The 72,089-nt window shown below is 40.0% G+C and overlaps 1 long non-coding RNA gene across 2 annotated transcripts; it reads left to right on the top strand.

Annotated features, from left to right (window-relative positions):
- The first annotated feature begins 44,650 nt into the window (after positions 1–44,650).
- Positions 44,651–70,188, top strand: LOC102017922. 2 transcript variants are annotated; one of them, XR_001232319.1, is made up of 9 exons: positions 44,651–44,749; positions 46,791–46,912; positions 48,370–48,449; positions 48,568–48,655; positions 66,943–67,036; positions 67,860–67,919; positions 68,497–68,559; positions 68,898–68,956; positions 69,815–70,188. It is a non-coding gene; the product is annotated as an uncharacterized LOC102017922 (long non-coding RNA). The 2 variants fall into 2 exon arrangements; XR_264980.2 differs by having other exon boundaries at positions 68,898–70,188.
- The last annotated feature ends 1,901 nt before the right edge of the window (positions 70,189–72,089 follow it).

Below are 72,089 nucleotides of genomic sequence, written 5' to 3'. Positions count from 1 at the left end.
ACTGGATTTTGTCAAAGGCATTTTCTGCATCTATTGAAATGACTTGTGATTTTTGTCTTTGCTCTGCTTATGTGATGCATTACATTTATTGATTTGAATATGTTGAACTATCCTTGCATGCATGGCACAAGGCCTACTTGGTCATTGTGTATAATTTTTTTTATGATTTGTTTGCTTTCTGTTTGCCAGTATATTTTTGAGGATATTTGCATCCATGTTCATTAGAGATTGGCCTGTTGTTGCCTTTTTAAAAAAATTATTTTAAAAATAAAAGAAGGAAAACATATTAACAAACAGACATCCATTTACAAAATAACATAAGAACAGTACAAACACTACAGAGTTACAGACAAAGTGGTAGGAAATTAACAATGGTTGTTATAATACATATTGATATCTTCAAAGTGGTTTCTCAGGAAAACAATTAGAGACATACAATATTGATCAAACAAGTAATCATTAACTGTTTCTTTCAGTAAAGCAATAGAAGACAGTGGTACAACTATGTTAGCTATTCTGTATAGCATACTTACATAATTCCCTTTCTTTCCCTTCTCTTTTCCCACACCCCACTTGCCCTTTACTTTTGAGCATTTTCCTTTCATTTCACAATGTCTATCATACCTCCTAGTTTTTATTCACTCTTTCAGGTTCTTACACTAGTGAGATATACGTCGCTTACACATACAGGTCTGATTTATTTCACTTATGAGTATGGTCTCTAGTTGTGACCATTTACCTATAAAAGCTTCGAGTTTATCTTTGTTTATAGCTGAGTAATATTCCATTATATAAAAGTACCACAATTTTCTTATCCAATCCTCCGTAGATGGACATTTGGGTTGCTTCCACAATTTTGCAATTACAAATTGAGCAGCTATGAACATAAGTGCACATATATCGCTGTGATATGATGTTCTCAGATCTTCTGGGAAGATACCCAGAAGGGGAATAGCTGGGTTGAATGGGACCTCTAGACCTAGTTTGCTGAGGAGTCTCCAAACTGATTTCCATGGTGGTTTCACCAGTGTGCTTTCCCACCAGCAGTGGAGAAGAGTTCCTATTTCTCCACAGCCTTGCCAGCATTTGTTATTGGCTGATTTCTTAATGCTAGCCATTCTTACTGGGGTAAGATGGAATCTCAGGGTTGTTTTAATTTGCATTTCTCGAATGACTAATGATTTTGAATATTTTCTCATGTATTTATTTGCCATTTGTATTTCTTTATGTAGTTTCTTTTTTGGTTGAATTCTTATCTCATTTTAGAATCAGTGTGACAATAGCTTTCAGGAATGACTTGTAAGTGTACTCCTCTTTTTATTTTTTTTATTTTTATTTTTATTTTTTTTTGGTTTTTCTCCGGTACCGGGAACCGAACTCACGACCTTGCGCTTGCCAGGCAGGCGCTTTTGCCGCTGAGCTAAATCCCCAGCCCCTGTACTCCTCTTTTTATTTCATTAAAGAATTTGAAAAGTATTGGCATTAGATCTTCACTGCAGTTTTTCTGGAATTTATCAGTGAATCCATCAGGTCATCGGCATTTTTTAGCTGAATTTTTAATTACTGCTTCAACTTCATTGAATGCTATTGAATTATTCTGAATTTTTAAGTCTTCATTTAGCTTTGGTAATTTGCATATATCTACATAATTGTCCATTTCTTCTTAATGCTCCAGTTTATTGGTATACAGGTTTACCCAGTTGTTGCTAATAGTTTTCTGGACTTAGCAGTTTCTGTTGTGATTTCACCTTTTTTATTTCTGATTGCATTCATTTATGCCTTTTCTTTTCTTTTCTGTTCTTTATTTCTTCATGAGATTGGCTAAGCATTTGTTATTTTGTTTATTCTTTAAAAGAAACACTCTTCAATTCATTGATTCTTCATATTTTTTTAGTTTCCATTTCATTGATTTCTGCTCTGGTTTTTATAATTTTCTTCCTAGTACTAACTCTGGATTTGGATTGTTCTTGTTTTTCTATAATCTTGCCGTGCATCATTAGTTTATTTATTTGGGCTTGGTCTCTTTTTCTGATGTGTGTATTAAAAGCTATAAACTTCCCCTTAGGATTGCTTTCATTGTATTCCATATATTCTACCATATATTTTATTGGTATTATCATTTAATTCTAGGAACAGTCTTATTTCTTCCTTAATTTCTTCTGTGACACACTGATTATTCAAGAGTGTGCTTTCTAATTTCCATGCATTATCAAACTTTCTGTGGTATCTTTTGCCATTGATTTCTAGATTCATTGCACTATGATCTGATAAAATTTTAATTTTTTCACATTTACTTAAGCATGTTTTATTGGCTTGGGGAATAGTTTGAAAAGTTTTGGAGATGTCAGCTGAAGAAGCATCCTTGGAATACTGTAAATCAAACTTGATGCTAATTCTGGTCAGACTCAGAAGAACAAAATGCTGATAAAAATGCACCCAGTAAAGACCAGGCTCAGGAGGTTTCAGTTAGGGACAAGGTACACTGGCTGTTGGACACCAAAACATGTGTGTTATGCTTTGGCAAAAATTTGTCCACATTTTGTTCCTGTCCAGATACTTTGCAAGAGACTGAGATTAAGTGCATCAGACTAATCTGGCAGAAGAAATTTCAAGGCAGTCTAAGTTGTAGAGTGCAAAGATGAAACAGAGGAGAACTTGTTTGCTGAAGAGGAGCAAGACAATAGAAAAGGTGACATGAGGACATCACAAAAATCATTAGGACTTCACTCTTTGCAGCCTCAAAAGAGCAAAAGTGAAAGACTGCTTTCAGAAGAAAGCCCCAGGATGTCATGTTCCAGAATAGTGGTGGCCTAGGGAATTTATCCCTTGGAATTGGATTCATAGTTTTCAGCATCAAATAACTCAACCCCTACAGCCAAGTGACAAAGAAACCTGGCTCTTGCTCCAGCTGGTGGCAGACCTTGGCATCATACATGAAGTTCTGGTGTTGGTTGCATGCAGAATTCCAGATTTGTAGGGTCAGGAAGACTTCCACCCAGGTTTCAGAAGAAGGTGTGGGAGGTCAGGCAGTGTTCTCCTGAGAAGGCAGTGTGTGAAGCTGTAAGTATGATGCTGAAGGCACGGTGGAGACCCCAGAATGTTGGAGAAGCTAGAAATGTGGATCATCTGAGGAAAGCTGCAGCAAATGAGCAAAGCCAGCCCAAGAGAGACGCTATGAGACCTACAACCACCGGAAGTGCTATAGAGTAGGAGCCACCCCAAACCCTTTGTAGTTCACAATCTGCCACAGGCTACTGGGGATGCTGGACATAAAACTGTGGGATTTAATGTTTGCCCTGCTGGATTTTGGACTTGCTTTGTTCTCCTTCCTTTCTACCTCCCTATTTATACCTTTTATAATGGGAATGTTTACCTTGTGCCATCGTATGTTGGAACTCTTTCACTTTCTTTTCATTTGTGCAGGGGCTTGCAGCTAACAGTTTGCCTTAAATCTCAGAGGAGACTTTGGACTTGGCCCTTTCAGCCAAGCTGAAACTCTTAGGAATTTAGTAACTCTTACAGGTGTACTAAATGCCTTTTGCATAAAGGGATTTGCATGAGTCATTTGGGGACCTGAGGCAGAATGTTATGGCTTGTATCTAGATGTCACCCTAAAGCTTCATGTGTTCATAGGTGGGGATTTTCAGAGCTGATTGGAATTAGGGTGAATGATACTAGAATTAAAGGTGTGTGGTCTTGGATTAGTGTACTAATTGGTTTATCATAGTTCTGGATGTGAGTAACGGGAAGTGTCACTCTGGATGTGGGTGGCACCACTTGTAGTTTGAATAGAACAAACAGGATAGTGAAGTTTGCTGTTGCTCTTTTCTACTTGTTGCCTTCTGCCTGCCATGCCATGAATGGTTTCTCTCCTATGGTGTCTCTCTGCCATGCCACCTGGCCTTGGGGCTGGCTGTTTATGGACTGAAACCTCTACAAACTGTGAGCTGAAATAAACCTTTCCTCCTTTAATTTGTGTGTGTTGGGTACTTTTCCCCAGCAATGAGAAGTTAACTAAGACAGCACACTTGATAATCAGATTTCTATCATGGAAGTAGGCAGATACCACACTCTATGTCTCACAATGATACTTTCTCACTTTAGAGTTATATTCACGTGGTTCTCTGCTCAAAAGTTCCAGTAATTTCCCAAAGTACAAAGCTGTACATCCTACATAATTTGGTTCCCAATCATTCTGAAGCTGGAGCAGTTCCTACTATTCTAATTTATTTTTGATAGTACCATGGTATTTTTAAAAAATCACTGTAGCTTTGTAATATAATTTCAAATCCAGAATTGTAATGTCTCCTGCTTTGCCTTTGTTGCCCAGGATTGCTTTTCCTATTCTGGGTCTGATCTGGTCCATGTGAACCTTAGAATTGATTATTCTAGCTCTGTGTGGAATGCTGTTGATATTTTGATTGAAAATATGTTAAATCTATATAACATTTTGAAAGTATAGTCCAGTGGTGGTGAACCTATGGTACACATGCTGTTTGTATCATTGAAATCTCTAGAAGGTTTACTATCACTGGTATAGCCATTTTTTCTTATATTGGTTCTGCCAATCCAGGAGCATGGATATCATCCCATTTTCTGATGTCCTCTTGAATCTCATTTTCTAGAGTGGATATAATTCTCACTCTAGAGGCCTTTTACTTACTTTGTTAGGTTAATTCCTAAGTATTTGATTTTTCTTGAGCCATTGGGAATGGTATCATTTTCTTATTTTCTTTCTGACTGAGTTTATTATTAGTGTATAGGAATGCTATTCATTTTTTCTGTGTTGATTTTTGTATCCTGCTACATTGCTGAAGTTTGTTATTAACTCTAGGATTTTTTGTTGGAATTTTTTTGTCTTCTATATAAAGAATGATGTAATCTTTACAGAATGATAACTTATATATATATATTTTATATATATATAAACTTTTTTCTCCTGCATGAATGCTTTGCTAATATTTTAAGGACTGTGTTGAAGAGGAGTGGTTATAGTGTGTGCATCCTTGTCTTGTTCCTGGTTTCAGAGGGAAAGCTTTCAGCTTTTTCCTATTTAGTATGATGCTGGCTGTGGGTTTGTCATAAATGTCATTTATCAAATTGAGAAAGATTCTTCTACATTTATTTACTTCAGGTTTTTTAAAATTGGAAGTAGATGTTGTCCCAAGACTTTTACGTATCTATTGCAATCTATTATCTGATATACTGTTACATCTTAATTCTTTTTTCCCATTCCTCTCCCTTCCCTTCAGTCCTTCTTCCCCTCTCCATTTATAAAACTTTGTTTCTGTTGTTTTCCTTTCATTCTTTTTTATGTTTTTTTAATCTTTATTCCCTTCCTTCCCTCTCCCCCTACTTGTTTCCCTCCACATTTGAACATTTTCTCTCTACTTCCCAGTATTTATCCTCCATCTCTGCCCTTATTTACCCTTTTGGTTTCTCACACAAGAGAAACAATTTGATATTTAAACATTTGTGTCCTATTTATTTCACTTAAAATTATGTTCTTAGGGTGCATCCATTTACTTAAAATGTGTCAAGTTTATCTTTATGAGAGAATAGTGCTCCATTGTTTATAAAAAGCATATTTTCTTTATCTGTTCATCCACTAATGGGCATGTTGGCTGTTTGAAGATTTAACTATTATAAATTGTCCTACTATAAACATGGTGTACATATATCACTATGGTATAATGCTTTTAACATTTTCAGGAAGATACTTACAAGGGAAATAATTCGGTCAAAAGGAACCTCTAGTTTCAGTTTTTTGAGGGACCTCCATACTGATTTCTATAGAGGTTATACCAATTTATATTTTCCACCAACAATGCAGGATTCGTTTTTTCCTCATAGCCTCACCAGCATTTACTTTTGGTTGATTTCTTGATGATAGCTATTGTTTCTGGAGAGAGATGGAATCTGAGCACTGTTTTAATTTGCATCTCTGGAATGACCAGCAATGTTGAACATTTTTCCATATATTTATTTGCTGTTGGTATTTCTTCATCTGATAAGTGTCGATTCATTTCAGTTGCCCAATTTTGGATTGGGTCTTTAAATTTGGGGTGTCTGATTTTTTGAGTTCTTTGTATATTCTAGATATTCGTACTTTATCTGAGGATTAACTGGTAAAATGTTTTTCCCATTTGGAGGGTTGCCCCTTCACTCTGTTGGTGATTTCGTACTTGCCCATTTTTTTGATTGGCTTTTTTTATTTTGGGGGATCTAATTTTGTTGAGCTATTATGTATCTTATGTATTAGTTCTTTGGGGAATAGCTGGTAAATTTTTCCCATTCTGTAGGTTGTCTTTTCATTCTCTTGATTGTTCTTTTGATGTGCAGAGCCTTTTAATTTTATATGATCCCATTTTTTTATTCATAGTGCTATTTCTTGTACAACCAATATCTTGTCTGTGCCTGTGACTAAGAGTTTTTCCTATTTTTATTCCATCAGAAAAGTTATTTTTATTTAGACTTCTGATCCTATTTGCTTTTAGTTTAACGTATGGTAGGAGATGGGTCTAGGTACAGTCTTCTGCATGTGCATAGCCAATTTTTCCACCATCATTTATTAAGGCGGCTATCTTTCCTCCAATGTAGATTTTTGTCTCCTTTGTCAAAGTTAAAGTGGTTCAGTGCACTTGAGGTTGTTTCTTTGTCCTTTATTCTGTTTCACTGATCCTCTTGTCTGTTTCTGTGCCCATATCATGGGGATTTTATCAGTATAGCTTTCTAATATATCCTCAAGTCTAAGATTGTGCTGCCTCCTGCTTTTCTCTTGTTACCCAGAATTTCTTTTACTATTCTGGTCTCTTCTTGTCCTATATAATTTTAGGATTGTTTTTCTCCACTTCTTTGAAGAATGTTGTCTATATTTTCATTGAGAGTGCATTAAATCTGTATATTAATTTTAGAAGTATAGCCACTTTGATTATATTGGTTCTGCTTATCAAGGAACAGGGGAAATCTTTCCATTTTGTAATGTTTTCTTCAGTTCTCTTCAGAGTACTGTGGATTTTGTTGTAAAGCTCTTTCATCTGTTTAGCTCATTCCTAAGTATTCAATTTTTCTTGGTGCTATCATGGGTTGTATTTTTTTTCTAATTTCTTTCTCAATTGATTCAATATTGTTGTATAGGAACACTGTTTTTGTGCTAATTTTTATCCTGCTACATTGCTAAATCTGGTTTTTAATTCTAGAAATCTTTTGGTGCAGTTTTTTGGGTCTTCCTTGTAGGAGATCATAGCATCTGCAGATAATGATAATAAGAATTTTTTCTTTTTTATAAATATCCCTTTTATGTCTTTTTCTTTCCTAATTGCTCCTGGTAATATTTGAAGTGCTATGTTAAACAGGATGTGACAGTAGACATCCTTGTTTTATTCCTGATATTAGAGTGAAAGTTTTCAGATTTTCCTCATTTATTATAATGTTGTTAGTAGTTTTGTCAGAAATGGTTTTCATCAGGTTAACATAAGGTTCTTCTATACTTATTTTCCTCAGTAGTGTTTCTTTTCCTTAATATGAATGAATGTTGAATTTTATCAAAGGCTTTTTTTTCTGTGTTCATTTAGATGACCATGTGTTTTTGGCTTATGTTTATGTGATATAATACGTTTTTCATTGTATATATTGGACCAGCTGTGCATCTCTCTGTTGAAACCTATTTCCTTATAATATATGATGTTTTTTATGACTTGCTGCATTTTGTCTGGCAGTATCTTGTTGCAGATTTTTGCATCTATAGTCATTAAAGAGATTGTTCTGTGCCTCTTGTTTTTAGGTTGAATTATGTTTTCTTTTGGTATCAGTGTAATTCTAGCTTACAAAAAAAGACTTTAGGAATACTCTTTCCATTTCAATTTTATTAAAGAAATTAAGGCATATTGATGTTAGATCTTCCCTGAAGTTTCTTAGAATGTATCTGTGAATCCATCTAGACCAGAAGTTTTTTTATTTTAAAGAGAGAAAAAAACAATAAAAATGATACAGAATTTCAAAACATAGACGGGAGTTTTTGTTTAGTTGGTAATTCTTTTTTAGTGCTTCAGTTTCATTGACTTTAATTGGATTATTCAGTTTTTATATCTTTCCAGTTAAGTGTTGCTAGTTCATAATTGTCTAAGGATGTACCCATTTCTTCTGAATTCGCCAATTTATTGGCATACAAGTTTATGTAGCTGTTAATTTTCTTGAGTTTGGTAGTGTCTATTGTGGTTTCAACTTTTTCATTTCTTATTACCTTGATTTGGATATTGTTTGTCATTTTTTTACTTGACTGGCTAATGATTTGTGTAGTTTACTGCTTCAAAGAAACAACTCTTTTATTCATTGATTCTTCATATTTCTTTATTTTCAATTTTTATTGATTTCTGGCCTATATTTATAATTTTCTTCCTCGTGCTCGGTTTGCATTTGAATTTTTCTTGTTTTTCTAAGACCTTGAAGTGCATCATTAGGTTATTTATTTGGGTCTGTTGCTTTTGTGATGTGAGTATTCACAACTATAAACTTTCCTCTTAAGATTGCTTTCATTTTGTCCCATACATACCTCTCCAATTATTAATGTTGGGGCTGATCTCTGATGACTCATGTCATACAAAGAAATAAGACTTGTGATACAAGGAGAGGGCTGATGACCACTCTGTTTATTAAAGGGATACTGTGTCTTAAGTATATGACGAGAACAAAGGCATTTTAGAGAAATCCAAAAGATAGTTTCAGAAAAGTACATATTACCTTAAAGCCAGCAGCATTGGGAACTGGGCTGATAGGCTAGAGTACATAGGCTTGGGAATGCTTGGAAACAGCACAGGAAATGTGCTTACATCTCGGGCTACAAGGCTACAGCCTCCCTTCCAGTCATGCCATACTCTGCCGAATCTTTAGCTGACCTGTCAGGATGGCCACATCTACAGCCTAGATGCAAAGTGCTTCATATATACATTTTCAGGGCTGACTCCCACATGTCCCCCTTTTTATTATTATTAGCAAGAGTGGCTAGGAAAACATTGAGCTGAGCTTCAACCGTAAGTCCTATCATAATTAAGGTTTGTTTTTGAGATTGTATTCTATAGAACATACAGGATAGAGCAGTCACAACAGTTAAGCAATTATATAACAATAATCCTTCAATAATAAACATCACCAGTATGTAAATATTTAGTCCTGAAAACCACTGTGAAGGGTTCAGCCTATGCAACCCCTCCTCTAGCTGTTCAAATGTGCCTTGAGTGAATTGTTGCTACATGGTATTTATTGGATGTGCTAGCTGATTATGTAGGGAATGAATGTGTTGCTTTAATGAGATGTTAAAAATACCCTGTAGGTGAGATTTTACTCCCTCCTAAGTTCTGTTGGTATAGTTAAATGGAAAGGCTGTCACACAGTGTTTAACATACTGCCAATCACATTTTAACTGTAAATGGGTAGGCAAAGCAGCCTGCTGTTCTCTTAACCATTTTACTGCAGCCTCGAGAGCCTGCAATCTAACCATAATACCTCTGTCAATATCTACTGCTTGTAATTTAGCAGTTACATTGGTGAGCATGGACTCCACTGTTGTAGCAGTGTTGATGCTGTCAACAAGGGAAATGCTAGCCATGATAATGGATGTAAGTACAACTACAGCTGATATTATGAAGGCTATTACAGTGGGTGATAAAACGTTTTTGTTTAACCTTTTGTACAGCCTTAAGTAGTATTTGGACACTGTGTTCCTCTGACCAAGTTCTTTTCAGATCTACTGGCAACCACACTGCTGCCTTACGTTTTAGAACCATAATAAAAGTAACATTATGCTGAGATAAATTATTATAAGAAATACAGTCAGTATACCAGTAAGGAATACTGATAGTAATATTATACCAGGAGGACATAGTTACAGATGGAAGAACATTGCCCCATAGAAAAACATAAGGATGAGCTATACAGACAGTTACAAAGTCAGTTATGTTTTGATTAAGATGAAGGGAATAGTTGCCAGTAATTTTTGAATATTTCTGTGTGATAGAAGGTGAGTGTTATGGTTGATACATTGTGCCAACTTGGGGAGTCTAGAGGTTTGGCTAAGTGACTCAGCAGTTCTGCCTCTTGGAGTGAAAAGGACACGCCCTTACCCTTCTGGGATGTTGTTTATTGTGTTAATTTGAGAAGTTTAGAAGGTTAACTGTGCAACTCAGAAGGGGTCCAGGGTGCTTACTTTGTATTCATCCTGAGCCTGTGCAAGAGGCAGGCATGCAGAGGGTGTGGGTGTGGAGGACCACCCCCACCTCCCCAGAGCAGGTAGACTGCATAATAAAAGGAATTGAGGCAAGACTGGCTGGGGTTTCTTCAGAGGAGCTCCGGTTTTTGCCTTCAGCTTGCTCGTCTCCTGGCTCCTGCTGCAGACTGTTGGCATTCCGTCGCAGACTCTTCAGCCTTCTGGTGTTGGCTCTCCGGCCTTCATCGTAGATTCTTCAGCATTCCGTCGCAGACCCATCAGCCTTTTGATACGGACTTGCACGGACACTGCAGTGAGCTCCAGGCCCGGGGCTGGGCTCTTCAATCTCCAGCGTGCAGACACCCTCTGCACGCTTCCTCCTCCAACTCTGTAGCTGACCATTGTAAGCCAAACTTGTAATTCCTTGTACATTTGTTTATCTTGTATTATATCTGTTCCTCTAGTAAACCCCGACTGATACAGTGGAAAGAAAGGCAGTCTAGCCCTCCACCATTGTGCATGTAGAGGGCTTGTATGGCCATGATTTTCTATTAGCTGTAAAATTGGCCTAGTGTACAGTTTCATTGGAGGAACTCCAAAGGCAAGTATCTTCTTCCTGCTACGGAGTGATCCATGTGGCCCCCCAAACCAGCACAGTGATGCATGGTTGTTCCATATGGCATGGAGACCTTTGTACTAAATAGTGTTTGTACCTCCAATCCATTTTGGTTGGCAGATTGTGAAGGGGGGAAGAAATATAGTTGAATTGTCCTCCTGCTCTTGTGTGACATCTGTAGTGACTGCCATTATAATGGTTAGATTGGCTGGTTGTGAATCTGTCTTAGGTTGATAATACAAATATGGCTGTGACTTGACTGTGGCACAGGATGTGTGATTATGATGCACAGTAAGGCAGAATGGAGGGCTTTCAGTCAGTAGGGTGAGTGTTTCATTTCTGGACAAGTGATGGTGCTCTGGGGTCCCATGTCAGTGGGAACCATACTCCTCTTGTCCAAGCCAAATCATTAGAAGTGAGGGGGAGGTCCACATGCCACGAGGTTAAAGCCATGAAAAGAGGAAGGTTAAGCACATGAACTCAGTAGATTATGTTAGCAGATGGGCTAGGTGCCTTCAAAAGCAACAAGCATATCCCTAAGAGAACACTTTCCTCTGAACCTGGCATGATACCACACTCAGATATGGACGGGTCATCAGACATTTCATTGGGCCACCAGGTGTTTTGCATCCTTCAGGAATCCACGGATGCAACCATCTGGTTGGAACCCATTTGTTTCCATTATCTCTAAGCACACAAGCAGATCCCTACCTCCTGGGTACAGGCCTTCCCACTGATCAGACATACTCTGTTTAATAAGTACCATGCACTGTGACAAAAAGGTGAAAGGGAGAACATGGCATTAATAAACTGAAACATCTTAAGAGGGAAGATTTTAAAAGTTCAGAGTGAACAGAGCATGATAAAGAATGTTATGTGGTGATTCACATAGGGGGCGTTCCCCTCTTTTTAAATTCATTTAAGATTTTAATGTCCAATGTTGACACTCTATGACGGCTTGACATGTGCTGTTATGGGGAATGCCAGTAACATGGATAATGTTTCAATGTTGAAGGAAATTTTTAAAAACAGTGCTTTAAAATTTTGGACCATTGTCACTTTTTAGACAGTGAGGGGCTCCCATCACAGCAAAGCATGTCAATAGATGTTAAATAGAATTTTTGTCATTGTTTTTGGTTCGTTGTGGCATAGAGGAAACCTGAATAGGTGACCATGGATACATATAAATGCTTGAGAGGCCCAAAAGGCATGCATTGGGTGATATCAATCTGCTAGGTATGATTGACCTGACCACCACAAGTATTGAAAAAATGGGCCACCATAGAAGGACAAGCAAGGGAAAATAAATGGCAAATGGTGCATCCCTTGATGATAGAGGAAGCCTGAGCTTTGGTGAGTTGGAAACAATGGCATAAAACCAAACTAGTGGTGCAAGTCACGGAATATTTGTGTATGATAAAAGGCATTAGCCACAAAGGAAGATTTCAGTAGAGCTACAGTGGCATCAGTTGCTTTATCGCCTTTGGAAAGAAAACCTGGGAGGCCAGTATGTAACTGTAGATGTATAATAAGAAAAGGAGGCGAACACTGCCAAATGGCTGTCTGGTTGGCAAGGAACTGTTGCACATGAATTTTATCAGGGGCATCTTGTAGAAAGGAGTCCGCTAGGGTGGGCACTGCAAAAGCTGCATAACTAAAATTAGAGACAATAGTGAGTGGTGTGTCAGGTCACAAGAATAAAGCTAGGTGGACCGTGGCAAGCTCTGCATGTTGTGTAGTTTTATGTGGGGAAGTATGACATGAATGTCACATTCCATTAGCAAACGAGGCCGCTACTGCTTTACCTGTTTTACCGGATCGATCTGTAAAGAAGGTGAGTGTGGCTTCGATGGGTATAAAACCTGGAAGGTGGGAGATGGTAAAAGCATATGAGAAGAGAGAAACTTCAGTAAAGGGCCTGCTGGCATATGACTGTGGATATGGCTGTAGAAATCAGTGAGAGCTGCTTGACATTTTATGCTCCTCATTAATAGCTGAAAAAGAGTATCCTGTGGAAAAAGGATGATAATTTCATAGGGCTATACTCCAGTGAGTCCCACACAACGTTGTCGTCCTTTGGATACTAATTGTGCTATAAGGGATAAGATAGGGTTAATTACCTTAGGGTAAGTATTGCATAGGAAAAGCCATTCCACACAGTGGAACTGAGTATCATATTGAGCTAGTATGCAACTAGTAGGGCTGTGATGTGTGAAAAAGCATTAAAAGTATAGGAAGAGAGGGTAAAATGCACTGTCTGAAGTATGAGGAGATAGCTGTCTCTACTGAATGTAACACCTGCTGTGCATCAGGTGTTAAAAAATGGGAAGATAAAGGATCTGTGGGTCCCCACAGAGTAGCAAATAGATTGGATAAGTGTGCTATGGGTATGCTCAAGTATGGCTGTAGCCAATTAATAGCCTCAAGAAGCTGTTGCGCTGAGGAGAGTATCCATACATGTGGGAACTTAAGGAGAATGTTTTGGGTTGAATTTATCTTTTATTAATAGTTAATTCCAAATATTTCTAAGGTGGCATATGCTGAATTTTCTCAGGGGCAGTGCATGGGCTCTATCTGGATGTTTGCGTCATTAGCACAGTAAAGATACTATTCAACATGTTTGTAGGAGTAGCAAATAAGATAGCATTTATATAATGATAGATTAAAATGTGAGGAAATTGTTCACGAATTGGAGATTCTTGTACCATATGGTGGCACATAGTTGGGATGTTTTTCATATCTTGGGGGAGATATCATATGACTCACTGCTTTCTATGGCCATATCCACAGTCATGTGCCAGCAGGCCCTTTACTAAAGCTTCTCTCTTCTCATATGTTTTTACCATCTCCCACCTTCTGGGTTTCATATATTTCCACTGATATCTAGGTAAAGGTTGTTGATTATTATATACAGGGACTGAAAAAGCAAAATTTTCCCTATCTTGAGGGTGTAAAGAAATGGTGAAAAAACAGTCCTTGTAGTGGATTGACGACTGGTGGTCAACTTATAACCCCCAGCTGAACTGAGTAAGCGTGGTGCTGGGTGTGGGAGGCCCACCTGAGGATTGTTGCTGGAAGCATAAGAGGCAGAATGGGAGAAGAACAAGTGAGGCTGTTGGGAGCTGAGAAAAGACTGTTGGGAGCTGGTAGAAGCTGTAAGGAGCTGTTGGTTCTTTGGAAGGAGCTTGTCATGCTGACTTTTCTGATGAACTCGGCTCTTTTCATCTTCCAAGGAGCTTGGGGCCTCGTTGGTACTGAGAATAGCTTGGTTCACTTTAGGGGAGCTCTGGTCCTCACTCTGAGCATCGCTTCCTGGGTCCAGAGGGGAAGAAGGTGCACCGCTCAGTCTCCTGAAGAAGCTTGCTGCATTGACTTCCCTGATGGGAACTCAGCTTTCCTGATTGTCGGAGGAGCTCGGGACCTCACTGTTGCTGAGGATGGCTGTGGTACTTTTTAGGGGTGCTCTGGTCGCTGCTTTGCACATCACTTCCTGGGCCCAGTGCAAATTCTTCATCCTGCTGGCCTAGACTTTCTATCTTCCACCACTGAACTTTGGGCCTTTCCCGTGCAGGTCCGTGAAACAGGCCTGCATGAGAGGTTGTTATGGGCTCTGGGCCTCCAGTTGGACTTGTGGGAGGCACTGTTACGAGCTCTAGGTCTTCAGCTGGACTCATGCAGGACATTTCCATGGGATCTAGGCCCTTGGTTAGTTTCCTTGGTGTTAGTGTGCAGACAGATTTCCTGCACTCTTTTTTTTATGATTCTTTGGGTGACTATTACAAATAATCTTATAAAATATGTGCCCTGTATTCTGTTGTTCTCTTTGCAAAACATCCCCCAAACCATACAGTCTTCAAGATCAATGATGATTAAGGGCCATCCTTCTGGGATTATGACCGGATTTTGGAGACCTGTTTGTAATGGTCCTACAGACTATAAGACTGTGTTAACAGCCCAGAGATCCTGAAGTAACCACCATTTTTCAGGTTTTTTTCTGAATGGTAAAGATAGGGGTGTTCCAGGAGCTAGTGGAGGGCTGAATTGCCTAGCTTCTAATTATTCTTAAACCAAATTTTGAAAGTGTTTTAGTTTCTCTCAAGATATGGGCCACTTCTCCACCCACACTGGATTGTTTGTAAACACAACTTTTAAATAAAGGTCTATGTATGATTTTTAGAAGATGTTGATTAGTATATCTTTGTTAAAATTTACTTATATTTATGCTTTTGTTTGCTAGATCCTTGTTATCATTGCTGTGTTCATTATTATAACATGTTTAAGAGTGCTATTACTTTCTTGGTTGTGGAGGAAAAAAATTTGCCTATGGTTATCTACATAAGTAAAATATTTCTATGACATTTTTTCTCCCATTAAGTTTCCTTACATATTAGGTATACATACTTTTATATAAAAATAACTTACCTAGCATTTGTGATAATCATAATGTAAGTCACATATTAAAGAGATAGTTCAGTACATGTTTTTATCTATAAGGTATAATTACCTGTGTTAAGATTACAACAGTGAAAAACAAAGCAAATGCTTAAAATTTGTAGAAAGTAAAATATTATAAAACAACCTGTATCACAACTAGAAATTGCTAAGATGCTCTTTCATTGCTTTCAAACAGTTGTTTCCTAAACAATATTTGGGTTCAGGCACCATTTAAATGCCAAATATGCCAGAGACATAGTTTGTACTATCAGAAATAACATTTAGCTCCTCACAAAATAAATGTTTTTTTAAAGAAATGATTGCAATTATCAAAAACTTCAGTTTTAAAAAGCTTTAAAATATAGTTTTCTATATAAAACCAACAAAACTAACAACAAAGTGATATTTTCTTAGACACATAGTCCAAAAGGCTAATATAATAGAATATATAACCCCAGTTTATCTAATATTTCTATATTCATACAGAACGGTTAATTTACAAAGAATATAAGATTATTGAGCTCATGATTTTGGAAGCAGGGAGATAAGAGTTTGAGGCACACATCTGGTATAAGCCTTCGTGGAGGAGGGAGGCTCAGTAGAGTCCTAACACAGCACAAAGCATCTTATGCTGAAAGTGGCACATCCAACAGACAGAGCTAAACTATTTTGTATAATGGAACCACTCTGCATATAGCCCATTAATAGATTAGTTTATTTGTAACCAAATCCCTGTCTGATATTAACAAAGGATCCTTATGGAGGATTATTGCCAGTCAAGGGGGTGGCCTTCCAAGCCTTCAAGGTTAACTGTGAACATTGCTGGGATAATTGGGCTGCTGCCTATGTATATTAATTAGGGGTGGTATAAACCCTTACTCTTTCTAACATGGCTGCACTCACTGGAATATTTTCATCCAAATTAGACATAGCCAAATGTACAGCTCCATCATTATAGTCCATATTCCATACCACATATTCAGCAGGTGACAACTACATTTTACAAATCACTTTCCAATGCTAAGGAAACATGTTATACCCAGCACCAACTGCTTTGACTGTCCCTACCATTCCTTAAAAACAATGAAAGGAAGGGATACATGGGTACGTCGGTTGGTATGAACAACAACTGAATACCCACAGTGCACTGCATCAGGGTCTCCTTTTGGTAGCCCCACTCTTGGACACTGATCTATCATTCCTCCTCTGGGAGCTTCTCTCTGAACTTCCAATACCAAAGGAGAAACATGGCCTGAGCAGTAAGGCTGGGTGGATGCCAAGGATAGAATAGGGGGGTAAAATGATTTTGTCTTCCCCACGGCCACTTGGGAAGAGGTGAGGGGAGGTGGAAAAGGTTCAATATCTCCCTCATCACCATCCAAAGATGTCGCAGATTATGCTGACAGGACATGTGTGGGGGCAGTAGCCAGAGATGGCTCACAACAATTTAGTTTCAGTTTCATTTTGGTGCCACAGGAGCAGTTGCAGCAGGGCAAGATGAAAAAGCAGGCTTTGGAGTGGGATGATGAGCTTGTTGGGGATTTCCTCTGTCTGCCTAACATAAAGGAAACAGGGCGGTTCTCACAGTGGCCCAGGTGGTACATACATGAGGTCCTTAAACTCACCTTGTGAAAATTTATGTCTTAAAGTCTGTCCAGCTTGTTACCATAATTCAATATCTAATGTGCCCGTCTCCGGAAACTAAAAGTAGAAATTTGAAATAGTTACTTTGATGGAGTTATGGTTACCTGGGTAGCTCGGAGCAATTGCTGTAATGTTTTAAAATAAAGTTTTTGCTTCCGGGTCAAATTTTGTCCTGTCCTTACAAACATGGATACACTGCCCAGCAGGGTATTTACAAATACATGGAATTCCCCAAATTTAGTCACCTTTGTGTTCGAGTTGAAGATCATATCGGGGTCACCAAATGTAGTTCTCAATTACTAATACTGGGGCTGATTTCTAATGACCCATGTCATAGGATGAAAGAAGACTTGTAACTCAAGGAGAGGGCTGATGACCACTCTGTTTATTAAAGGGATGCTATGTCTTAAGTACATGAAGAGAACAAAGGCATTTTTAGCGAAATCCAAAAGATAGTTTGAGAAAAGAGTACATGTTATGCTTGAGCTGACAGCATCGGGAAGTGGGCTGAGAGGCTAGAACAGATAGGCTTGGGAATGCTTGTAACAGCACAGAAAATGTGCTTACATTCCGGGCTGCAAGGCCATGGCCTCCCTCCGAGTCATACTATACTCTGTCTGCAGAGTCCTTAGCTCACCTGTCAGGATGGCCACATCTACAGCTTAGATGCAAAGTGCTTTGTGTATATATTTTCATTGTTGACTCCCACACCCATATATCCTGGTATATTATTGCACTGACATTATCATTTTATTCTAGGATCTGTCTAACTTGTTCTTTGATTTTTTTTACTAAGCAGTTGATTATTCATGAGTGTATTAATTCCATACATTTCATAATTTCTCTCATTGCTGAGACAAAATACCCAACACCCAAGGTTAAAGGGGGAAAATTTATTTAGTTCACAGTTTGTAGAGGTTTTAGTCCGTAACTGGCTGGCTCCAAGGTAGGGTGGCTTGAGAGACGGGTATTGCAGAGGAGAAACAGTTCATGGGGGGCAGAAGGCACCAACCTACAAGTGACAATAGCAGCTTCTTTCTGACCCCTTTATATTCTATCTAGGCTACCTGGCTTATAGGGTGGGTGCCAAACCAATCAGTGTACAAATTTAGTAATCACACTCTTTATCCCAGAATCACTCATTCTAGATCCAGTCACCCCTGAAAAAGCCCCACCTATGACTGCATGAGGCTTTGGGGGGACACGAACACACAAACCCTAATAGGGTGGCTTATTTTATTTCTGTTATGTAAGCTTTCTCTCTCCCCACAGTCCTGCCATTCCCCAACACTTTCTCGCTGTTGATTTCAGGATGCAAGTGATGGGCATTTTGTCCTGCCCTGTTCTCCTGCGTTTGGCTTCTCTGAATCCCTAGCTTTCATATATCTTACTCACTATGTCTGGTAGGGAGTTAGAGGGATTGTGAGTCTGTTCCATCAGCCAGATTGTCACTGAAGGGCCAGCTTACTCCTTCACTCCAATTCTCTCCCAAGATGATGTATATGTCTGTCCTGGGATGGGAGATGGGGTGTCACGATCCAGGAGTGGTCTAGTTTTCCCACATACAGTCTAGAGACTGGATTTTGGTCCAGCTAGAGTCTCTTTTCATTTATCCTCCCACGTGAGACTTTATCTCTTGCTTCTACCTCAGGGTACCTACCTACTATTTTTCAGTGCCGATTTGGAAACATTCACCTTTGCTGTCACCCCATAAGCAGCCATTCTCTCTAAGACAGTCATTCATAATGTTTTTTGATAGAAAGATTTAATCCATATAAATTTGATGTAATTACTGGTAAATAAGGATGTGGTATTGTCATTTTATTGCTTATTGACTGCTTTATAGGTTTTTCTTGTCCTTTTTTCTTTCTGTCTTTTTTCTTTGTGATTTGGTAGCTTTTTGTACAAGTACTTTTAGTTTTTACTCTAGTTTTTTGTGTGTTTGTTACCATGAAGCTTATATAAAACATTTTATAATGGTCTATTTTAATGTTATAATTTATATTTAATTGCACAGAATCTACATTTTGCTTGCATTTTTCCTAAAATGTATGTAACTGATGTTGCAGTTTACATCTGATTATATATGTCTATTAAGAACTTACTATAGATGGTTAATTTTAATACTTTTGACTTTTAATCTTTACACAACATTAGCAATTTGACTGAAGAGGATTTGGGGTTGTATATACTACCTGAAAACCAAACATAGCAATGTGTAGTTAGATGAAAATTTAGTATCTACAGAAAATATACATATATCATCTTTTCCCACTTTATCTTATTCCAACGCTGCTCTTATATTCTGAACTGTAGTCATGTTGAAGTGCTTATGACTTTCTTAATGTACCCAAATGCTAAAATCCTTTACAACTTTATTCCTGGGTTTGTATCTCTAAACTGCTCTCCCATTTTTTATTCTTTCTGGAAAACATTTATACATATTTTAAGACTTTAAGCATTGTTCATTCTTGACTTCTCCCTCTCCTCTAGATAGAGCTAACTGTTCCCTCATGAGTCCTCAGTGCATTAAGCATATCTAAATTTCTATCATTTGTCGTCCTTGCAGGATACAGATGTCACACTGATACTGGATATATAAAAAGTTTTTGAGCAGCTCTAGGTACAAACATCTGGGCAGTGAGTAGAAAATCCACAAAAGATTGATAGTGCAATACCAAGAATGTGTTGCCATCTTTGTTCCTTATTTTTTTTTCTTTTTTGGTCTTTTTGAGACAGAGTCTTGCTGTGCAGGTCAGGTTGGCCTTGAGCTCACTTTGTAGCCCAAGCTGGTCTTGAACTCACAATGATCCTTCTGCCTTAGCCTCCCCGAGTGCTGGTATTGCAGCTGTGTGCCGCCACACTCAGCACCATCTCTATTCTTGACTGAGAGACAGAGGATACACAGAGGGAGCTTTTAGATAGGAGCTGAGACTTTTGGTTGAGAGACTCCCTTATTCTTGGTCTGTGGTAAGGCAAAACACCATAGCAGAGAGCACATGATGATGCAAAACTGCTCACCTAATGGCAGTCAGGAAGCTGGGAGGTGGCAAGGACAAGATATAGCCTTCATGAGTACATCCCCAAGGACCTAATTCCTTCAACTAGACCCTATCTCCTATTTTTATTATATCCCAATAGCCCATTAGATCATGAATCCATCAGTGGCTTAGCCCATTGATGGGATCACAGATCTCAGAATCTAGTCACCTCCCAACGGTCCCATCTCTGAACACTGCTGCATTAGGGACCAGTATTTCAGCACACAAGCCTTTGGGCAAACATTTCATATGCAAGCCATAATAGTTCTTAAATTTGAACTAGATTAATGTGTCTTGAGAAGCCTGTTGTGGTGTATGTTATAGTTATCTGGATCTTGTCATGTAGGTCAGGGATTAGTGCAATGGGATAAACTTTGCAGTCTCATAGATGTACTAGATCCCTATTTGTAATAGGGATCTTGAGGCCTGGCAGGGGATGCAGATTGAATAAATTGCCATTTTACCACTGAATTCTTTAGTGACTTTGATATTAGGCACCTTTAGAGAATCTCAGCCACAGAGGCCATAACCATATTTAAATTTAAGTTTTCTTTTCATCAACATTATATATGCTTAAATAAAACTTGTTCCTGGATAGGCAGAACCAATATAGTCAAAATGGCCATACTTCCAAAACTGTTACACAGATTCAATGTAATCACATTCAAAATGACAGTAGCATTTCTTACAGAACTAGGGAAAGCAGTCTTAAAATTCATATGAAACCAAAATAGACCTAGAATAGAAAAAGCAATTCTGGGCAACAAGTGTAAGGCAGGGGACATTACAATCCCAAACTTCAAGTTATACTATAAAGCTACAATGATAAAAACAGCATGGTATTGGAAAAGAAAACAGACTTGTGGAACAATGGGACAAAAGAGAAGATAGAGAAACAACTCCAGGCACACTTAGCTACAGTATCTTTGACAAAGAGGCTAAATCCCTTTTTTGGAGGAAGGATAGCCTCTTTAACCAGTGGTGCTGGGAAAATTGGCTATCCATGTATCAAAGGTTGAACCCAGACCCATATCTCTCACCATGCACTAAACTAAAGCCAGAATGGATCAAAGGTCTAAACATTAGAGCAGAAACACTTAGTCTGGTGGAAAGCAAAGCAGGTAAAACTCTGTAAGACACAGGTGTAAGCAAAGACTTTCTGAACAAAATCCCAGTTGCTCAACAAATAATAATAAGAATCAACAAATGGGATCACATCAAATTCAAAAGCTTCTGCACAGGAAAGGAAACCATCAACAAAATGAAGAGACAACTTACAGAATGGGAAAGATTTTTTGCCATTTTCTGAGCTACTGCTCAGGCCAAGGACTAAGATCTAGTATATATGAAGAACTCGAAAAATTAGGCCCCCAAATTAAAAAAAAAAAACAGTTAAAAATGAGCACCCAAAATGAATAGGCACTTCTTATATGAAGAAATACAATTGGCCAGTAAATACATGAAAGCATATTCAACACCACTGGCCATTTGAGGAATGCAGATTAAAACACTGAGGATCCATCTCACTCCAGAAGGAAAGATCAACCAATAACATGCGCTGGTGAGGAAAAAACGAACCCCTCTTTACTTTTGGTAGCACTGTAAACTGATGCTACCACTATGGAAAGCAGTGTGGAGATTCCTCAAAAAACTAAAAATAGAAATTCCATTTGGTCCAGCTATTCCCCTTCTAGGTATCTTCCCAAAAGGGTTAATGATATCATACCACAGTGACGTATGCATACCCATGTTTATAGCAGCACAATTCATAATAGCTAAATGTTAGAAACAGCCTGTATGCTTACCAACAGATGAGTGGACAAAGAAAATGTGGTATTTGAACGCAATGTAGTACTACTCTGCATAAAGAAGTGTAAACTTGAGTCATTTGTAGGAAAATGGAGGCACTTTGAGATCATGATATTACGTGAAGTCACTCAGATACACAAGTTTAAATATCATGTGGTTTCTCTTATATACAAAAATTAATACATATATATGAAATAAAGGGCAGATAATACAAAAAGAGAGGGAGGAAAAAATATACTGTAGTCCATTGCAGACAATGTGTCTAAAAGTGTACTTTGACTTAGTGCAATTATCTTACATGTTTTGTATGTTCTTTAGCCTATTAGTCTGGTTTTTCATCTGTATACATGATAATTAACTTCATAAGGTCTTATAAATAAAATGAATGTGATTTATTCATTTATAGAAATTCCATTTGATCCAGCTATTCCCCTTCTGGGTATCTTTCCAAAAAAGTTAATGACGTCATACAACAGAGAAGGGGAAAAAAAGTATTGAAATGTGTTATGTACATGTACCATTTCCTTACATTGAATGTAATCATTTTGTACTGCAAACATGTACTAATAAAAATAAAAAAGAGTGCTTGAGATTTTAAATAACAATCTTGCAAATAATCAGTTCCTTATTCTCCATCCATTTCATACAAGTTTTGAAATTTATCTCAGGATTCTTAAACAATATTTTTATGTTGCTACTCATAGACTTTTTGAATTTTAGGCACATTTTGATTTCTTACTATGGAAATTGAGACTTTCATTTTCCTTAAATACACTTACATCATTTATGTACATTTTCAGTTCTTCATTCTACTGATATTCAGTGAGTATGTGATTATAACCAAATAAGCTTATTCATGTGAATCATGTTTATACTATGAATGAATATTTTTCTGTCTGTATGCAACTTTTTTCATGAAGGTTATTTTCTGTTTTCTTATTTTTTTGGAGGTTTCTAGTACATAAATATATAATATAAATTTATACAACTCCCCATAAGTTGCATAAATTTTCTTTAAATATGTTCAGTGACGTTGTAGTAGTTTCACCTTCCTGATCAAGTCTCCTTAAGAGTTCTATCCTGCCTCAGTATGGAGTAGTTCTTTCCTGTGTATGATTTTAGGATAAATCCTCTTAATTTTCTTATTGTCTGTCTTACTTTCAATTTTTTTTTGCTTCAGTCACTGGGTGAATTTCTCAACTTTATTGTCCAATTGTTCAGTTGAGCTTTTAGTTCTTGTTGTCTTAGCTTTAATTTCTAAGAGCTCTTTAAATTTTCTTAATTTCCTATTTGTAATGGTTGGCTATTGTTTGCTGGATTTAAAAATATTCTCATTTATTTATGAATATGTACTGAAGTTTTTTAAAATTAGTGTTTCCTTTTCCTTCTATTTTCTGTGTTTCCTAAATCAACAACATGATGTTGATTTTTCATGCTTGTCTTCTTCTTTGCATATTTATTACATACTTCTCTTGGATATACGGTATTCTCTGAGTTCTCTGCATACTTAGGCATCATAAAATGTTTTGGAATCTTTGTGCAGGTGCTCAGGGTTTGAAATCTATGAGCCTCACCATAGAATAATCTTGCTTAAACCCTTCAGTTGAGAAATTCCCAGTGTAAATATATGAAGTCTACCTTTATAAACAAGTCAAATTCATCACATAAACTCCTTGTTTTCTCGTTCTGAGGAATGACTCCAGGGCTGTCACACTGAGCTACATTAGGAGCCCTTTCATCTTTCTTTAAATTTTAAGACAAGGATTCACTAATTTACCCAGGCTGGGTTCAAACTTGCAGAACTAGAGTGCTGGGAGCCAACATGCTCAGTTCACATAAAGTTCTTAAAATTCCTGCTTCACGAAAAAAATCCTGTACCATTATTCAAGTAGATGTTTGGAAGAAGATGTAGGTAAAATGTATGTGTTGAATTCTCCATCTGTACACAAAAGTGGAAGGAGAGGTCATATTATTGGCAAATACATTAAGGGACTGTTATGTTAATATAGGCAAAAGAAATTACTGGAATGAAGTGTTATCTGTGGATGTGGAGGGAAATGGATGGATTTGGGATATGTTCTCAAGAAATTGATAGGACGTTATGATGGATTGGACACAGGGTTATAGGAAAAGATAATAGAAAATTTGAATCATGTATTCAATGTAGTTGTATGAATAAATATATAGAGAGCTTTATGCCTACATAATTTTTAACCCCTAGAGTTGTATACTAGTTATGATTGAAATATAAGGTGAATGCTTAAGTTAAAAAATTGTATTATAGTAAAAGACACATTGATAAATTTGAATCATTTGTAGGAAAGATGGTTGCAACTGATACCATAATGTTAAGTTAAGTAATTCAGATACACAAGCTTAAAAGTTGTATGTTGTCTCTTACATGAGAAATCCAAAGCAGAAGTAATTAAAGAATAAAATAAAAGATAATAGGAAACAGGGAGATAGATCTTTTGCAAATGGAAGGGGGATCAAGAGATAGAGGGAGGTGGGAGAGAGGGAAGGAGGGAAAGAGAACATAAACAGAATTAAGATGTGGTACGTGCATATAACAAGTCGCCACAATGAATATAACCATTATATACTGCAAACATGTACAGATAAAAATTAAAATTTGAAAAAAGACACATTTTGTCATTAATCCCCTTCAAAATATGCCCCCAACATACTCATCCCGCCATTCTTGCTACTTCGTGAAGTGCTGGCAGTCCTGTTTTATGTATCTTTACAAAGTCTGATAGAAATTTATAATGGCGTGAATATAGAACAAGGTGTTTAAAGAAGGGAAGAAGTGACAGATTAATCAAGTCGAATGCTGCCCAGGACACAGAGGTTTCTACCCATTGGTGATATGGATGTCATTAATGACCTTGGCAGAGTAGTTCTTGTGAAATTTCAGGAATAGAATAATCCCAGTTGGAGTGAGTTGACTTTGTAAAGAGGAAGGTAAGTAGAGACAGTGACTCTACTTTGAGGAATTTTTTCTGTGATAAAGAGCAGAGAATTTGGTCATCAACAGGAAGGGAGATACATCATGAAAACACCTTTTTTGTTTAAATACTGGAAAGAAATAGACGCTAAAACAGGATAAGTCAGTGATGCTGGAGAAAGATGCTAGGTTCCAGAAGAAGCCTCCGAACTAAGAAACACGTTGAGTACTTAAGATAGAGCATAGCCAAGTGCTGTAGTGCTTCCTTAAATTTGGCCGATGGTATGATTCTTTTATTATTTTACTTCTCTTAGGCATATATAAGTTTCAACAAAAATGGGAAGTTGTACATTTTAAGGATTACTAGGCCTGTAGGATACTTTCTGTCTTTGAATTGCTTCAACAACTTTTTTGTGTTCGTGGGGATTGAAATCATGACCTCTGTATTGAGCTACATCTGAAAATCCTTTCTAAATTTTTAAAATTCTGAGACAGAGTCTCACTAAGCACTCAGTTGCCCAGACTGGGCTGAAACTTGCAGTTGTCCTTGCTCTTCTTTCCAGAGTGCTAGGAATAAAAGCACATACCACGACTATGCCTGGTTCACTAACTTTATACCACTAAATTTTAAAAGGTGTCCTTGGGGGATAACAGTGTTATTTATAGTCTTGCAGGATGGCATCCTAAATCAGATACAAGCACTGTGGGTATAGATTCATGACACCTTGTCTCTGTAATGTTTACATATATAAATATTAGTTAAGCTTTATATATTTTGTGATCAAATAAAGATATTTAGAAGATAATAGTCATCATTGATTGGATGCTTATCATATGCAACTCACTGCAGTAAGTGATTCATATATAGTATAATCTTTTAAATTCCTATAACAAATTTATTAGGTTGGTATTATAATTCCTCTCATTTTACAAATTAGGAGACTCGGATATTTAGGAAGCTGGTACATATATCAAGAAAACTTATTCCCAGGTCTGTTTGACCAAAATCCATGAACTAAATCATTGAAATACATTATTTGATTTATTTTAAAAGATTGCATTAGTCCAATTTGTGTTGCTATAACAAAATATCTGAGGCTAGATACTTTATAAAGGAAATGGGTTTATGTAGTTTGTCAGTTTGGTGGGTGAAAACCCAAGTTTGGGTGGCCCCATTTACTCAGCTTCTGGTGACAGCCCCAATGGTTAAGTAACAAATGGCTGAGAATGAAATGGCAACTGGTTGCATGCAGAAGGGGCCAAGTGCATGGGTGGTTTTACTTTGTAATTAACCAGTCTCACAAAAACTAATTGACTGAGTGAGACAGGCATTAATCTCCTTTGCAGGTTATGACCCCATAATCTAATTTCACTGTACTAGGCTCTACTTCTTAAAAGTTGCATAGCCTCAACACTGCCAAACTGGGACCAGGCTTCCACCATATGAACATTTGGGGGGACATACAAAATCATACCCAAGCTATATCAAGGACTGACTGAGCCCAGCATGCTCATGCGAATTCTAACCCTTAGTTAAATTTATAAAATGCATATCTGATTGGGTCATGTTTAAAGTTTTGATTCACACTATCTCCTCAGGTGTTATTTTGATAGGGTCCCAACAAAGTCAGTACATATTAGAGCTGGTATGCTAGAAAGCTCCAAGAACTTCTAATGTTGCTTTGGATTTTTATATACCTTTGGGAAGATCACCTTATATGTCTTTGGCATAACTACTATCTTCATCAAAGTGCTATAGAAAACTGATTTCTTAAACTCTCTCCTATATTCCAGGTAACTGGAGCACTGTTACCAGCTTAATTTGACCTCTTTTTACTTAGTATCAATCCCTGATGCAAACCCTTACCTGGCATTTCTTGACTGTTCAGTGCTGACTCCAGACCTACCTGTTCCTAAGTAAACTGTTCGTCTATCCAGTCTTATATCACAGATACTTCTACTTCAGAATCTTTACTGCCATTTTCTGGAATGGGACAGCTCTTCCTTAGCTAGATATCTAGATCAGCAGCTGCAGGGAAATTCCTTGACTAACACATCAGGCAATTTATATGACAATTAGAGAAGTAAGTAGTCCTTTCAGTTATCTATTAATCTGGATCCCCATACATACTTGAGCAGAAGGAATCATTTCTGGGCCTTAGCTTCCTTTAAAACCCTAGGTATAACTTATGCCAAAGGGCTATTATCTAGAGTGAGATTATATCTGAGCTTTTATAGCTAGACAGTCTGTAAATTGGACAGGCTGATGAGGCAAACGGTTCATACAGAGAAAGGAAAGAGGAGTCCAGGTAGTTAAGGAATAAGGCATATCACTTTCAGAGTTTAGAGGAATGATATGGCTCAGAAAGAAATCCTACTTAAGCAAGGGTGTAAGGAAGAGGGGATAGAAATTGAGCGCTAAACAATGGACTTGCTTTTTCTTTATTAGGTTTTAGAGTGAGCTTTGGATAAGTTTGAACACAAGTGGGCTATTTACACATCTGGGGTTCCCTGGTATTTCCATTGTCCTTTTGCCTTGGTGGATTCTACCCTCAGCTTAAGAGTGTTTGGGAAGACCAAATGGAACATTCATGTGCAAGGTTGGTGATATAAATCAAGTGGGGAAAAATCCATTTTGGTGTGGTCATTATGTCAACTCTCATTATTTCAGTGCAGCACGGCTGAATATATAAATCTCCTTTTAAGGAACTAGAAACGGAATATGGGAAATAACATTTCTAAGAGGCATGGTCACTTTCTTCTACTAATAATTACTACTTGCAAAGCCTGGAAGTGCTTAAGATGTTCATATGTTTTGAACGATTGACTGGCTCCTTTATTTATACATATAGGAGAAAAAGCCAAGAGGGGGAGAGGAAATCGTCTGTTGCTGCAAAAATGTGAAAGTCACATTTTTGGCACTGTTCCCTGGTTGATGTCATTCTGGGAAATGTGCTAAAGGGCATGATTTTCAATAGGGAACAGATTTTTTTTTCATAGCTGGCTGTTCTGGGCACTTATTGTCCCCTCTGAAGCCAGGCCAAAACCAAGCTCAGTCTTTTTCTGCCTGACTTGGCAGTACCAGCCGAAGTCCACTGTGAAGCAGGGTTTTACACTTTTCACTGGTCACTGTGCCTGGCACACCTTGAACCCTCTTCTACCTTCTAAATTGTCTCTTCAAGAGCTTCTCAGCCTCTTAACCTTTGAATAATTTGCTGGGAAGGTTGGTTTTTCCCTGCTGTGTGGAGAGGCTCTAAGTGCTGCCAGGAGTGTATGTATAGGGGCTGGCCCTGAGGTGACTCCTGAGGTAGACCACAGTACAGTGTGGGCTGGAGCTTGGACTCAGCTGTTTTCATTCCTTCTTACTTCCTAAATGGTTCAAGAGCTAAATGGGCTACAGATACCATTATTATTTGGACATAGTTCCTACGACTATTCCTTTCCCTCTTACCCAACCTGGTCTTTCTGTTCCTGTATGAAGCTGACCTGAGAACCTTTATGAGCCACTTGCCATGGTCCTCAGGACTTTCCTGGGGCCTATCTGCTGTAAAAGGAACAGGTCTTTGCACCATGAAATTATCTAAAAAGTTCAGTCTGGGTCACACTTAGGCTCTCACTAGTTCTCCTACCTGCTCAATACATACATAGGTGAAATTCAAGATCATTCCCACCTCTGTGCCTGTATTCCTCCTATAATGAACACTTGTGTTATGCTTTAGGTCGAATGTCCACCAAAAGTCTCATATTTAGAGGTGGGGCCTGGTTGGAAGGGGCAGGGCACTGGGGGCATGACTTGGAAATTCTGTGCTGGAGCCAGTGGACCATGGGCTGAACTCACTGAAACTGTGAGCCAATATCAATCTCTCCTATAAGTTGCAAGTGTTGGCTGTTTTGTCCCAGTGACAGCAAAGCTAACTAACACAACCTGTTTTGTCATGTGCCTTGCATAAAAGTCATCACTGGCTCCATATTGTACCCTCACTTGGTTCAGGCCTTTGTGTTTAGCTTTTAAGGTGCTCCAAGATTTGACTCCAACTTTTATCTCCTACCGTTCTCCCAAGTGCATTCTTGATCACATTTATAATCTTTTATTTATTTTATAATGAAACTCTAATTTAGAGTTAGAAGTAATATAGGCATTTATACCAAACATAGACATTCTATTACGCATTTTTTCTTTTTTGGTACCTGGGATCAAACTCAGAACTTTGCATTTGCCAGGCAGGTTCTTATGCTGCTGAACTATATCCCCAGCCCAAGCATAGACCTTCTAAAAGAAGATTTGATCAGTTTTGCTCTAGAGTGTTACAAAAGCACTGTGTCTCTCAAATGAGGTGATGCTTAACACTGAGTATCAAAGGTTCAGAAGGAGACCCCCCCACCACCCCTATCTCAGAAAAACATGATTCAGTCAAGAGGAGAAAAATAGTTTTCTTGATGTCTTCAGGATCCTGATCATTTTTGTGGAGAGGTAACTAGAGCTTTTATGACAGTCTTGTACTCTTTGCATCCTACAATAAGGTTTCCTGGGACAAACCACATCAGGAACTCAAACTTGAAGGAACTAAGTTCAGAATTGCTTCTGCTAGGGCATCACAAGTAGTGGACAGGCCCTTAGGGTATGTATGGATATGATAAATGGTGTGTGAGAGACCACTGAACAGGTTTTTGTGTAAAATAAGGAAGCTAACTTTGTTTCATCTCTGTGGGGAAGGGCTGAGATCATGGAAGATGTCAACCCCTGACCAGAGAGAGGCCGACTTTAATAGGGCTTAGGGAGGGAGGTGTTCTATGAAGGAATTTGGAGGATTGGATTGCCAGTGGTCAAGGTTCACAGAATGGTCAGAACGGTTGGGCAGGTGTGTAGATAACATCAGACTACTCAGCACTGGGGAGATTGCTCATCTTGACCTGGTGTCATCCTTATGGCCTTCTCTGTGTAGTGAGGATGGCATGGCCCATGGATTTCTGCTATTTGCTGACAACAGCATGTTTGCTGACAGGTTCTCATGTAGGCCAAGCATGACATTCCCCTCTTTTTGTTATTATAAACAGAGCTAGAAAATGGGCAACATTGCTTGTGGCTACTTCATGCATGACAAATGGGACAGTGTGGGTAACGTAATTGGAAGAAAAACTGGAGGAAACAGGACTATATGGAGGAATTGTTAGGGACAGCATCTGTCTGTTGGTTATTGCCTGGAGACTGTCCTGTAAGAACTGTGAGCAAAGTCTGAGGAGGCATGGTCCTAAGAGAAGGAGGGGTCTAATACAGATAATACATCCAGCTAGTGAGAGGAGGCATGAGGTCCAGCCCCAAATATTAGTCCAAGAGTTGGACAGGCACTGTCTAATTTCTGAACTTTTTCTGTCAGTCTTTTGGCTGTGTCTCACACTGTGTCTGACTGGTTGGTGTAAAAGCAACATTCTTCTCCTAAGAAGGTGCATAAGCCACCTCTTTTGGCTGTGAGATCTAAACTTCTATGATTTTGGAGAGCACCTGCTACCAGGGAGTCTATTCGTGTCTGTAGGGGAACAATGGATTTAACTATTTCTTTGAGATTCTGAGAGAGGTCTCAGGATAGAGACTGATAGTATGATAGGGGAATTGTTAAATCTGTTCTCCCTGTTCCTATGGAAGCGGTGATGAGCAGACCAACAAGCAGGGGGATTAGTTGTATATATCTGTGTTGTTGGACTTAGGTTGTAATGGCAACAGGAAGACTGGTTTCCTGGAGCAATGTCTATCTTGGGGGTGACATATATCAGTGTGCAGGTACCAGTGCAGTTGATGGGAAGGCATAGGCAGGTGGAGGTACCACGGAGGGAGGAAACACCTTGGCTGGGTAAACAAAATTGGTTGTGAATATTAAAAAGGTGTTTAAGTCTTTTATATTCATTATCTCAGAGCCCTAGAGTACCCAACAGGGAAAAACCTGTTAGAGGTTGGAAAGGCTCCCTGGCAACAGAGATCTGGCAAGTGCCTGTTGTCCAGTTTTCCCATTGGAGGAAGAACCTTTTGACAATTATTAGAATCCATTCAGAAGAATAGTTAAAGGTAAGCAGCAGGAGATATTCTGAGTGAGCAGGATGTAGGTGGCAAGTGCTCCATGGGTGTATGGTCACAGATGGGAGGTGGTAACTGTCACTAAGTCCTGAGTATTTATTGCATAGTGAACATATGAGCACCTTGGGAAGGGCAGACAAATGCAAAAGCTCTCAGAAATGATTGGGGTTTTTGGTTATCTTATAATTGGTGTGGTCTGTAGAGACCAGTAAAACTGTCATATAATTGCACTGATGGGGGATAGATGTGTCAGTGGTGAGCCTGAGGACAGATTATGCTGAATGCAGGTGGGGGCTTAGAAAGTCAAACTAGTGTCCATGGTTATGGGGTAATTAGTGGGTTTTTCTGAGCTCTCATGGACTGAGAGATTAGTAATGTAGGACTGTAGGAACTGGGCTGTGCAAGTTGCTGCATCACCTCTTCATAAACTGTCTGTTAGGGGAACTCCACGAGGAGACCAGAATCCCCACATTTCTTAGATACTGATACTCAAGAGTGGGAGTCCCAGATTTAATTCAATCCTGATCAAAATACCATTAGCATACCTCACAGAAGTAGAGAAAGTGCTCCTAAAATTCATCTGGAACCAGGAGAGACCTAGAATAGCAAAGGCAATCCTGGACAACAAAGACAAGTCAGGTGGAATCACAACCCTGGACTTGAAATTATACTATAAAGCTGCTGTGATAAAATCAACATGGTACTGGCAAAAAGATAGACCTGAATACCAGTGGAGCAGATTAAAAGATGCAGACACAACTACAAACACACTCAGCCACCTTATCTTTGACAAAGGGGCCAAACATGTTTACTGGAAGAAAGATACCCTCTTTAATAAATGATGCAGGATAAATTGGCTTTCTACATGCCAAAGACTAAAACTAGACCCATGTCTATCAGCATGCACTAAACTAAAGTCAAAATGCATCACAGATTTAAATATTAAAGCAGAAACACTAAATCTACTGGAAGAGAAAGTAGGTTGAAATCTTAAAGCCATAGGGATAGACAGTGACTTCATAAACAAAACCCAAACTGCATGGGAAACACTTCAAGGAAATCAACAGCTGGGATCTCATACTATTAAAAAGCTTTTCTACTTCAAAAGAAATCACCAATAGAGTGAAAAGACAACCCACAGAGTGGGAAAACATTTTAGCTAACTGTCCCTCAGACAAAGCACTTCTATTTAGAACATATAAAGAACTGAAAAAACTCTGACCCCCCAAATTCAAAGAACCAATCAAAAAATGGGCATCTGAGTTCCATACACACTTCTCAGATGAAAAAATACAAATGGCAAATAAATACATGAAAAAATTTTCAACATCATTGGTCATTTGAGAGATGCAAATTAAAACAACACTGAGATTCCGTCTCACCCCAGTAAGAATGGCTAACATCAAGAAATCAACCAACAACAAATGCTGGAGGGGCTGTAGGAGAAAGGAACTCTTCTCCACTGTTGGTGGCAATGTAGACTGGTGCAACCACTTTGAAAATCAGTCTGGATATTTCTCAAAAAATTAGGATTAGAGGTCCCATTTAATGCAGCCATTCCCCTTGTAGCTATTTTCCCAGAAAGAAGTAAAAATATCATACCACAGCAGTATATGTGCACCCATGTTTATAACAGCACAATTTATTGCACCAAAATTTTGGAAACAACCCAAATGCCCATCAACTGAGGAATGGATAAGAAAAATGTGGTTTTTTATACAATGTAGTATTACTCAGCTATAAAGAAAAATAAACTCGAGCCTTTTTAGGTAAATGGACACAACTAGAGACTGTACTTATAAGTGAAATAAATCAGACCTGCATGTGTAAACACCATATTGTCTCACTAGTGTAAGAACCTGAAAGGGTAAATGAAACTGAGAAGTACAATAGATATCATGAAAGGGAATGAAACTGCTCAAAAGGAAAGAACAACTGGGATGAGGGAAAGAAGAAAAGAAAGAAAGAAGGGAAATTATATATATATATAATATATAAGGGAAATTATATATATATTATATATAAGGGAAATTATATATATTATATATATATAATTATAATATATATATGTACATACACACACACACAAGATACCTAAGATAATTGTAGTACTAATTTCTATTGGTTTATTGAAAGGAACAGTTAGTGCTTGTTTGATCAGTCTTGCATATCTACAATATCTAGTAATCTGAGCAACTACTTGGAAGAAAACAATAAGTAATAAAACAACCATTGTTGATTTCCTATCTTCTTGTTTTGAAATTTTGTATCATTTTTATTTTTTTATTTTAAAGAGAGTAAAAAAGTAAAAAATAGAAATAACATAGACAAAAACAAAACAAAGCAAAAACAATAAAAATGATACATTTTGTCATTTTTATAGTTTTTTCATTTTGTTTTTGTTATTTTGTTTTTGTTCTGTTCTTTTTTTGTTTTTGGTTTTTTTGTTTTGTTTTGTTTTTTTCTTCTGGTACTGGGAATTGAACTCATGACATTGTGCTTGCCAGGCAGGCTCTGTGCCGCTGAGCTAAATCCCCAGCTCCTGTTCTTTTCTTTTTAAAAATAAAAGAAGAGTGGGAATCCCCTTTAATATTGGTGATGGTAAGTGAGATTGCTGAGGATCTAGATGTTGGGCAGAAAAGAAGTAGCCTCATATGTGGCTGTAGATATAGAGACATGGAGAGAGAAGTCTTTGGCCAGATAAAGATTGGACCAGCGTAACGGGGACTGAGTTCATTGTATAGTTGTGTAAAGATCGTGGTGGAACTGTCATGGGAAAGCAGTAAGAGGGTGACTGTGGGGCATAGGGAAAGGAGCAAGAAAGCTATGCAGATAAAAGAGCACAGAGAAGCAAAGGAGGGGAACCTAGTTAGGGTGAGGGTGAGCATGAACATGAGAAGTGAGACCAAAGACAACTGATTTGAGACTGTGTTGGTTATTTTTCTCTCTTTGCTGAGACAAAATACCCAATGCCCAAAATTAAGGAAGGAAAGGTTTATTTAGCATCATTTGTGGAGGTTTTAGTCTATAATCAGCTGGCTCCAAGGCAGGGTGGCATGACGCAGGGACAACACTTCAAGGGGGCACAAGACAGCAAAAGCAGGAAAAGCAAAAGGGGAGTAAGCCTCTTTTCCTCCCTTATATTGTATGCTGGCTGTCAGCCCACATCTATGCCCACACCATTTCTGTGCCCTCCTCCTGCACTGGTTCAAGATATATTCAAAGTAAGGATCCTAGCTCCCTGTTGAGTCACATAGTTAACCTTCTAAACTTCTCAAGTTGACACAACTAAGAACATCTTAGAGCAGGAGGAGCATGTCCTTTTCACCCCAGGATGTAAAACTGCAGAGTTATTTAGTTAAGCTTCTAGATTCCTCAAGTTGACATATTGTATTAACCATAACAATCCACTCCTTGTTAACTTGGCAACCAGACACATTTCTTTAAACCAGTTTTTAGTTACAAAGACATTATTTTTATCATTTTACAACTTGAACATTATAACACAGGTTTAATAATCTTTAAGAACCAGTATTGTCTATCAACATTATATTACATTAGAATCACAACATTTCACACCCCAAAGACTCATGCGCATCCCTTTATGCAAAAGGAATTTAGTCTACTTGTAGCAGTTGCCAAAGTCCTAACAGTTTCAACATTGCTGAAAAGTCCAAGTCCCAAGTCTCCCCAGAGATGTCAGGCAAACTCTTCAGTTGCAAGCCCCTGTACAAGTGAAAATTTAAACACTTTTAACATTTAATGGCACAAAATAAACATTTTCATTCCAAAAGTTACAAACAGGGGAATACAAAGGAATGGGACCAAAGCAAGTCTAAAATTCAGCAGGGCAAACGTTAAGCCCTGTAGTTCCACATCCAGCATCTGAAGCAACTTGTGGCACATTTTAAGCACTGAATGGTTTGTGTGATTTTACCCCTATGGCACTTCTGGTGGATATAGTTCTCACAGCTTCTCTCTTGGGCCCACTCTGCTCAATCCTTGTAGATTTTTTTTAGATGATCTACATTTCTGGCTGTTTCAAACTTTTGGGGTCTCTACTGCACTTTAGGCTTTTTACTCATAGCTTCACACATTGCCCTCTCAGGGGTGTACTGTTGACCTCCCAGACCTTCTGAAATAGAGGTGGAAACCCTTTTAACCTCAGAACTCTTGCATTTTGCGTGCACCTAAGACCAGCACCAAGTGGATGATGGCAAGGTCTGCTGCCAGCTGGAGCAGTAGCCTGGCATTTTTCTCTCTTAGTTGTAGGGGTTGAGTGCCTGGATTGATGAATATTCTGAATTTAATTCTGAGGAACAAGTTTTTATGCTGCTGCCATTTTGGAACGTGGTGCAGCCACAGGAGCCATTCTGGAACGTGGTCCTCTGTGGCTTTCTCCTTAAAGCAAAGTCTTTTGCCTTTGCAGCTTTGAGGCTGCAAAGGGTGGAGACTTGCTGCTTTTTTGATACCTTCAGGCCATCTTTTTGATTCTCTTGTTGCTCCTCAGCAATCAAGATCTCCTCTGCTCTATCTTTATGGTCTACAGCTTTACTGGAGTTTCATTTTGGCCAAACTCACATTTTAAATAATCCTGCTGGACTCTTTGCTCTTGATATACAACATAAATCTGGTCAAAAGCCCCCAGCAATAGCCATGCCACAGCCTCAACATTTAACTGCCTTGAATTTTTTTTTGCATGATTAATCAGTTTCCCACCCTTAATCTTAGTCTCAGGCAAAGTGTCTGGGCATGAGCAAAATGCAGACAAACTTTCTGCCAAGCCATAACATATATCATCTGGCATCCAGCACCCAAAGCAGTCCATTTCTCCAGTAGGAACCTCCTGAGCCTGGTCTTTACCTGCAGGATTTTTATCAGCCTTTTGGTCTTTTGAGCTCTAACCAGAATCTCCCATGCAGAACAGCCAAAGGCATTTTAGCACTTCTCCTTTAGGTGAACTCTCTGAACCTTTTAAAACTCTTCCTACAAGCCATTCCCCAAGGCTCTTGAACCACGTGGTCAGGTATATTCACAGCAATGACCCCACTCCTGGTACCAAATCTGTCTTGGTTACTCTTCTCTTGTTGTTGAGACAAAATACCCCATGCCCAAAATTAAGGAAAGAACAGTTTATTTAGCTTATAGTTTGTGGAGGTTTTAGTGTATAATCAGCTGGCTCCAAGGCAGGGTGGCATGACACAAGGGTAACACTTCAGGGTGGCACAAGAAAGCAAAAACAGGAAGAGCAAAAAGAGGAGAAAGCCTCTTTTCCTCCCTTATACTGTATGACAGCTATCCACCTGTGCCACACTGTCTCTGTGACCTCCTCTTGCACTGGTTCAAGATATATTCAAAGTAAGGACCCTAGCTTCCTGCTGAGTCACATAGTTAACCTTCTAAACTTCTCAAGTTGACACAATGAGTAACTTCTTAGAGCAGAAAGGACATGTCCTTTTCACCCCAGGATATATAACTGCTGAGTTATTTAGTTAAGCTTCTAGACTCCTCAAGTTGACACAGTGTATTAACCATAACAGAGATCATAACAAGATTATAAGTAAAGTCCACAGGAGAATGTGTAGTAGAAACAGAGGGTGTTTTAGGCTCTCTCTATCAGTTGTGGACACTTCAGGGATGCTCTGGATTTCAGGAGCATCTGAGGGAGTTGGGGGTGATCACTTGTGTGTTCCATAAAGAGGGGTCCATTGAATCATTGGTAGGACACAGCTTCATCTGAGAATGATGTATGCACTAAGGAGGGATGCACCATAGGCAAACAGATGTTGGGGTTCTGTAGGTGACCAGGAAGGGTCCTATCCACTTGGGCTGTAATTAGTGGAGATTTAAATCTTTAAATAAACCCACCTGTTATCCAGGCTATCCTCATAAGGCTGAGTGTCAGGACAGGGCAGGAGAAGGTTAGCAGTGTGTCATAGTTCATTTCAGGCCTGTTGCAGACCTGGGAGACAGTCTGCAATGAGGCCGGCCTCTAGGCTGAGGTTTGGCCCAAGCAGAAAAGTATGGCCATATAAAAGCTCAAATGAACTGTATCCCATAGGCTCTCAGGGAGTGGCTTGGATGCGAAGGAGAGCAATCAGGAGCAGGGAAACCCAGTCTTCATGGAGGTGGAGTGTGAGTGTAGTGAGGTAGACCTTAAAGAGGCTGTTAGTTCTTTCTACCTTCCAAAATGATTGAGGCCAGTAGTGGGTGTGAAGGTTCCATTAGACCCCAATTGACTTAAACACCTCCTGTGTAATTTGACTAATAAAAGCCAGGCCATTGTCTGATTGAATGGAGGTGGGAAGGCCAAACCAGGGGATAATATCAGCTAAGAAGGAGTGGATAATGGCTGAGGCCTTTTTTGAGCAAGTGGAAAAATCCTGGAGGTACCTTAGGTTTTTTTTTCACTTGTGGCATATGAGTGACATCAATTTGCCTGTCCTGAGCAAGAGAAAAGCCTTTCAGTTGATGTGTAGGGAAAAGAGGGGGCCTCAGAAAACCCTGAGGGGTGGTTACATGGCAGACAGAGCATTGAATAGTGATAGTTTCAAAAACAGTCTTCCAGTAGGGAAAGTAAATGAGAGGTTCTAGCAGTCTGGTTAGGGGTCTGTAGCCTGTGTGAAAGTTGTCATGAAAAGATAAAAGAATGGCATGGGCCTGTGAAGTAGGAAGGAGGAAATTTCCCTGGCTTAACAACCATCCATCTTTGGCGGGACAGTGTTGGTAGTTTAACACTCAGAAAGGGAATAGCCCAAGGTTATGCCAGAAAAGGCAAAATATTGACCTTTAGGGCTGTAGAGGGGGAGGCTGTTTGCCTCTTTAGCAGTTTTATCTGTAAAGGTGATTCTGGCAGCTATGGGGTTTGAAAGCATCTGGTGTCTTCTGCCATGAAGTACACCCACCTGATTTGGCAATAGGGCAGCCTGAAGGAGTGCTTTAATGAGTGGGGGTGTTAATGACTGAAGACCCTTTGGAGGTGAGAAATCTCCTTTCTGCCCACATGGCAGCGTGATTATGTAATATATGGAATGAGTATTTTGAATCTGTATAGATATTAACTTGTAGGCCCTTAACTAATGTAAGTGCACATGTTGGGGTGGTTAGTTCAGCCTGTTGAGGGTGGTAGACAGGGACAGAGCTATGGCGTCTCTATAATAGTAGAGTCAGGGGAGATGATAGCATAACTTGCCTTGGCAGGGGAGTTGGAGTGGACTTATATGAACTCCTGTCTATGAACCAGGCATGGTCAGGGTCAGACAAGGGAAAGACGGAGATGTGAGGGAAAGGGGAAGTTGGTAGGTATGCTAGAGACATGCAGTCATGTGGTTTGGGTCCTTTAAAAGGCAGCAGGTTAATGAAGTGAGAGGCTGGGCTAAGATCAGGGCCCAAAACAATGGTAACCACGGACGTTTCTATGAAAAGTACATAGAGCTGAAAAAGATGAAGCTAGAGAGAAAGTGTGAGAAGTGCAAGGAAGACATGAGTTACTGAAGATTACGGGATGAGTAGAGGGTGAGTGGGGCATGTCTAGTGATTTTGAACATTTCAAGGAGTAACAGGGCCACCACAGCAGACACCCATAGGCGGGGTGTCCAGCCTGTGATGGTGGGGTTAAGCTGTTTGGACAAAAATACGATTGGGCATGGGCTGAGACCTTGTGCTGGAAGCCATATTGCATGTCCCCTGTGCTCTGCTGTGTAGTGGCTGAAGGGTTGGGTGAGGTTGGAAGGGCCAAGGAAGGAGCTCTCTTTAGGGCCTCTTAAACTCTGAAAGGTTGAGTGAGAAAAGGTTTTGTGATCTGAGGGCTCAGTGGGGTCTCCTTTTATGAGTCTGTAGAGGGGTTTAGTAAGAAGGGCAAAGCCAAGAACCCAGAGGCAGAAGTACCCTATAATACTGAGAAAGGAAAGAAGTTTTTGATAGTGGGGGTTGGAATCCTGGACATCAATTGAACATGATCTAGGGGTCTGGCCTGGATATGTTTGCAGAGGATGATAGGTGAGGGATAGAGAGATTTGAGCCTTAGAGGGAGATACGTGGCATCCATTTGAGTCTAGATGTTGTAATAATACCAGAGTGTCGGGGCTGGGGATTTAGCTCAGTGGCAAAAGTGCCTGCCTGGCAAGCGCAAGGTCGTGAGTTCAGTTCCCGGTACCGGAGAAAAACCAAAAAAAAAAAAAACCAAAAAAAAAAAAATAATACCAGAGTGTCTTTACAGGATGACTCGTAGGAGGACATGCAGAAGTGGATGTCATTTACATATTGTATGAAATGAGAGGAAGAGGGCTGGAAAGAAAACAAGTCATGGGTGAGGGCCTGACCAAAGGGGGGGGGGGCAGCTGTCCTTGAAACTGTATGGCAAAACAAAGCAGGTCAGCTATAGGGACTCATGACTGTCAGTGTCTGTCCAGGTAAAGATAATGAAAGACCACGAGGAGGTGTGCAGGGGAATAGTGAAAAAGGCATCTTTTAAATCCAAGACAGAAAAAAAAAATCCAAGACAGATTAATGAGTGGTAGGTGGAGGGATGGAGGACAAAAGCTTGTAGGGGTTAGGCACCATGGGTGTACAGGAAGGATAATCTGACTGATAGTGTGGAGATCTTGTACCAGACTGTAGGAACTATTTGCCTTGTGTCCTGGGAGAATGAGAGTGTTCCAAGGGGAGCTGCTGGGAGTTAAAAGACCATGTCACAGGAGGAGAGAATAATAAGTTGCAGTTCCTGTAAAGCCAGGCCAGGGATGGGATATTGTTGTTGGACAGGGTAGGGGTGGTTAAGCTTGAAAGGGATGACAAGCAGTTGTTGGGATGAGGCCAGAGAAGGGGTGGAGGTATCCCCAACTGGAATTGGGATGAGGGGAGATAATGGGCACCATGGGGGGGGGCATTGGCGGGCAGGGAAGGAATCATTAAGGTGGCTATAAGCATTGGTTGTTTCCCCAGGGATAGTCCGAGTAGCTGACCACTTGGTTAAGATCTCTTACTCTGAAAGGGGAACAGAACAGATAAGGATGACTAAAAATGAGTGTGGGGAAAGGTGTTGACCCAATTGGCAGCAGATCAGGGGTGATTTATAAGGTCCGGAGACTTTACCATCAATGCCCATGTGAGTAGTTGGGGCTAGAGAAATTGGGCCTTGGAAAGAAGGAAAGGTGGAATGGGACCTCAGTACTGATTACAAAAGGGATGGATTTACCCTCCCCTTTATGAGTTAATCAGAGTTTGGTGTCCTAGATGGCCCAGGGGCCCTCTGAGGCCTCCAGGCAACATAAGTCTTTGACAGCCAAACCAAGAAGTTCTGGGAAGGAGCTGATCAGAGGTCATGACCCGGAGGTGGCTCAAGCAACTGCTGTTTGGCAATCCAACTTCCAGTGGGGTCCCCCACAGGAGGGACATGGCTTAGGGAGAGCCCCGGGCTGTGAGAATTCCCTAGTCCAGTGACTGTTCTAGCAGAATTTGAAGCAAGGTCCTGGAGGTTGCTGAGTCAGGGGTGTTCTTGATCCCTTTGTGGTCAGCTCAGTGGTTGGGCTTGGAGGATGTATTATGGTGGAGGCAAGTATCTGCAGCCAGAAATATGCTGCTTTGAAGCACTTTCATCTCTCTTTGTGAAGACCTTAAGGGCCAGGTTAATTAAATTTTTTTGTGGGGTTTGAGGGCCAGCCTCCAGTGTTTATACTTTTTTTATGAATGTCTGGTGCTGAATGGGTAATAAAATGCATCTTAATGATAAGTTGTCCCTCTGGTTTTCCTGAGTCTAATGCTGTGAATCACCTGAGGGCAGCAGACAGGTGGGCCATAAACTGAACTGAATTTTCATCCCTATTTTGAATGGTTTCCTTGTCCTGTCAAAATTAACTGCTTTATGGGTTGGCTGGTGAAGTCACTCTACTAGGCAGGAGACCCATGTGATCTCGGTTGTCTATGTCTTTGGCTCCTGCCTGATAGTTCCACTTTGGGTCCTTCTGGGGAACAGCTGCAGTGCCTGCCAGAAGGTCAGCCTGAAGGAGTCTGTATCATCTCCATAAGACTGGGCCAGGAAGATTACCTGTTCCCATTCATTTGGGGAGAGAGTGGAGTTAAGGATAACATTTAGGGGCTGGGGATTTAGCTCAGCGGCAAAAGCGCCTGCCTGGCAAGCGCAAGGTCGTGAGTTCGGTTCCCGGTACCGGAGAAAAACAAAAAAAAAAAAAAAAAAAAAAAAGATAACATTTAAATCTGTCCAGGTGAGATTCTATGGCTGAAATAAGTATTGGAATTCTTGGATGTATTGGGTGGAGAAGAAACCCAAGTGCTGCTAAATTAGAGAGGGTTCTATTAGGGAGAAAAGGACATCAACTCAGACTATTCTCTCAGCTCACGCCACCTCACAGAGTGGGAACTGGGGGGTGAGGGGCAAGGTTTTGAGACCAAATTGCAATCGAGGTTGGGTGTAAGACAGGGTGGGACCGGGTGTAGCATACGGAGGCAAGTTAGAGTCAAGGGGAAGTGTCAGATAGATAGAAGGGATAGATGCTGGATCAGCAGGAGGCCCTGTGGGAGGGGAAGGAGCAGTTGCAGTGGTGGGAAGCTCTGAGGGAGGAGGAGGAGCAGCAGCTGAGGCAGCAGGTCTTGGGAGGGGGGTGAGGTCATTTAGAACTGTCATCAGGGAGAAGTTGACATCACATGAATGGGGTGTAGATGGGAAGGAAAGAAGAAGGATTTGGGAGGGGTCTCAGAAGGCACACAATGTAGGATGGCTACAGCGTGTGAGGAATGCCTGGACATAGGGCAATTCAGACCATGCACTTAATCTCCAGCAGTAGTTGTCTAAATCTTTCAGAATGGAGAACTCAAAAGTCCCATTTTCTGACCAGCATGAGCTGTTGTCCAGTTTATACTGTGACCATGGCATATTGCAGAAGAATACTAGATGTTTAGGCTTCAGATCAGGGTAGAGATGGAGAGGTTTTAGGTTTTTTAAGAGACAGGCTAGAGGAGAGGAAGTGGGAATAGAAGGAAGTAGATTCCCCATGGAGAAGAGAGAAAGGTAATTGTCACGCCCAGTGTGACAAAATATGAGCAGCAACAGGGTCCACAACAGATGTCTTCAGTTGAGACTCAGGGTGGTAATGGAGTGTGGGTGAGTGACCAAGGTAGTTGTCACTGCAGTTGATCAAACACCAAGGGAAGTCAACCCTCCCTGGGAGTGTCCATAACCAATGCTGGGTTTAAAAGGTACAGGAGGTAGGGTGAGCCTCTTTATGACCCAGTGGGCAGAAGGGTAGAAAGGCAGGAGAAGGACAGGGAGAAAGTCTTACCCCATCTGAAGTGACTTGTGGAGAGGTGGGAGCTTCCTGGAACACTGGAGCAAGGTCCAAGGGCCAGTATCAGTAGGAAAAGTATCAGTATCAGTGGTCTCAGTAGGAAAAAGGCTCAGGATAGGGTAAAGAGCTCTCCAAGGAGGGATATCCTGTCCCAGGTTTTCCTCACCAAACTGTGATAAACAGCATGTGAGAGACCACTGAATGGATTTTTGTATAAAGTAATAAGGCTAGTTTTATTTTGTCTCTGTAGAGGTGGGTTGAGATCTTGGTGTCAACCCCCGGTCAGAGGGGAGGCGTATTTTCATAGGGCTTGGGGAGAGAGCTGTTCTATGAAGGACTTTGGGGGCTGGGATGCCAGTGGTAGGGGGTCACAGAACATTCAGAACAGTTGGGCATGTGTATAGATAATGTCAGACTCTTTGGTCCCAGGAAGATTGCCCATCTTGTCCTGGTCTCATCCTTATGCCTTCTGCTTTGTATACTGAGTACAGCATGGTCCATTAGTGGATTCCTGTTATTTGCTGAGAATAGCATGTTTGCTGACAGGGTCTCATCTGGATCAGGCATGATAGTAGATAAATTAATTTATTTTACTCATGAGGAAGCCAAAACCCTAAATGGTAAACAGAAATGCCCAAGACCACACAGCTAGTTAATGGCAGAGGTAAGTCTAGCTACAAGAGAAATCTTGGGGTAGCATTCTAGGGCTTTTTCTCAGAGGTTGCTTTATGGCCTTAGTATTTCCTAATTATCTCTGTGATCTCCTATGGGGTTATATTTCCTCTCTGTGTTTTAGTTTTTAGTTTCTCCATTTAAAAATGAGTTGGAATTAACTAATAGATTTCTATATCTAGGCCTCATTGAGAGGTACACAAAGCCACTAATTTGTACAGGAGCTTTACCTTTTTGTACATTTGCTAGGAGTGCTAGGATCTGAATGCAGTGACCAAAAAAATGGTGATAGATATGGTGGGTCTTGAGATTCTGAAGGTTTCCTACCTGCTTGGAAATAGACATGTGTTCCCTGAGTCATCTTATTTTAAAAGAGGGCTAAGTTTGGAGTAGAGGTAGTTCTCACAGAAAGTTAGAGACAATCTGGGTCTAGAACCCAAGGCTCCTCACTGCAAGCCTGGTACTTTTTACATACGCACATTGCCTCATTGAACTGGTTGTGTCTTGGCCAGGGGCATTCAAAAAAGACTAAAAGCTCAATAGTCTGTTACAAATAGAGGTCAGTTGCAGCGTGGGCCAGAGTGTTTGCAGATGGCCATTATGAAAGGGGAGGGACCAGAAATTTGAGGAAAGAAGGGGTTGTAGTTGCTTCCTCAGATCCTATGTGGTTGTTTGGGAAATTTCCTTGGGTGTGAGCCCCAAGGATGAGTACGGGCTCAGGGTTTGTTTATCCCAACTTTCCTTCTTTTAATTCATCCTGCTCATACTGGATCTCCATCTCTTGCCTGTATTCCTAGCGTGCCTCCCACAAACAGAGAACATTAATCTCTGGGCTGGTTCACCTCCATTTCTTTTTCAGCCACCCCTCATAGTCACTTTAAAAGCGACAAAACATCTCACAAACCACTTCTACATTTGCATTTAATTTCATGCTGTTTTTAGATTAATTGATTTTGTGCTCTCTCAGAATGCTTTAGTGGGGGTAGGAGATTGCTAAAGGCTGGCTTTTTCTTTTTGCAGATGAATGTGGCTTGTATCATATAGGCCAACTCTAATCACTATATTGACCAATATTTTTTATTTGTTATGTTGTTTTTTATCCTGCGATAGGGCTATCGAGGGTCTGTGATTCAAGTAGCAAAAAGAATTTACCAAACAAGGATAAGAGCAGAGATAAGAATTTATAGCCTGTAGTTTCCAGACTGCTCTTGGCTGGGCCTGGACGCCTGGATAGGTAAAGGTCACAAATGCAACCTGAGCCTCATTTCCATCTGGGGCCCTGCTTGAAGCAAAGGAGCTTTTCCATCCCCCACTACCTCCTGGGCTTAGCAAGGCCATTCTTTGTGCATACAGCCTCAGGGAATGCATAGCTAGTAACAGTGGCCCAAGCTGGCTCAGGGCTAAAAAGGGTGGCTTTAAGTTTTGGACACAGCTGGGAGTGTGTGTGTATGTGTGTGTGTGTTGGAGGGGGGGGATTCATCCAAACCTCACAGTGTAGGCAGAAAGGAGAGGAGGCATAATTGGGATCAGATGTCTTTGCAGAGCAATAACACTGCCACCTGGTTATGAGCATCTTAGGTTTGCAGAACCCAAAGGCTTTTCCAGACAGCATTTTCTTAATCTCCACCGTACCCTTGGGAGAGAAAAAAGAAGGGGAAGCGGTTTAGCTGTGGTGGGGAAGAAAGAGCTTTGTTATAGGAGTAAGGAAACACAGCTTGGTTCACTGACTTGTAGAGTAACGCTGGGGAAGTATCTTCCCACAGGCCGCAGTTTCTTCATTAGTAAAGTATCAGGATTGGACCAGACAGGTGGTTCTTGAAATGTGATCTCCAAATCAGCAGCAGCAGTGTCACCTGGAAGTTTTGTAGAAATGCTAATTCTCAGTCTTTATCCCTGACCCTGTGCCTCAGGTACTTTGATGCTGGAATCTTTAACAATCCCTCCTGGCAGAGAGAATCACTGGACTGGAAGCATCTAGACCTTTCCTTCCGGCTTTGATTCTCTGTTTGTATGAGGTAATGCATTTTAAAATATATCTTAAACTGGGTCCTATATGTTTCAAGAGTGGTGGTGGTAGAGGTGATAATGATAGTATGATGCCCTGTTGCATTTGTACCATACTTCAACATCCAGGTTCATCCCCTAAGCTCTTTACCCCTCATTCCTTAGAAATTTCTCTTAAGGCCTGCAAGACAAGAGATGGTGTAGGAGTAGGTAAATTAGATGAGGCAGGCTGTTCCAGGTGGTTAACAGAGAAGCCACAGAAGACTGCAGAAAAATGAGAGAATAGGCACTTTCTAGTATTAAAGAATCAGAGGGAAGAAAAGCTCACTGTGGGCTGGGAGTTGCGGCACTTGAAAGAATCACTAGTGTTAGTGGTTGTGGCTGGGTACTGAAGAATGGGAGGATTTAAACACTTCCCAGCAAAAGCGAGAGGATATGAGGGGTGAACGTGAAGTTTAGGCACAAAGGGAGGGAAAAAAGATCATGTAACCTCAGCTTGTGTCGTTGTTAAAATTAGAATAAACCAGTTTATCCAGGTTTCTGAGTGATTATATGGGCGTTGACTATAATTCTATTCTTGTCCTTCTCACTCTAGACACCATAAAGGTAAAAAAGTGAATATGGGTGACAATATAGGGAGGACATAGACTCTGTTACATAAATTAAAAATTAAGTAATTAAAATATTTAGACTTTAATTTAGTAACAAATTGTATTTTAGCACACTTCCAAAGTAATCTCAATACTCTGGACATTATGGGTGAGTAAAGTATTTTATATAAGGTGATAAAGTTAATGGGTGACCTGGGACTGGAATCCAGGTCTCCTAGCTTCTAGTCTAGCTTTTCCCTTGTAATATGTATTTGCCCTGAGGCAATTCAGAGTTTAGGAAGAGTGCTTGAGGTGTAGCTGAAAGATGGCTAGGGTAGTACTATTGAGAATATGGAATGCCAGCCTGAAGCCTTTGGAGTTTTTACTGTAGGTAGCAGGATGCTGCTGAAGTTTCTGGAGCAGAAGTGTCTTACCATGTGTAATTGGGGAAGGTTGCTCTAACGGGTGGCATAACAATACCTGGGGGATTAGAGTGGGACAATATTTGGAGAAAGCAAAACAACTGAATAGTAACTCATTGTAGGTTAGAAATGCCACAGACTCTCTCCCCGCTTCTGATGCTATGAGTACATTTGTGTTTTTAACAGAATAAATGATTGAGCTTCAACACTGAGCCTTTCCTCTGGGATTGCAGACATTAGTGATGGGGATATTTGGGAGGTGGAGTCTTCCTGGCCCTGGAACGTAACACTGTAGAGGCATCTCCTCCTTCAGCTGCATTTAGACTAGACCTTGCTAAACCACAGTGCTGCTTTCTGCTCTACACATGCATTTTGCACTCAGGTTTGAATGTGTTATAATCCCAGGGTTCACAGTTTAGGGAGTACCTGGCTCTTTCATTTGCTCCTGTCACAAAACCCCAGGCTGAGAGATATTGCTTATACATGTAACCATGTCAGTTGTATCACCCAGTCAGTTCTGGAGACCCTAGCTACAACAAACAATCTCATAGTTTATACCTTCTAAGGTTTCTCTCATTTTCATTATCTCATTTGCTTCTCACAATAGATTTGTGAGTTGGGCAGGGCTTATTATGCTCAAAATTCGTAAGATGAAATTGAAGGCCAGAGTGGGGGAAATAATTCATCATGCAGCCAGTGAGTGCCACAGCCCACCTCTCCTGCCTTCTGGGTAATGTTCTATGCTTATACTTGTGCTGTTTCAGTTGGGGGGATCATATTGAAAATTTGCTCAGACTTCAGGCCATGCCCAGATTTGGGTGTGGAAAGTGAAAGTCAGGAGACCAGATTTCTCTTCATTTTTATCCAGGGCTTCTCCCTTGGTAACATGTTGCTTCCTCCCTTCTAATCACTGTACCTGTTTATCCACAGCTTTGAACCCTCATTCTGTCTGATGCCAGTGATACCCTGGGTGAGAATATAGTATCTTTTCCTGCAGTCTGACATGTTTTCTTTTCCCATCTTATAATCTTATCTTCTAGATAGCTACAGCAAAGGTGCAGCTGAGTGACTTCCTTTCCTTGAAGCACCCCAAGTGAGGCTCACAGCCTCGGATTTACTTTGGATAAAAGCACGAAAAGCCAACCATTGACTCAGAGACAAGGTCAGCACTACACACAGCAGCCTTTAAAATGTGGATGGCACAGGATCTTTGGCTGAAGCTGTTTTAGTTGAACTGTTCCAGGGCTCTGATTGGGTCTTTATTATAAGCCAAAGGCAACACCAACCAGAGTAGTATCAGCCCAGCTTTCAGAGTTCATACAATGTCATGCTGTCTGAATTTTCATCATGAATGTTCCTGAGATTCAAATGCAAAGGCAACTGGGCTGATTTCAACTGGAAAATATTCCTGCCATCTCAACATTCTCTGGAATAACCTGCTTGCAGCTGTCATGGGGTGGCCCCCTCCCTGCAGTGTGTGGCTTTTCCAAGACTCGAACTCCAGGGATCTGGAGGGGAAGAAGGGGAGGGGGCCCAGATTCTGTGACAGCCAGCATCCCCTGCCCTGACTCTGTGTGTGCCTGGCTGCTGCTTGCATTTCTCAGGCCTGGAATTTAGTCTCTGGGGTTGGGGGTATGGGTAGGGCAAAGGGGTTCATGTAACAAATTCCTGCTGGACAGATTCATGCTTCCAGCTGGTTGCATTTCTTTTACTAATTGGCTTCCACCAGGAAGAAGTCATCTTGTGATGGAGAAGCGTATACCCTTGGACAGACACTCCAGCTGACTTGGGTTGGGGTTGTGCGGAGAGAGCTGGGTTCAGGTCCTGGGTCTGCCATTAACTTGCATTGCAGCTTTAAGCAAGGGAGTCAGTACCACCTTGTGTCTCTCCTTTTTCATTTGAAGTGGAATTACTGATTCCTATTGCTCACATTTTTAGAGTAAAAATAAGGTGTGGAGGACCTGGATGAATGTGCTAGTAGAAATAGAGGACTGCTAAGAATTTATTCTAAACTCTCCTAGACCCAGGAAACTAAGCGAGTTGCTCTTCTTTTCTTTGCTGCTGTCCTGTGGTGTTGGTAGAATGACATAGTATGAGTAAATTTCTAGGGATTTATATGATCACAGAGTAAGAGGAAAATCATAGAGTAAGCAGCAGCATAACCTGATATGAGAGATAACCTAAAATCCTATCAGGTCCTAAAGTCTTATCAATGAGACAATTTCTAGTTGGCTGGAAGCAAAGTTTGGTGATAGTGGAGGCAAGATGTAAACACCTGGGGTGTCAGGAAGGTAGAGGTTGCCAAAGACAAATGTTCCTCCCTCTTTCCTACTCCAGATGCTGCCTTCATTAATGCCCCAGGCTGCCAGACTTTTGACCTAGATTTGTTATCTGTAAGCCCATAATTTTCTTTAGTTAAGAATAGGCCTTCGGCTCTGTACATCTGGAAGTGAGTATCAGAGAACAAAAAGCCTCCACCCTGAGGTCAGAGCTCACATTGGTTCTACCATGCTCTAGTATTCCTGTGCCTGACTTACTAGCCTTCTGAGATCTAAAAATGATTTGTCCAGTATGACAGCCATCAACGAGATTATCATCCTTGCTTTGCTTTTGGCCTAGATAACTGAATGGATCTGAATGGATCTTCATGGTGAAGAAGAAAGAAGAAAAGAGAAGAGGACAGAAAAGGACAAGACAGGGTAAGACAAAATAGAAAAGAGAAGAAAAGCAAAAAAGGTTAAGCTTGTGAGAACTCAGAGCTCATAACCTCTCAAGAGCAGGATAAGGCATTAATTATTTACAAGATATCCTTTACAGAGCACAAAAAGAAAGAAAGGAGGAAAGAAAAAAGGAAGAAAGAAAGAAAATCTGGGAAAGTGTGATGGACTAGGCTCCTATTCACTTGGTAAGTACATACAGGCCTTTGCAATGAGCCTATACCCTTGCATTATTCTTGGGCTTCCTGTTTGATAGCCCAAGTACAATTGGAAAGAGTACGCTGGGAAGAATATTCAAAGGAATTGTTTTCACTGGGCGCCTCCCTTAAGTATGGAGGGAAGCATAACTGAAGTTACTGTATCTGTTTGACAAAGAAAGAAGCAAAGGTTTAGGGGAAATCGGGAGCCCATGCCTGCATATTCAGCACTCTTGGGAGGCTGACAAAGGACAATCATGTTTGAGCCCAGCCTGGGCGACTTAGTGATTTAAGAAGATTCTGTCTCATCAAAAACAAAGACCAGGGGTGGAACTCAGTGTCAAGGCCCTGGACTCAATTCCCTGTACCACAAAATAAAAGCAAATAAAAAATTAAGGATACTTCATTTAAAATATAGTGTGGGATCAGTAATATTGAAATCAGGGTCAGCAGTGCTATAAGTCATGTCTGAAGCTTACCCAACGCATGTAGTTTCTCTGTAACACATATCGCAGCCTTTGTGAGCTTGGAAACACTGGATAGCACTACACTTCAAGGACTACGTTCAGGAAACTCAATAAAAATGTGGAAAAGTGGCATGAAACAGGACCACGAAAAGGTCACTTATTTATAATGTGATAGTTGAAACAAAGAGTTAGAGCTGCAGCCAGGAGTGGTGACCCACCCCTGCCTTCCCAACATCCTAGAAGGCTGATGTAGGAGGATCTCAGGTTTGAGTCAAGCCTGTGCAACTTAGCAATGTGGTGAGATACCGTCTGAAAACAAAAAAATAAGAAACAATTGACAGTGTAGCTCAGTGTGAAGGACTTGGGTTCAATTCCCAGCACCACACACACACACACACACACACAGAGACAGAGAGAGAGAGAGAGAGAGAGAGAGAGAGAGAGAGAGAGAGAATCAGTGAATCAAGCAATAAATAAAAGAAAAGGAAATAAAAGCAAAGAAATGAAAATAGAGAAGAAAAGAGAAGAGGACAGGAAAGGGCAGGACAGGACAGGACAAAATAGAAAAGAAAAAAAGATTAAGGCAGAGCAGGGCTAGAAATGAGTATAGTGGACAATGCAAATCTTAGGCCATTGTTCATGTATTGCCTGATGAGCATGACAGTGACGTGAACACTGATTCTGGCTTTACAAATAAAACTTGCTGGGTAGGCAAATTTGTAAACATGCATTGCATGTGTGAAGACTGATTATATTTATCATATCATAATGCAAATTATATTTTACTATTCAATTGTAGTTTACTTTGGTTCCTCTTTTTGCTGATTTTCAGGTTTTTTTATTTTTACGTATACAAATATGTAACCCTTTCCTTACTTGAAAATTTTTTTATTAGTACATATTTGCAGTACCTAATGATTGCATTCATTGAGGGGAGTTGCTACATGTATAACACATCTTAATTCTTTTTCTTTTACGGGAAAAGAAGGAAAAAATGGAAAGAAAGCTTCTCTACATAAGGATGGGGAGAAGGGTTGAAAGGAGGGTAGGGGAATGGGAAAAAATGAATCAAGATATCATGTCCCCATGATGAATATGGTCATTATGTATTCCTAAAATGCACCAATAAACTTAACTGCTTAAAAAACTTTTTCCTTCTCTACTCCTCCCCACCCTACCTGCTCCTTCCAACTCTTGTTCCCTTTTCCATTTGCAAAAGTCCTATTTTCTGTTTTCAGTTTTTTCTTATTCAACTCTTTTTATCCATTGCCTTTCCCTCCCTCTCCCTCCATCTCTCTTTCCCCTATCCTTTGAAAAATCTTCTCCTACTTCCTGTTGATATGGGGGAAAGAAAGTCCCCACCTGCTAGAGATCTGGTAAGAGTTCTTGTTCTCTGAAATGGAAGAATGAATTTTAAGAACAACAGAGGTTAAGAGCAGAATATATTCACTGGAGGAAAGAAAGGTTCTGCCCAAGAGACAGACACAAGGGGTCCCAAATGGGTTGCCAAGAAACGTGCCTTTTCTAGGGATTTTTATAGAGCAAATCCATGACATGAGGCGAGTCCAAGTGGAAAAAATGGGAAATCAAGAGGTGGGTTTAAGGTGGGACAAAATTACGGTCAACCAATAAGATTACAAGTTTAACTGCTCAGGTAAAATTCATTAAAGTGGAATAAAATAGGGAAGGAGTCATACAGCAAGCAGGAATGAATACAGAACAGGGGCTTTTCCTGTATGGGGTTGAGTTAGGGGCTTTTCCTGGCTTTCTCAAGGAGATAGATACCATGTATTGTTTCTGTTGTTTTCCTGTTGTTTTGATTTTGTCTTCATTGCTGTTTTGTTAGTTTTTTAATTTTTAAAATAAAAAATAGAATATCAATCCCTGGTGTTTATCCTTAGGAAGCATGTGGGTGCCTTCTTTTCATATTTTGTCATGAGGTCTGGCCCACAGCTGAAGTGCCTGTCTCTCCCACAGTTGCAAGGTATGTCGTCTTCTGCACTGCCTCCTTAGAAGGCCTAGCCCCATCTGACTGCCTAAATATTTTATCTAACTCATTTGTCTACAAACTGTGTATGTATCTTCCATTTGACCAGAGAGAGACAGAGACAGAGAGATAGATAGACAGAGACAGAGAGAGAGAAACAGAGACAAAGACAGAGAGAGTGAGAGAAACAGGCAGAGAGATAGAGAGCTTCCCACATAAGAGAAACCGTGCAATACTGAATCTCATATGTCTGACTTAATTTAAAATTACAGCCTCAAGGTGTATCTATTTACCTAAGAATGCCTCTTGCTTACCTTTCTTTGTGGCAGAGTAGTACTCCAGTGTGTATGTCATAGTACTTATGTCCATCCAGAAAGGAAATAATGTATTCATTTACATTTTCTTCTATTTCTTTTAACTCTTTAGGATTCTTCAAAAATCTCCTTAATACACCAGAAATTTATCTTGATGCTTGGTGCATCTAATCATTTGGGGAGGTAACAAACCACACCCAGCAATCAACGACTCTCATCCCTTGAGCACTGCATCATTCCTGCTGCCAATGAAGTGCCAGGCAGGGCCCTTGCAGAGCACCTAAGAAACTTACAAACAATGGCAAGGCAAGGGGAAAGATTCTTGCCTTTCCCATTAAATCCAAGTGCTCAATATCAAGAGATGAGAAGGAGCTGGGAATATCCCACAGCCGCCTCGTGACTGCATTGCTCAGGGAAGCAAGGCACCGTGGGCCTAGAAGCCTGGTCACTGCCAGCGACAAGAAGGGTGGGATGCAGATCTCTCTATGCCACACGAAAGTATTAGAGTACTGTCAAGGACAACCTGCGTTACAGTCACCTGAACTGCTCATTAGAACAAAGATAACCGAGTCTCACTGAAGACCTCCTGAGTCAGAATATCAGTGGCGAGTACCCAGAACCTGCATCTCTATTCAGGTTTTCAAAATTGTGGTAAAATACAGGTGAGATAAAATTTACAATTTTCACCTCTTTAAGTGTGCATTTCTGCAGCATGAAGTCCATTCCAGTATTGCATACCCGTCACCATCATCCATCTCCGGAACCTTTTTGTCTTCCTGAATTGACACTGCAGACCCAAATAAACTCCAGGGCCGTCAAATACTAACTTCCCAGCCTCCTTCCTAGTCCCCACTTGCAGTAGCTACTACTTTCTGTCTCTAGGAATTTGACCAGTCTACGGAGATCCTATAAGTAGAATCATGCAATGTTTGTCTTTTTGGATAAAATCAGACTTTGCAAGGGAGCAAACTGTAGGTGCTAAAGCATATCTCTATCTACATAACATCTTCAATCACTTACTATTTTAGCAAACCTAAGTGTGGTCTGGGGATTGCAAGGGTTTCCAAGCCCCTTTCAGAGGGTCCAGGGTCAAAATGACAAAATGCTAAGAAGGCAAAATGACAAAATGCTAAGAAGAAATGCTCATTTTCTCATGAGTGGAGTTTTGCAGAGGCTGTGTGGCAAAAGTCTCAATGAGGAGAAAGAATACAGCTCTCTTTTATTACGTCAAGAAAGTAAAGAGAGCTACAAAAATTTAAACACAGCCACTTTGAAAAATGTAGTGATTTTTTCATTAAGATACATGTTTTTATACTAACAAATATGTTTTGGACTTACTGTTATTTTTACTAAACAGTAAATTCTTATTTATTTTATATCGTCACATGGAAAATACCAGTAGATGTAAACTGCATAAACAAAAACTTTTGAGAATCCTAAAAAAAATTTTAAGAATATGATAGGATTCTAAAAGCGAGCTGGAGAACTGTCACATTATGTTAACCTTCTCCATGGTAAAGGGTACCCAGAGAGGCACGGAATCAGCATTTTAATAAGTTTCCCAAGTGAAGCTTTTGCACATTAGCGTTTGAGATTTGCTGCCACATACAATTCCTATTTCACAGAGAATGTGGGTGAATAATATGGCCCAGCAGTAGTCCCTGTTAAGAGTTAGGCAACTTTATCAACAATACATGAGCCAGTGCTGTTGAGGTAGGATAGAAGATACAGATATATACATATATCCCCCCGAGTACAGTGCATCACTCCCTTGAGGGCCCCACTCTGTTTTGTCTGACTACATACTTCTTTAACTCTGCCAAATAAAAGTCCATTATCCTTTTCACTGACACGTCCTGAAATTGGTTTTCTGTGACAAGAGTCAAGGACCTAGTCTGCCCAGTGTGGTGGCGCACACCCTGGCATCCCAGCACTCTGGAAACATGAGGCAGGAGAATCATAAGTTTGAGCCCAGTTAGGAAACTTAATGAGACCCTGTTTCAAACATTAACAATGGAGTGAGGGAGATTTGGGCTGGGGTTGTAGCCCAATGTAAAGGCCCTGGCTTCGATCCCTAGTACAAAAAATAAAAAGTAAAAAAAATAAAAATAACAAAGCAAAACAAAACAACTACTCAGTTTGCTGAGTTGTAATCCCCATCTTTTCATTGGTGAAATGCCTTACAGCCTGTCCAGGGATGACACTCAGAAAAAAAATGAGTTACAGAAATGTTTGGCCACGTCGTGAAAAGAAGAGTATCCACAATGAAAGAGGGGATTACCTTGCTCTAACTACAGCCCGCATTATCGTTCGGTGTTTATCTTTACAACACTACATATTAAGAGTGACAAGGCCAAAGCAGGCCAGGTAGCACATGGCTGAGATTCCACTACTCTGGTGGCTGAGGTTGACGGGGAGGCAGGAGGATGGAAAGTTTGAGGCCAGCCTGGGCCGTATAGAGAGTTCAAAGCCAGCCTGAAGCACATAGTGAGCCCTTGTCCCAGCCTCCCTATGAAAGTAGTAAAACCAATGTATGATATGTCCTCAAAGGTTCACCCAGCTGATCTAGAGGCTGAAATGCAAGACAAGTAATGTCTAGTGATGTCAAATCTAGACAATTGAATATCTTACGTAACATGAATATTTTAACTGTACACAAGGCTTCCCACGCCAAGACTCAAGCCTCTCTTGCACCTAGTTATGACTCTGAGAAGGTTCTGCCCAGTGGACATGGTGTATACAATTTTTCAGTTGCCTCTTACTTCTCGTTTTTCTCTTCCTGATAGGAATCTTGGTGTGATGTTAGGATCTAGGGCAGCTGATTTGTTTTTGTTTCTGTTTTTGTTTTGTTTTGTTTTTCTGATTTAGACAAGCTCTTGCCATGTATTTCAGAGTGGCTTGAACTTACTCTGTAGTGTACAGGCTGCCTTGAACTATCATTGATCCTCCGGCCTCAGCCACCTAAATGCCGAGATTGCAGGCGTGTGGCACCATGCCTGGACTAGGGCAGCCAATTTGTATCATGTACTAGAAGTTACGTGCTAAGTATAATGTAACAAAAACATGGAAACTTTGGTTCTCAACAGTATTAAGCCACCATTATACTGACTCAATATTTACTGGGTGACTAATATATGCAGGGTGGTGTTCTAGGTACCAGAGATAGGTCAGTAAATAAAACAATATTCCTTGCCATCCTGGAGCTTAACTTATTGCTGGAGGGCAGTTGTGAAAAACAGATAAAACATATCATGTTTCATGGTGTTAAGTGCTGAGAAGAAAAAGAAAACAGCCAGGCATAGGTCATACGTTAAGGTTAAATTTTAGATAGAGTTGGAGAATCAGAATGACATGATGAGCAAAGGAAATACTGTGGGAATGGAGAGGCAGTAAAAAAATAAGCATTTTGAGCTTGGAAAATGTTGACTCACTTAGCAAAAATTGATACAGCAGTTGGGCTGCTTCACTTCAGTTCTACTAGCATTGAAATAGTCCTCAAAAAGTGTTCAAGGCTCAAAACTGATGGGAGAATCCAAGTGTCTTTTAACTGTGGGGACAAGTGGGAAATGTAAGTGTAAATGCTGAAACAGCTAAGAAAAGTGAACATGCAATCCTAGATAAAATAAGACAGCTTAAGTACAGCAGAAAGGGGTGAGGCAAGGAGCAGACCTGGATTTAGGCTAGGAATGTGGTTTGTGACTGGACAGTTTTCTTTGTCTCTGGGTTCTAGTTACCTCATCTACAAGTGAGAATACTTGGTTGGGTAGATGACACTTGGTTGAGCAGATGCCCTTTGGCACACCAGGCATGTAGAAGGCCCAGTTAGGGGGTGCAGAGGAAGGGGAGAAGGACAGGCAGGGCTAATGATCACCTCTCTGCTTCATCAGAGTCTGTCACTGGGCAGTATGATCTTCGCATACCTGCTAGTTCAGATCTTCCTTCCCTGTACTGGCCGACTTTCCTCATTCTACTTCACCGTCCATTCATAGATTTGTGGGAGGTTTCTTGAGTGATAATGGTGTCACAGAAATAAGGAAGGATTAAAAGAGAGGGCCATAGCTTGTGACAGTTTTCTATCAGTGAATTCACACGACAAAGAAGACTCCTTGGGCTTGGGTGTTGGGGCTGCTTCTGTGGTGCTGGTTACTCAACAATGGGCCTTTCCAATTAGGCCACGCTTGATGTTGACAGTATGTTCCACATGTTTAGCCTTAACTCACAGTCTCAATTGCTGTAGAATATCTGAGCTGTAGTTAACCAGTCAGGACTGCCTTGTCTATTCACGGCAGTGGGCTATCTCATACAAGCTACAGCGTATGAAAGTTTTTGAGTTGATAGTAACGTTCTTAATGAATGTAGCATTAGAGATGTCTGGAATTTCACTGTTACTTGTCCCTTTTTTTAGTTGCTCATAAGTGACATGAAATTGATATGTCAAGTACCATGGGTAACAATTTTTTCTTCTGTATGCTACATTGTGTTCTACATAGTGTTCTTCAGAATCTCAGCGAAGTTTCAGACGAATCCTTCCAGGGTTGATAGGACTTAGATTCTTACATTTCATAGATTGTACCTCTTCTTCCTTTAAGGCCCAGCTTGAGCTTTATCTCCTCTTTGACAATTTCATCCACATCCTTGGTCTTGCAACTTCCCAGCAACCACAGTTCTTAAACACTATTTTCCATGTGTAGTCACACCATCATTGTTTGAACCTCCAATTTTTTGTGTTTGAATATTTATTTTCCCTCAGTAAGCCACCGCCACTTCTCACTGGTTTTCCTATTTCAACCCTTACTGCCCTCTCTACAGTCTAGTCTCAAAAGAGAAGCTAGAACATTCCTTTTTAAGATATGAGTCATAACATGTCACTTCCTGTGACTCAGACCCTTACAATGGTTCCAAGTCTCATTCAAAATAAAATTCAGTATTTCAACAATGGCCTACAAGGCTCTTCTATGCTCTTCACTCTGCCTGTTACCTTTCAGACTTCCTCTCTTATTACGCTTTCCTTACTTGCTCTGCTGCAGCTACATTGGCCTTCTTGAGTACACATTGGACCCTATTTCTCAACTGTCCCTTCTTCCTGGAAATATAAATGTATTTATATCAGGCTCTCTCTTTTCATGTCTCTAATAAAATGGTACATTATAAAAGAGGCCTTTCTATTTCATTCACTGGCCTACTACAAGTTTGGTTGTTTATTGGATTACAGTCTGTCCTACCACACTAGAATGTAAGCTGTTTGAGAAAAAGTACTTTGTTCTGTTCAATACTATCACCCCAGCAACTAGAACAGTGTTCAATATATAGTAAACATTAACAATATGTTAGATGAATAAGTAAATAATACCATAAAGCCTTAAGGAAAATTCTATTTAATTCCTCCATTCATGTTCCCCATGCTAGATAAACTTGTGTTAATCAAACAAATGGAACCTTAGAGTTCCACCTTAGCTGCAAGTGCCCTTAGAGACTTTCTAATCTACTTCTCTCATGAACTAGATAGTAAGACTTAGAGGAAAAGTTTGCCAGCTGCCTTTAGCAAGTTGTTGGCAGAGTCAGAATAAGAATTTGTTATGTGGGTATAGATTCACAGATCTTCCCACTGCACTCTGCTCCTTATACATGCTGGTTTTATTTGCCAACTACAGGACACAAGTGAGGCACTGCCATTCTGCAGAATTAAGTCCTGAATAAATTAAGAAGGAAGTAGAAGAATTTGGCTTTTCCATAGACAGGAGCGTTCCTGTACATTTTTTTCACTGATTTTGAAGGACAGAATAAGTGGACCAAATATCTCATAGTTACCTAATCTATTAAACCTTAAATAACAGAATAATTCAATACATCAATTAGTAGGCCTTTCTGAATGCACGGGAAGCACCCAGACCTGTGCTAGCTACTTCAGTAGCACTGAAACCTTCAATAGGGCTCTCTAGGGGTATTCTAACAGTAGAGGCAAGATTCATCTGCTTCAAAGAAGCAGAGGACACATTGTGAAATATACGCAGGAAGTACTACTGAGAATAGTGGGAGGCCACTGAGACCTAAAGCAGAATGCATTATGGAGGAAAAGACGTATCTTTGCACCTTTTCATATTTGAAGCTGGGGGCTGGGGATTTAGCTCAGCGGCAAAAGCGCCTGCCTGGCAAGCGCAAGGTCGTGAGTTCGGTTCCCGGTACCGGAGAAGAACAAAACAAAACAAAACAAACCAAAACAAACAAACAAACAAAAAACCATATTTGAAGCTGTATTCTTTGTTTTCCTTCACTCAGAAGTGCTCACTTGCATCCATGGACATGACCCTATCTCCTCAGTTCTCCATGGAAGGATGATATGTTTGATGTAGTTGTCAGGTCTCTTTTATCTCCCTCCCCTGCTCCTGCCCCCACCCAATGAGGTGTATTTTCAGTTCAATGCATGTTTATGGACCATCCTGAGGGTTCCAGGCACTGATCCAGGGACCTGGAATAAGAAGGAGATGAATATGGTATAGTAGCTTGCTTTACTGCATCAGAACTTAATAGGATTATAAGATAATTCAGTTTATTTTACAAAGTCAGTTTTTTATATCCCCTTCATTTAAAAAATAAGATTCAAAATCGCAACTTCTGCCTGTTAACAAATTGTTATGAGTAGCCAGATGAGAGAGGGATGATGTGAAGAGTCAACCAAAGCTTCTGATACTAGATAAGATTTGAATTGAACTTAAAGGATAATTAAGAGTCTTATAGAGACTCAGGCATTGGGGGGTTATTTATATCCCCGTGCTTGAGGGAAGTTATTTAAGACAAATGGACTAGCACACAAAAGTGTTATTCCATTTGTCTAGAGCAGGTGTGGAAAATGCCTGGCGTGGTCACCACTATCAGCTTTACCCACTGCTCTTAGAAGAAATTGTTAATCAGACATGTTCTTTTCCAGCGAACCAGGATGTCATTTACAGTCCGTCTAAATACAGTGTTTCAAATAGCCGCTTGCAGGCAATTTGAATTAATTCATGGTGTGAGACATATTTGCCTTCCTTCATGCCTCATGGTTCAGCTCTGGGGAAGTTGAGAATTTTTGGAGGCATTTTGTTAGTGTGCATTCTAATGATCTACTTTTGTTTCTTTGTTTCGTGTTGAGGCTTCTGAGTTTATTGTAGTAGAAACTTTTGTTTCTAGCAGGGAGATCTCTTTAGTTAATGTTTACTTTGCAGTTGTGTCCTTTGAATGTAGTTAACTATTGGCCTTTGCGTTTGTCCCAGGGTCCAAATACTTCCATTTACTTGAGATGGACGCATGTTTGGCCCAGTACCCAGTTCTCCAAGAACAGTATTTTTCATGATCCCAAGGCAAACTAGATAATGGCATGTCAAGAAAATTACTTAATAACAATAGCTATGTCACCTTGGGTATAGTAATAAAATCAACAACATTTATAACAGTAAATATAAACTAAATGTAGACAAATCCTAAGGACCAATAAAGCACCTATCTTGTCTATAGATAAGAAATCTGTAATTATAATATGAGCACTAAGACAAATCATATATTGACCTACATACACACCTACTAAATTGAACAATGTTACCTCTATTAAAATAGCACAGTATTCAACAGCAATAGCATAAAGTTAACTGTGTATCTGGAGATTCATAAATCTTAGCAGTTATACTAGTAAAGGTAGAGGGGGTAGGGAAACAGAAAATGAAAAAAGCAAAATTTGAAAAATTAATTAATGAGCTATGAAAACAAGGACAGAAAATTAAGATAGTAGTCTTATTGAGGAATAAAAGGTAACAATGGTGATAGAGAACAGTCACTAGAAAGAACAAGAAAAAGAAGAAAAAAACCAGCAAAACCAGGAAATGACAGAAAGATGAAAAGAAAGACAAAAAAAATTGGAAAGGAAAATGATAAAAGACCAAAAAGAAACAAAAAGAAGAGAAAAAGGTGGGAGAAACCCCCCAACCCCCAAAAAGCCCATTGAAGGAAAGATGAAAATAATATAAAATAGAAAAGTCATAAATAGATTGAGGGAAAGAAAAAATTCCTATTTTATTGAATTACTGGTTTCTTTCCATGATCTGAAGTCTTGTGATCCAGCCAGTGATGATTTTTCATGCCTAGCTTTAGGGCCTGTGGGTCTTTGAGATGCCCTCCGTGGACTAGAGGTCTCTCTGTTCATTCTGCGCAGACCGTGGTTACTCTTCATCCAAGGCATGTCCTTGCTCCTGTTGGTAGGTGGAGGACACAATCAGCTCTCTGTTCTGTGCTGCATGTAGGCTGCAAAGCAAGGATTTGAGTGGGCTGTTGGACTTAATGTTGAGTGTCGTGGAATACGATTGCTCCCTTCCCTCCTCGGGTGTTGTCCTCATCTAGAATCTAGTCAGTTGGTTAGTCTTCTCTCCTGCCCCATGCTGTGCCCCCTTGGGGGTATGGAGCTGCTCTTCCAGCGCCCGTCTGCTCTCTCACATGGAGGTGGAGTGCCACTCCTCCAGTGTAGGTTTGCTGTGTCACATAGAGTCAATGCGCCAGTCTTCGTGTTGCTAGTCTCTGGTCTGTAATTTTTCTTTTTCTTCTCTTTTTTTTTTAATTTTAAAGAGCCAAAAAAAAAAAAAAAACAACCAAAAAACCAACAAAAATGTACAGAATTTCAAAACAAGATGATAGGAAATTAACAATGGTTATTATATTGCATATTGTTATTTTCAAAGTAGTTGCTCTGGTCTGTATTTTTAAAGCTGCCTTTCCAATAGCATGGAGTGATGCCAAGGAGACTTTCACTTTAATACTTAAGAAAAGAGATGATTGCCCAGGAAGAAAGGATAAACTGGGGAGACATTAACTGAGACAGATAGAAAAGTAGTAGTGCCAGAAGCTGGGTGCCCTGAGGATATCTGAAAGAGGGAGAAAGAAGGAGGTGAAAGAGGAAGGTTGGTGTATCAGGAAAGATTTACATGAATAGAATTTGAGCCATTGAGAAAAGGGTGGAAGGAGGCTATTTGTGACCTCTGGATTAGCATGAGCAAAAATGTAAAGTTATAAAAGTCACAGAGCTTGTATGAAAAGCAGTGAGTAGTTCAATTTGACAAGCCTTAGTTCGGCATTCTGAGGCGACTTTTCCCCCCATCATCTTCCTCATTCCTAGGTGACGGCTCATGAAGCATAAATTGGTGTTAATATTAACGGAAGTGTGCCTGAATGAGGAAGGCATGTACAGTGACACTCTCTGCAGGGCTCTGAAGAATCCTCTATTTATCCCCAGGCACAAAGGATTCTGAAAAAACCCTCTTTCAACTAAATGCATTATAAATTACCCCAACTTTTCCACAAGATATCATGTTCATAAATTGCTGTCTCAGTTAAATTTTCTCCTTACAACAGCTTTGTAAGGTATGTTTATAATTGCCCTAATTTTGAAGGTAAAGAAATCAAGGTTTAGAGAGGCTACTTGACTTGTCAAATTATACTGGGCTAGTAATTGACCAAGACAAGCTCAGATCCATGACTTCTACCATTATTTTCAAATCCTAGATATTTCAATTTCCCAAGGAGATTGATTACCATCAAATTTAATCCATTATTTTCAGGGGGATTTAATAATAATTCATTTAAAAAACTTTCTGAGCAGCTCTTCTACTTTAGGCCCTGTGCTAGGTCCATGGGATGCACAGACTGAGAAAACACAATTATTGCCCTCAAGAAACTCATAGTGTTGTGAGAAATACAGGCATATATAGCCATAATCACAAGTCAATGGGAAAAAATGTTCATAGTAAAATGTGTACAATGGTATGGGAGTTTAGAATAAGTGGAAACTATTATACCGAAAGGAATTGGCATTTGAAAACAGCCAAGCCATCAGTTAACACAATTATGTTTCTGTGATAGAATTGCAGACATGGAGGTGGGATGCAAAGAAAATAATCGAATGGGTTTATTTTGGGGGATTTCTAGAAAATATCTTTGTCTTCCTCTGATAGTAGTTAGTTGACTGCATTTGTGGTACCCATCACTGTACTGTCTGGGCTGGCTCCATTTGGGCTCAGGTGTTGTCCTAGTAACCTTTGCCTTGACTTCTATTGGGTTTGGTGCAGTATGTTGGTTGCAGGGAAAACGGAATGAGTATTGATGTACACAGCTGTTCTACATGCTCCTGGAACTGTTGTAGGTCAAGATCCTGATTCTTCAGAACCTATAGCACCAATAGGGCTTGTCAGGCATCATTCTGACTATCAGAAGGAGAGTATTGAAATGACTTTGACTGAGTGATTAATACTTACTTTTACTTTAGATCAGGACACACTTAATGGAGGTTCACTTTACATAATAGGCATTTTGTAAGACACTACAGATTTATATCACATTGGAAAGGCATGCTATACTTTAAAGTTATGTACACATGTCTCTGAGTACAAAGGATGGAGGAATAAATTGTCTTTTGTGGATTAGAGCAATCTTCAGTGGGAAATTGACATTGGAACTGGGTTTGAATGGATGGGTATACTCAGCATTGTGCTAAGAGATTTAGGAAAGTAACTCTTACTAAGGATGTTTTACTTGAAAATTACTAAAAAACTCAAATAGACTAAAACAAAAGGGATTTATTGGCTCATAAAACAAGAAAGTTCAGAGGTTGGACAGGCTTCAAGCACGGTTCAGTCAGGACTCTGGCCCCTTTTCTCTGTGATTATCTTGACTGCCCTCCTCTGTATGTTGGCCTCTGGCTTGCTTTCCTTAGGACAATAGTGAGAATGAGGGTTATTTTATATTCCATTGGTTAAAGGATATTGCTTGTTACACTATAACACAAAGATAAAACTTAATGATCAAAATAACTAAAATTTAGGGTAAGATTTTACCAGGCATGGAAGGTCTACTAACTTTCCATCGCTGGACAAAACACCTGGACAAAATAATTTAAAGAGGGAAATATTTATTTTGGCTTTTAGTTTCAGAAGTCTCAGGCCATGATTGATAGAAACCCTATTGGCCTTAGGCCTTTGGTGAGGCAGAGAATCATGGTGGGGAGTGCGTGGTGGAGGAACTGCTTACTCAACAGCAGCCAGAAGCAGGGGTGGGGCTGGGTACAAGTATTCTTTCAAGCACATGAGTAGTCTACTCCTCCAACTAGCCCCTACCTCCTTCTGTGTCCACTGCCACCTACTAGCCCAATAGCTATGAACCCATCAGTAGATGAATCCATTGAGGATGTTAGAGCCCTCATGATCCAGTCACCCCCCCAAAGGCCCTGCCTCTGATCAGTGCTGCACTGGGGACCAAGCCTTGAACGTACGAGCTTTTGGTGGACTTTTCAGATCTGAACCATAATGAGAAGTCTCCCAAGAATTTGTCTAAACAAAGTTGAAAAGTTAAAATAGTTTGAAAGGAAGCCAGAATTTAGCTTTATGTTTTATGTTTGTTTTTTACTTTCAAGTGACAACCATTTTCCTATGCCTCCTATGGTATGGGTGGTGATTTAGAGACTAATAAATTCTGAACTTGTATAATAGGAATGCTATTTACATAGCATACAAAGATCCCTTGTCCTATCAAGGCATTCTTCACAGTGGGTGCATGCAATGTATGCAAAGCCAATTATGGGAAAGCAATACTGTAAATAGTTTAAGAACACAGTCCTTATAGTATTCCACTATTGGGTTCACATATCATGTGTGTGCATCCGGCAAATTAATCTTTTAGAACCTTAGTTTCCCTAGAAATGGAAACAATACTAAGACATACCTTATAACATCTGAGGATTACATAAAACAATCCAAGTAACATATATAGCAAAGGTTCCCAAGAGGTTTTTGGTTCAGTACACCCTTATGTATCAGTAATTATTTTTTCCCTCAGCAGGCCTAAACCCAAAGAAATATGTAACATTTCTGTTTATTGAGTAGTTGTATATAAAAAGCTTAGGGGTAGTTAACAAAGTGTATTGCCCTAAAAAATTTAAAGTATCGCCCTTTTTTGGTTTTGATTTTTTCAAAATAGGGTTTGTTTTCTACCCTTGAACTCATGAAATCCCTGGCTAGTCTCGAACTCATGGAAATCCTACTGCTTCAGCCTTGCTAGTGCTGGGATTATAGGTGTGCATCACCACATCCAGCAAATAGTTTAAAATATCTTGAAGTACCCTTGAGCACTGACTATCATCCTGGGGGGCTTTGGTGAACAAACATTGCTAGCCACACAGTCAGTGCTATTTACATGATAGCTATTATTGTTGTGAAATGTCTGTGATTACTAGTAGGGAAGACCTGAGTATCAGGAACATAGTTTGTAAAAATTATTTCTTTATGTACAGACAAGAAAACTTCATAATCAGGATGGTGCCATTTTCTAGCTTTGTTACTACCAAAAGTTTTCCCACTCCCAGATGAGATTTCTGTATGTTAGATCAAAAGTATTTTCTTTTGTGGTAGGCTAAGACTTCACCTCTCTCCTTTTCTTTCTCCTTTCTCCTTTTCCTCTTCCCATGTCTGTCTTAGGCACAACCTGGCCCCTGCTCCCTGCCCCCTCATGATAGGGGAGCCTGACTACTTAATTCAGGAAGACTGATGGATTCCACATTTTAAAAAATTCTCAGCTTGGACTCTGAGCCAGGAAGAACATACTGATAGCTCATTCCTGTATGCCTTCTTTTCTCCCTGAAGAGAGCCTGTGGGCATGGGTACCCTCCAGAGGAGGAAGGGGGTAGATGTGTGTGAGGGTGATGGTAAGCTTCTGTAATTCAGGCTTATGGGAGATCCTTGACTTTTTCCTAGAGGCTAGAGATCATTTAGCGTTCTATTTTGATTGTTTAGATTCAGTGAAGGGAAAGCTGATGTTTGAGAAATGAGAAAGAACTAAATAGCAGACCTGTCTATGCACTGTTGACTCTGGACCTTGGTGCTGGCCAGCAAAGTTCAGGAGCGGCTGGTTGGCTTGTTGCCCTGGCAAGCAGCATTTGCTTTGGTCACTGGGGGAAAGATCACGTTGTGAAAAGCCACCCATTCAGGCCAAGGGCCTATTTTCATCTTGAATCTATTGAGTCCAGCCGGAAGGTTGGGTCCAGGATCAACAGAGGCCATGGAAAATGGGACTGCATGCCTGGAAGCCAGAACTGTGGGCTTTGTCTTTCTGACCAGGACATTTAGCCCTGATCCCATAAAGGCAGGCACAATGGGAATCCAGGGACATTATGGCATTAGGACCATTTCTTCATGGTTATTGTAGTCTAGTCCTGGCTAGAAATCTCTTATGATCTCTTTCCTCTGTGAGGTCAAGGTCTTTCTGGGGAAATGGGACATCCAGGCCCATTTTCCTTGGCCTCTGTTGACAGACTCATTTTATGCCCTTAAGGTAGAAATCCCTTCAGACTAACCAGAAATAACTTCTTTGGTTCACTATAGGATATTGGCCTCTAATCACATTGTGTTTATATGATTTGAACCTGAATGACCAGAATGACATGAACTTCTGAGACAAGTACAACTTATCTAAAGCTGAGATAGAACTAGGATAATCTCTGGAAGGATTAATCATCTCCATCAATCTTGGCTGTTACTTTTTGTCACCTAAAACTGCCCAAGTCCAAATCCTGGTGGTAGCTCCTCTCTTGCTTTCAGAATGGCCAAGCAACAGTATTTGGTGTTCAAGGCCTTTTAGTCTGATCTCAGACTTCCCAGGCATTATTCATTCTTCTTAGAGACTTCTAGATTTCCACCCAAGCTAAATCTTGTCCTTTTCCTCTGGAGTCCATGGGAAGTGACTTGAAGTTATTATGAATTCTGAGGACTTTGATACGAGTCCCTTCCCTCCTCTTGGGAATGTGTGATTCTATGTCAGATCTCTTCACTTTTTTATACCTACCATTCCCATTTCACTTTTACTTAAGCAGAATCCTATTGAAAACTGATTCCTTTTTGTTCTAGATCTGGAGTCAGGAAATTTATTGTAAAATGGACCAGATGGTGAATATTTTAGGCTTTAAGAGTCAGAGTATCTTTGATACAACTACTCAACTCTGCTTTGGTGACAGGAAAGCAGCCATAGATGTATGTAAATGAATGAGCATGACTGTATTCCAACCAAATTATCTATGAACTGCAATTTGATGTTCATATAATTTTTCATCTATTACAAAATACTATCCTTTTGATTTTCATCAACCATTTAAAAATTTAAAAACTATTCTTAGCTCACAGTCTGCACAAAAAATAGGCAGTGGATATGGCCTGCAAACTCAGGTTTGCCAATCTCTGCTCTAGAAGACAACTCACATTACTGGACAGAAAATATGAGGGAGAAATTTTGGCCAGTATAAAAAACAATCACTAGAGTTACAAGAAACTCTGAAAGGATTCCAAGAAGTTAGAACTTATCTAAATACCTTTTCAAAAAAGGTATTCAAGCACCAATTGCTAGGGGTGTCATAGGAGGACTCAAAGGCAAATTTTATGTGTAGGGTTGTGCTTTTGTCAATGTTGCTTCTTCCATTTGACGAACATTTCCAAATCATTTTTCTCCTTTTTAGTTTTGAAAGTTTTTTTGTCTTTCATCCCTATGCGCCTAGCATTTGATGATAATATCTCAGTTTACACCCTAATTTTTTCATGTGTATACATCTTATTTCTCTTCCAAAAACTCAGGGGGTAATGTCAAAAAGGCAAGGTTGATTAAGCAGCTGTTGCCCTGTTCCCTAGCAACCATCTGGAGTAGCTGAGAATTTCTGCAGAGGCCTTTGTGGAAAGATGGTCTGACTCAGCCGTCAGGCAGAATAAAGAACAGATGAGATAATATATGTAAATAGCATTTATTAACCATAAGACAGGGTTTGATTCTGTCTTACAAAGCGTTGTATCTTCTTTTACCATAAGGGATTTAAATTTGCTTTAAGAAATGTCAGCTCCTTTAACTCCCCTCTCTTCCACAGTGGTTTGGTCCTGCTTCTTAGAATAGCATAGCATTTCTGTCAACAGTGAAATCCTGTTTACAGATTACTAGGCCCTTTATGTTCTTACTCTTTGCTCTTCTTGTCGGACCCTTTCTCACAGTGGTTTGAAAGCACCTTATAGGAAAGCATCCCTGTTCAGTCCCCTATATATCTCAGTGGTTTGATCCTGTCTGGAGAACATGGATGTCCTCCCCCCTCCTTTCTTGCACCAATGATTTGATCCTGCGTCATTGAGGATCCGTTTCTTTTAGGCCCTCCCCCGGGGTCCACAGTGGTTTGATCCTGCCTCTCTGGCTATTAGGTTCTGTCTCATTTCCTCTCCAGGATCACCACCACAAATGGTATAGTCCTTAAGCATCAGATTCTTTTTTTTGCCCCCCCTAAGGTTTTCTGAGCAGATTTGTAGCAGCTTCATCTCGTTCTTGATTCACCCTGATCACCTCAGTGGCTTATTAATGCATTAGTAATATAAAATTGGCCCAAATGGGTTTTAAACTGTCAGAAGTTGCTCTTGATCAATTAAAATCTTTTCTGACAAGGAAAAATCAGATCTGACCAGTTGAAACCTGTTTGACCAGTTTAAGCTAATTCTGCAGACCTGGAGCCTGAGATCCATAAACCCAGGAAGATGGCTGAAGATCATGCTGGATTAAAGCCAAAGCAAGGAACCAGGTACTTACAGAAGTTGAAAGTAAGCTGAGAACTAGGGAAAAAAAAAACAGATTAAATAAGGAGGCATGAAAATACAGGGAGTCAGGGTTGGTTGAGGGAAGGTTCAGAAGAGGTTACTTATGCTCACTTAAAATTTTTTTTTGAGAGGTGAGAGACCATTTTGAGGAGGTAATGCAGGGTTTGGGTGTCTGCCTTGGATTGTCTGGGAAGCAGTATGTGTGGTGACACCACCCAGTTACCTCATCTGGCTAGAGCTGAGACTGGACTGTCTGTGGCCCTAGTGATTTGTGGCTTTGCAAGCCAGCTCCTGGGGCCATTCATTGGGTCTGGTCTCACCTAAGGCTGGAACTGCTAAAATTCTAAGCCAAGAGTGATGTCCTTCTCACCCCTCTAATTGGGGATAATCACAATGCTGTCCAGTGATTTAGGAATCCTACTTAAGTTAGTAGGAGGCAGTGGCAAATTAGAAAAAGAGCTAACTAGAATATGTAGGCCATAAAGTGAATCAGTCAATTAATTAGAATAGAGTTGAGGGGTTTGCCTTACAAATTTTTAGAGAGACGTGCAGAAGGTTAGGGTTAGGGTTATGGTCAGGGGTAACTTTAGTATCTAACCTCTCCTCCATAGCACTAGTTATCTATCTTCTTGGTTTGTAGCCTGATGTGGAGATTGGACTGTGATGTCTGGATCTCTCCCTGTTGGCTGTGTTTCTGTTCTTCTTGGGACTGTAGTGTGAAGGGTAGGGGCTGAAAAACATGGAGGATGAAAAAATGAAATTTTTATAGACCACGGCATTTCTAATTTGTGTGTAAACTCTCTGCAGTGGGACAGTGGGCAGACCAGATGCTTTGATGACATGTGACGTAATGCTGCAAGACTGAAGGTAGGATTGGAGCTGTGTTTGGTGCAGTATGTCTTCACATCTTTTCTGTAGATCACTGAGGCTCTGTGACTGTTTACCTGTGAGATAAAAAGGAAAAGTTTCATGGAATGGAATAGGGAATTGGCTTCCTAGAAGGGAAACTGATCCTTTTGTGAAAGTACTTGGCTTAGGATGTCTTTTAGGAAGGTGGCTTCAGTTAGTCACTGTCTTTTTTTGAAAAAGGATGGCAGCCATTTTAGTCAGAGCAGCTGAATGGTAGTTCCAAATGTTGAGGTAGTAAAAATTCAGAAGGTTTGGAGTCAGACAATCCAGGCTTTCAGTCCTGACTCTGCTATTTGCTATATGTACCTGAACAAATTCTCTAACCTCCAAGAGACTTGCTTTCCTTATTTGTAAAATAAAATTAATATCATCTGCCCTAAAAGATAAACACTTTGGAGTTTAATGCCTTTTGGTACAAAGTAGCTGCCATTCAACATTTTTGCTTCATAAAACTGGATTGTGTGCTAGCAAATATTTTTGTATATGGGAACAATAAACTGTTTTACTTGATAAAGACCATTTGTTATGTTTTCAGCAGTTTCCCCCAAATGAAGCTACTGAACTATCTTGAGGAGCAACGGTTGAACTGTTCATTGAGGTACTTAAACTCTAATGCATAATAGAGATGTGAATGGTTGTTATTTTTATAATAATATCACTGAAGTAGAACTTACAAAAATACACAGCATAAAATATCTTTCAGTGTTGCAAACTCACTGACTGCTCTGATTCTAAATTCAGTTTTGCTCTACTTTACTTTGCACCTGTGACTATCAGAGGTCCTGAGATGTGGTGTGCAGCACTGTAAACCCACAGTGAGGGACAAAATGTGTGTATGTGTGTGTGAGTGTGTGAGAGAGAGAGAGAGAGAGAGAGAGAGAGAGAGAGAGATGTCAGAGATATTGGTGTGAATATGTTGGAATTATCTTATTGCAGGACAAGCCTGGGGTACCTCACCTGGACTGTGTTACACTTCCTGGAAGGAGCAGCACTGGGTAAAGGAACAACAGGAAAGGCAATGATGTGGGCCGTCAAGAATGTAGACATCCTGATTCTGTCTTTCACAGTTGACAAGGATTGGTGCCAGATAATGCAGTAAAACCTCGGCTTGAAAAATTAAACTTCAATATGTTTTGGCCGTAATAGTCCCATTAGGAAGCTGTGTCTTATATTCACTTTGGTGGGCTGGGAAACATGACCTTTTTCACAATTATTGGATTAGTAGAAGTAGGTCTATTATAGTTATAATGTACTTAAATTGCAACAAGGAGCATGCCAAGGACTTCTTTTTAAAACACCCTGGTGAACAAAATGGAGGAAATATGAGTTTGATCATTGTTCCTTTAGTTGAATTTTGAAAATTTAAGTACTAATTTTATTGAGCACTTACTATGTGACAGGTGTTGTATTGAAGATTTTATGTGCATTAATCAATTAATCTTCATAAAACCCTACAAACTCTGCATTACTAACTCCATCATCCAGATGAGGTAACCATTTGGAAAGGATGTTAATTATTAATTCTGTTTCCCTGGAGCAGGAATTCTTCCCAAGTGTGGAAGAGGAGGCCATACTTGCTACAGGATTTATCAGATTCACTTGGATAAGAGTTTTTCTTTCAAAGCATAAAGCGCTTAACCTTCGTTTTAGTTTCCCTCTTAGAAAACCTGCATCTCATCACCTTGGATATCTCAAATGTTTTTTAAGCTCTAATTGATGTGCACGGGTGGTTGCAAGCTCTGTCAGATACACTGAGGTGGGAAAAAGGTTGAGCTTTACTACGGCAAAGGGATGCCCTTGATGGTAAGCTGTAAGACTCTGTACCTATTTCTGTCTTGGTTTCAACATTATAGTTAATGTCTTCACTGGAGATGTAGAAAAGTTTGCCAATCAAGTGTTATAAGAGAACTGCAATGAGAGAGGAAGTAATACGCTGGATGAAAGAATCAGGACTCTAAGAAGAATTCACTAGACTACAAAGATGGCCCATAAACAACAAAATAAACTTAATAAAAGTAAGTGTGGCCTCCAGTACTAGTTTCACAAAATAAACAAAAATTTTAAAACCAGTAACTCTACAGGTTGGATACATGTTTAATGTGGTTGCCAAAAATGTTAGTGGGAATTTAGGTTGCAACAATAACTGTATAGAGTCTAGAATACAGGAGGTGATTATTGTACTTTTTTCTGAGTTTATAGATGCCACACCTCAATCAAGTCCTCTGCTCTGTTATGGCAGTTGTCTTAAAAAAGACAAAACAGAATTTAGAAAGCAAACTCTAGTCTAGAGGGTGAAATGGGGTATGATTGCTGTCTTCCAGTATCTTTCAGTTTGTCATGAGAAAGGGTGGTATCTGTATGTTTTGACCCTTTGGAACAAAATTAGGATTACTGGATGGAAGTTACAGCAGAGCTGACTCAAGGTGAAATGGGAGTGTGGGAAGGGAATGAGCTCCATGTTATGGGAAGCATCTAAGCAGAAGCTGGATGACTACGTATTAGTGACTTGAACTTGCTATCTGACCTCAGTTCTGCAGAATGAGAATCACCGTAGGCATTTCTTGTGTATTTGTTGATCAGAAAGTAGAGGTAAAATGTGAACCTTGATAATAACTAGGACATCCAAGGATACACTGGGGTTGATAGTCAAGGCAGGAGACATTTACTAAACACCCTGTATATATACCTGCTGCTTTTACATACATTATTTCTTGGTGAATTATATTATTAATATTTTTTAATAGATGAGAAAACCAAGGTTTAGAAAGGTTAAGTGACTTGCCCAAGTTCACGCAGTTAGTAATTTACCTGGTGGTAAACCATCAGAAGCCCCCATTGGGAAATATATCACAGAAAGTTTACTTTTTACCTGATCAATTCTTCAGTTTAGTAAAGCAGTGGTATTGCCCGAGCCAAGGCAGGCCTGTGTGGACAAGTGCGTCATGCTGGGCTGGGTGCCTGGAGTAGATGAGAATATCATGAAGATATATGATCAGCCTGTAGTCCAGCAGGTCCTGAAGGATGGTGTTGGAAAACAGCTGAGCTATTACACAGGCTAAATGGTATGAGTGTTTATTCACAATGTCTGTACCTTATATGGAACACTGTCTTCCATAGACTCTAAGAAATGGCACATCTGTAAGAGGACATAGAAGTCTTCTTTTTAAAAGAGCAGGAAACTATGGATGAGAGAAAGGACTTTTAGCTTCTTTGGGTATGAGAGTGCCAATAATTTCTTTTTAAAATGTATTATAGAAAACTTGAGAATACAGCTTTGTAGAGCAGATTTGTTTTTTCAGAAATAACCAATTCCCCTGTGAAACTTGGTACTTTGTTTTAGACTTACAAACTAAATATGTAGCAGTGTAGTATTTTCCCTATTGTTATAGAAACGATGTGATAAGAATGGAAAGAACATGAAATTTAGAGTCAGTCATATAGGGTTTCTTTGCTGAAACGGGGGAAGCTCTTTAAGGACAGTAAGCTTCAGATTCTTTATTCATAAAAGTGAGAATAATAGTTTGATTTTAGCACTGTAGAATGGGAGGTGCCTGTGAAAAGTCCAAGTGGAGAGAGCCAGGAAGAGCTAAAAATTAGGAGAATGATCCTACCTGGATGTAGATAAAAATTTGAGAATAAGTAGCCAAAGGGGAGTTATATAAAGCAATATGTATGGATAGCACTGCTTAGGAAGAGGGATTTCTTGCACATGACATGCCTTAGGGTGAGGTTGAAAGTCATGTTACAAAAAATATTCAATTTTATATACTTGACATCGCTAGACATTACTTATTTTGCATTTCAGCCTCTTGATCAGCTGGGTGAACCTTTGAGGACCTATCATATATTGGTTTTACTACTTTCATAGGGAGGCTGGGACAAGGGCTCACTATGTGCTTCAGGCTGGTTTTGAACTCTCTAAATGGCCCAGGCTGGCCTCAAACTTTCCATCCTCCTGCCTCCCCGTCACCCTCAGCCACCAGAGTAGTGGAATCTCAGCCATGTGCTACCTGGCCTGCTTTGGCCTTGTCACTCTTAATATGTGGTGTTGTAAAGGTAAACATAGAACCACTAGTATGGAATATAGTTAGAAAAGGTAATCATCTCTTTCATTGTGGATACTGTTCT

Source organism: Chinchilla lanigera, unplaced genomic scaffold, assembly GCF_000276665.1.
Source record: "Chinchilla lanigera isolate Chin_1 unplaced genomic scaffold, ChiLan1.0 scaffold00156, whole genome shotgun sequence".
NCBI classification, from domain to species: Eukaryota; Metazoa; Chordata; class Mammalia; order Rodentia; family Chinchillidae; genus Chinchilla; species Chinchilla lanigera.
The sequence above is the reverse complement of the archived record's forward strand: the minus strand, read 5'-3'. Positions and strand labels throughout refer to the sequence as shown.